Below are 72,089 nucleotides of genomic sequence, written 5' to 3'. Positions count from 1 at the left end.
TGCTTTCAGGAGCTATCTTCTTACAAGTTTACTTGTCTTTTATTGTATGATTTGAATTAGTGAAATATGATTTATATTTGTCTTGAAGAGCTTATTTACTTTTAACCAAGTAGATAGAAACATCTTAGCCTGTAGTTGCATTCATATAGATAGGATGCATTTCATACATTCTACCATTCCTCTTCACTCCTTTATAGCTTCTCTTGAGCTTAGCATGAGGACATGCTAATGTTTAAGTGTGGGGAGGTTGATAAACCACTACTTTTTGGTTTATCTTGTGCTAATTTGAGTGGTTTTTATCAGCTTTTCACCCACTAATTCATATGATTTGCATATTTTACATTTTCCTTCCTGATCTTGTACTATGATTGAAAACATGTTTTCTGGGCCTTTAAATTGCTAATTTTAAATCCTCTCTTATTACCATTCGATGCCTTGATATGTGCGTTAAGTGATTTCAGGATTTACAGGGAAGGAATGGCTTGGAGGATGGAAAGGAAGCATGCAAAAGTTGAAGGAATACAAGAAGTTGAAGGAACTGCAAAGCTGTCAGCCTGACCCTCTCGCACTAAAACAGTCATAACTTGAGCTACAGAAGTCCAACCGACGCGGTTTCAGTTGCGTTGGAAAGCTAACGTCCGGGGTTTCGATTTGATATATAATATGCCATAGTTGCTCTGACGCTAGGCAACGCGAACGCGTGCTCCACGCGGACGCGTCGCAGTGACGAAAATCAGCGTGGCAGATTTCTTCTCCAGCAATTTTTGGGCTGTTTTCGACCCAGTTTTCGGCCCAGAAAACACAGATTAGAGGCTATAAAGTGGGGGAATCCATTCATTCATAATCATCAGCTCATAATTCATAATTTTTAGTTTTAGATGTAGTTTTTAGAGAGAGAGTTTATCTCCTCTCTCTTAGGATTTAGGATTAGGATTCCTCTTAAAGGAATTAGGATTTCAACTTTATTATTTCAACTTATTATTTCAACTCCTTCTCAGGTTCAATGTTCCTTTAAATTAACTTCTATTCTACTTTTATTTATTCTGGCTTACTAGTTTATTCTAATTTTCTTGTTGATTCTCTTTTTAGCCAAATTGGCTTATGAACTCTTCATGTTAGATTATACTTTCTATTTAATGCAATTTGAGGTATTTCAGATTTATGATTCTTATTTAGCTTTTTATATTCTTGGCTTTAATTGATTAACTGGAGGCTCTTGACTTATCAACCTTATCGTGATTGATTGTTATGTCTGCTAATTGATTGAAATCCCACTAACTCTAGTCTTTCCTTAGGAGTTGGCTAGGACTTGGGGATCTAACTAATTAGTTCACTTGACTTGCCCTTGCTTTCGTAAAGGTTAACTAAGTGGGATTAACTTTAATTCTCATAAGAATAACTAGGATAGGACTTCCGAATTTCATACCTTGCCAAGAGTTTTATTAGATATTAATTTATTAATTCCTGCAATTTATTTTCCTTGTTATTTAAATTACCTGTTCCTCACTTTCAAAACCCCCAATTTACAAGACTCATGACCAATAATAATAATAACACCTCCCTACAATTCCTTGAGAAGACAACCCGAGGTTAAATACTTCGGTTATCAATTTCAAAGGGGTTTGTTACTTGTGACAACCAAAGCGTTTGTAAGAAAGGATGGTTGCTTGGTTTAGAAATTATACTTGCAACGGGAATTTATTTTGAATTCTAAACCGTCAATCATTCGCTTCTTCAGAACTCCTTGGAGGCTAATGGACGTCCATTGAGGTCTTCCTCAGTGGAAATCACTGCCTTTCCCTCCTCTATGCATTCGGCCATGTGGGACGTGTTTATGGCCTTGCATTCTCTCTTTGGGTTCTCTTCTGTATTGCTTGGGAGAGTACTAGGAGGGAGTTCAGAAACTTTCTTACTCAGCTGACCCACTTGTGCCTCTAAATTTCTAATAGAGGACCTTGTTTCAGTCATGAAACTTAGAGTGGTCTTAGATAGATCAGAGACTACAGTTGCTAAGTCAGAGTGGTTCTACTTAGAATTCTATGTTTGTTGCTGAGAAGATTATGGAAAAGGTTTGCTATTGCTAAACCTATTTCTTCCACCATTACTGTTGTTGAAGCCTTGTTGAGGCCTCTGTTGGTACTTCCATGAGAGATTTGGGTGATTTCTCCATGAAGGATTATAGGTGTTTCCATAGGGTTCTCCCATGTAATTCACCTCTTCCATTGCTGGGTTCTCAGGATCATAAGCTTCTTCTTCAGTGGATGCTTCTTTAGTACTGCCTATTGCTGCTTGCATTCCGGACAGACTCTAAGAGATCATATTGACTTGCGAAGTCAATATTTTATTCTGAGCCAATATGGCATTGATAAATCCATATTTTATGATATATATTGTACTTAATTCAAGAGATTTATTCAATCCTTCACCCACTTACTCATGTAAATTGCGTGGTTTTACTTTTCCTTCCTTATTATGTGATATATGTGAAATACATATTTCCTATGCTTTAAAATTAATTATTTTAATCACCCTTTATTACCATTCGATACCGTGATTTGTGTGTTGAGTAGTTTCAGATATCCTAAGGCAGGAATGACTTAAATGATGGAAAGGAAACATACAAAAATGGAAGCAAAGAACAAAATGGAATTTTTGAAGAAACTGGCAGTGACACGAATGCATGGACGACGCAGCCGCATGCCTAGCACGAAAAGACAGCGACGCGAACGCGTGACTGACGCGGACGCGCGCCATGAGCAGAACGCAGATGACGCGGACGCATGACCGAGGCGAGCGCGTGACAAGGAAAACTCCAGATGACGCGACCGCGTGACCCACGCGGACGCGTGACAGATGCCACGCACCAGAAATTACAGAAAATGCCTCCAGCGATTTCTGAAGCCCTTTTTAGCACAGATCCAAGTCCAGAAGGCACAGATTAGATGTTATAAAGTGAGGGAATGCATCCATTCAAAGGAAGAGCTCCAATTATTCACTTTTCATAGTTTAGATACAGTTTTTAGAGGGAGAGGTTCTAGCCTCTCTCTTAGGTTTTAGGATTAGAATTTCTTATTATTTCAATTTAGTATTCCAACTCCTTATCAGGTTCAATACTCCTTTACTTTATACTTCCCTTGCTTTCAGATATTTTAATGCTTTCCTTTAATTACTTTTGTTGCCTAATTGGCTTATGAACCATTCATGTTTAGATTTGATTTTCTATTTAATATAATTTGAGGTATTTTAGAATTATGATTGCTTTCCTTTATTTACATTAATAATTTACATTTTCTTCCTTTTGCCTTGGTTGATTAATTGGTAACACTTGAGTTGTCAAACTCAGCAGTAGTTGAAATTGGCAGATTCCTAATTAATCTAGATCGCTCTAAAGCTAGTCCCCCCACAGGGATTGACTAGAACTTGAGGATCAATCTAATTAGTCCACTTGACTTAACTAAGTGGGATTAAAATCTAATTCTCATCACACCTGATAAGGATAACTAGGATAGAAATTCCAATTTCTCATACCTTGCCAAGAGTTTATTTTACAGTTGTTTATCTATTTCAATTGTCATTTAAATTACTTGTTCCTTACTTTCAAAACCCCAATTTACAAAACTCATAACCAATAATAAGAATATACTTCCCTGCAGTTCCTTGAGAAGACGACCCGAAGTTTAAATACTTCGGTTATCAATTTATTTAGGGGTTTGTTACTTGTGACAACAAGAACTTTTGCAAGAAAGGTTGATTGCTTGGTTTAGAAACTATACTTGCAACAAGAATTTATTCTGAATTCTAAACCATCAATCTTCAATTCTTCAAAATGGCGCCGTTGCTGGGGAACTGCAAACGTGTGCCTTATTATTGGTTATTGTAAATATTTTTTCTTTTGCTTGTTTATTTGTTTTTGTTTTCTCCTTTTATTTCAATTGGCTACTATGAATTCTCACCCCTCTCGCTTTGAGTTTGGTTCTAGTATTGTTGAAGGGAACAGAAGTTATAGCAGGAATATGCATCAAGGTCTAAACAATCAAAGATGGATGGAGCCAAGAGGATTTGATCAACCCTTTCGGCAGCAACACCCTCCAAGATATCATGGACAAAGACCACTTTACAATGCAAACCAAGCTAATAGATATGGTGGATAGCCTTGTAACTACCAACAAGCCCCACCCTGTGCCTATAGACCATCCTCTCAACATAACTTTAGACCACCACACTCACAAGTTCCTTTTCACCATTCAGCACCATATGACCCTTATCTACCACAATCCCAATCTAATTACTCCCAAGAACCACCACATTCTTACCTTGAACCTTCTACCCCAACCAATGAGACCTCACACCCACCCCAACCTCCAGTGAATGACAAACTTCATGTTCTTCTTCAAGGGCAAGCAAAGATAGAAAAAGGGCGTACTGGAACTCACTACTGCCGTAACTGAGGTAGTAAATTTAATAGCTTCCTGATATCTGAGAACCCGAAGTACTCCCATGGCAGCATGTGGAGAATCAAAAGAAGAGCGTAGCATGAAGGAAACACTAGAAACTTCGGTGGATAATGAGGAACATGGCTTTGTATTGGAACAAGTGGAGGAAGCTAAAATAGTTGCAGAGGAAGAAGTGGTTGAAGATTTAGGAGATGCTGAAACTCCATGGGACTCAAGAACCATAAAGGATTCCACTGAGAAGTCCGAATTTAATGCAAAGGAGGATAGTGCACGACCTCCACAACATATGCCTTGTGAAAAATTGGACGGAACAGACCAAGAGGTTGATTTCATGGGCAGGAATGATCACGAATCAAGCTCTCCTAGTCACAAACTCACATTCGCAACTGAATTCCTTGAGCCTAAAGAACCTTATCCAAGTGAATACGAAGATGACGTCGAGGTAGATTTCTCTCAACCTCCAACGTATGACTTAAGTGATGAGGAAGACATAGAGGACTTTAATCAGGATGCAGTTGCAGCTGAAGAATTTTGCAAAGAAGTGGAGGAATTCACAGAAGATCACAAGGGAGTAGAACTTACAGAACCACTGGAAACACCTGTCCCAAGGCCATTACCACCTAATACAAGCTTCAAGTGGGTACAATCCTTAACCTTTAACTTTACTTTTCCACTTGAATATGGTTTGCTTGAAACAGATGGCCAGCTTAGAACTCTCTGCGGCTTTAAGAGTAAGAGGGAAATGGCTCGTACTCAGAGCTGGTGCACAAGGTTCAATAAGGTTCCACGCTTCAACTCGAAGTGCACGGATTGGTATCATGTTCAATCGAATGGGTCTCGGAAGACGTTTGGTCATCCTGGTGAGAATACAATTTCTAAAACGCCCGGATGGAAGAATATAGATCAAGACGAAGGCAGATTTAACAGCAAAGCTTGGGATCCTGGAATATATTCTGACATTCGTCACCCCGGGAGCCTGAGAATCTGTTTGAAGCTGCTCAAAAGCTTTACATGCCTAGTTTGGGACCCCAGAGGCTTTTGGCATTCCAAACATTGGTGGAGATTCCTGGATGAATTTAAGCACAAGCCACCATAACAGGAAGCTCATCTAATGTCCAACTTAAGGACTTTAACAAAAAATGCTAGGTGGGAGACAACCCACCATGGTATGATTCTTCCTGTTTCCATTTTATTTTGTTTTGTTTATTCTTATATTGTTTTATTTTCATTGAACCTGGATAGTATTTGTAAGCATCTGCATTAGCATTACATATTGCATAACTGCATAAGTGCATATCATAAAAAAAAGAGAGAGAAAGGCGTATGACGCGACCGCATCGCTAAAGCGTTCGCATCAGTTGCGAAAACCACCTCCGACGCGTCCGCGCGCGTGATCTGGAAATCGGCGTAAAATTCCAACGCCCAGAAATTTGGGCTGGAATCGTGCGGCTGCCGCGCATTTATCACCAAACAGCCCACGCATTCGCGTCCATCATGCGAACGCGCCACTTGCACAAAACCTATCCCACGCGAAAGCGTGAGCGACGCGTTCGCGTCGCATGGATTGCACAACACCCCAAAGGAGACAGAGAGTTGCGCTGAAATGACGCTGGAATTGTGCGTTTCGCACAAATTCTAGCGACGCAGTCGCATGTCTCATGCAACCGCGTCATTCATCCTTTTACCCATTCCATGCGATCGCATCACTGACGCGATCGCGTCAACTTTTTTTCACCCTAGCCACGCGACCGCATGCCCCACGCGTTCGCGTGGATTCAAATTCATTAACCCCCAGTCACGCGAAACCCTACCCCGTTGCGCCCCCATTCCCTTTCTTCCCCCCCAACCACCCTCTGCTCTCTCTCTCCTCCCCAACCTCATCAAACCTCCACCACAACCGAACCACCAGCGAACGCCCAGAACCACCGCGACGCCACCCCCCTCTCCCCTCTCTTTCCCTTTTCCTTTCCTCCCCTTCTTCTCTCTCGTCCTCCCTCCACCACCGCTGCTCCCTCCGCGGCCAGCCACCACCACCGCACCCTCACCGCTGCACCTCCCACCAACACCCACCCCCCTCCCTTCCTTCCCCCTTAACCACCCCTCTCTGCACCCCAGCCCTAACCAACACCACAAAACCATCCCTGCCGCCACCAAGGTTTGCCGCCGTGCCACCCTACGCCGCCGCAGCACCACCGCAACCACACCCCCGCCATCTCTCAGTTCCTTAGCTTAGTTCATACGCCTACCAGGTTCCGCCGAATGCCACCTTTCTTTCATTCCTAGTTATTTTCATATTTTTTTCAGTTTATGTTTAAATTTAGGCTAGTTAGAGATGTATGTTGTAGTGGATTCTAGGTGGTTAGGTAGCTAGGATGTGGTTAGTGAATTTAGGCCTGATTAATTGCGCTGTTCTTGCTACTTGTTTTATAATTTTCGCAATTCTACTATTGCTGTGATGTTAGTATTGTTCCTATGATGTTCTTACTGTTCATGCTGCTATTGCACCTGATCTTTCATGTTCATATTATTTATATCTATTTGCAGTTTATTTTAATTTCTATGAACTATTCTGCTTGCTGTTTATTTTCTGGGAACATCCAATTTTAGCCGGAATGCTGCCCAATTTTCTGTAAATCGTTTTGATTCTCATTCATGTATTGGTTTTGACATTTTCAATTTTTCTTTCCTTAGCTTTCACCAAACCAATTCCTGAATACACGGGCCAGCATTCTTATTCCTTCTGTTTCCCCGGTTAATAACTCACATTATTGATGATTTGATTTCACATTTTCGTTATTGGTATATCTATATGAATCATCAACAACTTGATTTCCTTGCTTGAATATGAGTTGTCTGTTGCTTCAAATTGTAAAATTCTTGTTACTTAGAAAACAATCATCATGCCACTTACTCTGACTTTCTTTTACTAACTCACTGATTTTTGCTTTCTAACCTCTTTTTCAATTTAAAACCACTTTTAACTTTCTAACAACCTCCTCTGCTTTTTGACTCACTCTTTACTTTTACTTTTTAACTCAAGGCATGATTATGGTTTTTCCTAATTAACATGAATTCTATTTATATTACATTTTGGATTGAACTTTCTCATCTCAGCTTTTTAAACTCTAAAACACTCCAAAAATGCATAATTATTCAACTCATTTCATTATTCTACTGCTCCTTTGTCACTTTGTGCTTATCCTGTTATTTCCCTACTTGTTTTTGTACTTTTATTATATCCTAGATTTCTATTTTTCAGGATGTCTGACACTCAAAGAAAAGGAAAAGGCAAGGCAACAACTAGAAAATGGAAACGAGGTGAATCCTCTATGTCTCTCCTGGAGCTTATGCATGATGACTCCTGGCGGGAAAAGCATTTTACCCCGCAGGAGAAGACTGACCAGCTCCTCCCTGCCACTGATCCAATTAAGTTTGCAAACCGATACTGTTAGCTGATGTATCCAGTATTTGCTACCTCTAGAAATCTGTACCTGGAGAGGACTTTGAAAATTCCAAAAGAACTACAGCAGTACACCTCCGATCAGATCAAACAAAGAGGCTGGTTCTTTTTGGAGAGGAATTTGGCTGAGGTCAATGCTTCCTGGGTAAGAGAGTTTTACTGCAATTATTTCAAGACTTCCCTGGATACAGTGCACCTCAGAGGAAAACAGTTACTGGTCACTGAAGAGGCCATTGAGGATATTCTGCGCCTTTAGCCTAAGTCAGATCAGCCTGACGGTTACCAAAAGGCTGAAGAGGATATGAGGTTTCTGAGATTCGACTGGGATGCTGTCAAAGAGAGGATAGCCCTTGACCCTACTGTCCCATGGGTCATGGGTAAGAACACCACCATGCCTAAAGGAATCAAGCGGATATACTTGAATGATGAGGCTCGGCTCTGGCACCAGATCCTGAGTAACTTTATTATGCCGAGCACTCATGAGACGGAGCTGCCTGCTGCTATGATTACCCTCCTCTGGTGTGTGATGGAGGGTAAAGACCTATATCTGCCTCGTTTCATCCGGCACTATATGGCCAGGGTCCATGTCAGAGGAACCCTTCCCTTCCCTTATCTGGTCACCCAGCTAGGCCGTCGAGCTGACGTGCCTTGGGAGGATGCTAATGAGAAGCCACCTGCTGCGGACTGCAAGAAGATCATTCCTCACAGCAGGAACTTTCTGGCTTTAGGCTACAGACCTTCATTCCTTACTGCTTCTGATGAGACAGCCACACCTTCAGCTGCCCCCTCTTCTTCCACTGCTGCACCTGCCCCACCCACTGCACCTCCAGCTGCTCCTGAGCTTATTTACCATTTGGTGCATCGACTCTTTGCCTGCTTGGATCGTATGAAGCGTCGCAACAAGCAACGCTATGAGCACGTCAAGTTGATGATTCGTTCCGGCGGTGACATCCCCTCCGAGCCTGACACCCCTTCTGATACATCTGAGGTGGAGGAGGATGCTCACGAGGAGGGGACCCCACCCAGGCCGCACAGGCAGGACCGGAGCAGCCTGCGCCACAGCAGGAGGAGCCCCAGCAGATTCAGGCCGCAGATCTAGAGATTCCTATCCAGTCAGAGCCTCCCCTACAGCAGACAGATCCACCTACCCTCATCCAGTCTGCAGATCCTCATGCCACTACCGAGACTCCCGCAGCCCATCTTTCCAGTGATGACACTCCTTCACACCCGGCTTGAGTGAGCATCGGGGACGATGCTTTACTTTAAGTGTGGGGAGGTCGCCATCTCTGGCGTATTTTTTGGTGAACCACTACAGACTCTTTTATTTTATTTTGGTTATTTTTATGTATTTTTATCTTTATTTTTATTTTTTATCTTTCAGTACTTATACATTGTTCTTTTCATGTGTTTTTACTCTATTTTCTGCATTTTGCATTTTATTTCATATTTTAGCCATTTAGTTTAGTTTGCAATTCTAACTTATTAGTTATAGAATATGTGGATTAACTAGTATAGTTTACCCTTTAGCATGTGATAGTTGGTTTAAATTGAAAATAAAAAGGACGTAAACTAGAGACTTTAACAGAATAAAAACAATCCACACACCTTGTATATAGAACATAACATGTTAGTTAGTTAACAACATTTCATCAAGGAGGAACACTAAAACTTTAAAGCCACCCAAGAAATTTTACATTGAGAATAATGGGAACTCTTAAATTTGACTTGCATGACATATATAACTGATATATGAATTTTGAGCTAGAGAACACACAGCCTGTGAGTTTTGAGCTTAATTGTATGGTTACATTCAAACCATAATTTTTATTCATGTGTGTTTCGTCCTTCTTTTTTATTCTGATGTTCTTTGCTTTGTTTTAATCTATATGTCCAATTATAGAGTATAGATACATACTATGAGATGATTGAGGCCATTACTTGTTTAGCTCACTTATCCCAAATAAGCCTACCTTTTACATCACCCTTGTTAACCCCCTTGAGCTTTTTAACCCCTCTTGTTATATAAACCACATTACTAGCCTTAAGCAGAAAAACAAAATAAAAAATCCCAAGTTGAATCCTTGGTTAGCTTAAGATAGAAATCGTGTATTGTTTAAGTGTGGGGAACTTTATGGGAAAATAGATGATAGAAACAAGTAAGAAAGTTAAAAAGAATAAAGATATTCCAAAATAAAAATTTGGGAAAGCATGCTCATGTGAAATCAAAACAATTGAATTACCATGTGCAATAAAAAAAGTTTATTTTCAGTATTTAATTACGGGGATACAAAAATTCCCCAATTGCAAAATAAAAAGAATCAATGCACATGGGATAAAATTTAAGTTAATGAGTTTGCAATACAAAGTGAGAAAAATCTGGGCAAATAGGTTAAGAAGCTTTGAATTACAAAATATGTATGTTAGGTGAGATCTTAGACTAATCAAGGATTCACTTATTAGCTCACTTAACCGTATACATATACCCTTACCCTTACCTTAGCCCCATTACAACCTTGAAAAAGACCTCATGATTTTTGTATGTCTGTATTCTATAATTGTTGATTGGTTAGATGAAGAACAAAGCTATAGAAAGCAAGGATAAAAAGAAGAACAGAGTGATTAACCCAACAAACACTGAGTGACTAGAGAGTAAACACAAAATCCAGTGAGGGTTCAATAGCTCATCACCATATATCTCTGCTTAAACTGTTAATTGTCTTGCAAGTTTGAAAAATATTTTTACCCATCTCAATTGTAAAAGTGTTTTAACATTATCCAGGGTTTGGCTATGCATATATAATTCCTTGAGAATGTGAATTAATTTAACTACATGTAAGTTTTATATACAAGTGAATAAAAATTAGAATTGCATGACTCATTTAGGTAGTTACATTTAGGATAGATTGCATTGCATGAGATTCCACCACTTTAACCTTACCTTACTCTTTATCTTGGACTTAGCATGAGGACATGCTATTGTTTAAGTGTGGGGAGGTTGATAAATCCATATTTTATGATATATATTGTGCTCAATTCAAGAGATTTATTCAATCCTTTACCCACTTACTCATGTAAATTGTATGGTTTTACTTTCCCTTCCTTATTATGTGATATATGTGAAATACATGTTTCCTATGCTTTAAAATTAATTATTTTAATCACCCTTTATTACCATTCGATGCCGTGATTTGTGTGTTGAGTAGTTTCAGATCTCCTAAGGCAGGAATGACTTAAAGGATGGAAAGGAAACATACAAAAATGGAAGGAAAGCACAAAATGGAGTTTTTGAAGAAAGTGGCAGCGACGTGAACGCATGGACGACGCGGCCGCATGCCTAGTGCGAAAAGACAGCGACACGAACGCGTGACTGACGCGGACGCGCGCCATGAGCAGAACGCAGATGACGCGGACGCATGACCGAGGTGAACGCGTGACAAGGAAAACTCCAGATGACGCGACCGCGTGACCCACGCGGACGCGTGACAGATGCCACGCACCAGAAATTACAGAAAATGCCCCCAACGATTTCTGAAGCCCTTTTTGGGCCAGATCCAAGTCCAGAAGACACAGATTAGAGGTTATGAAGTGAGGGAATGCATCCATTCAAAGGGAGAGCTCCAATATTCACTTTTCATAGTTTAGATGCAGTTTTTAGAGGGAGAGGTTATCTCCTCTCTCTTAGGTTTTAGGATTAGAATTTTTTATTATTTCAATTTAGTATTCCAACTCCTTATCAGGTTCAATACTCCTTTACTTTATACTTCCCTTGCTTTCAGATATTTTAATGCTTTCCTTTAATTACTTTTGTTGCCTAATTGGCTTATGAACCATTCATGTTTAGATTTGATTTTCTATTTAATATAATTTGAGGTATTTCAGAATTATGATTGCTTTCCTTTATTTACATTAATAATTTACATTTTCTTCCTTTTGCCTTGGTTGATTAATTGGTAACACTTGAGTTGTCAAACTCAGCAGTGGTTGAAATTGGCAGATTCCTAATAAATCTAGATCGCTCTAAAGCTAGTCGTCCCACAGGGATTGACTAGAACTTGAGGATCAATCTAATTAGTCCACTTGACTTAACTAAGTGGGATTAAAATCTAATTCTCATCACACCTGATAAGGATAACTAGGATAGAAATTCCAATTTCTCATACCTTGCCAAGAGTTTATTTTACAGTTGTTTATCTATTTCAATTGTCATTTAAATTACTTGTTCCTTACTTTCAAAACCCCAATTTACAAAACTCATAACCAATAATAAGAACATACTTCCCTGCAGTTCCTTGAGAAGACGACCCGAGGTTTAAATACTTCGGTTATCAATTTATTTAGGGGTTTGTTACTTGTGACAACCAGAACTTTTGCAAGAAAGGTTGATTGCTTGGTTTAGAAACTATACTTGCAACGAGAATTTATTCTGAATTCTAAACCATCAATCTTCAGTTCTTCATGCATTCAGAGTATCAATATCAAGAACTCCTTTCTTCTGATTTGTCCCGTTATTCACAGGATTCCTTTCAGAAGTGTACATGAATTGGTTATTTGCAACCATCTCAATGAGTTCCTGAGCTTCTACAGGCATCTTCTTCAGATGAAGAGATCCTCCAGCAGAGCTGTCCATTGACATCTTGGACAGTTCAGACAGACCATCATAGAAGATTCCTATGATGCTCCATTCTGAAAGCATGTCAAAATGACACCTTCTGATCAATTGCTTGTATCTTTCCCAAGCTTCATAGAGGGATTCACCTTCCTTCTGTCTGAAGGTCTGGACTTCCACTCTAAGCTTACTCAATTTTTGAGGTGGAAAGAATTTGGCCAGAAAGGCACTGACCAGCTTTTCCCAAGAGTTCAAGCTTTCCTTAGGTTGTGAATCCAACCATACTCTAGCTCTGTCTCTTACAGCATAGGGAAAAAGCATAAGCCTGTAGACCTCGGGATCAACCCCATTGGTCTTGACAGTGTCACAGATTTGCAAGAATTCAGCCAAAAATTGATGAGGATCTTCCAATGGAAGTCCATGAAACTTGCAATTCTGTTGCATCAGAGAAACTAATTGAGGCTTGAGCTCAAAGTTGTTTGCTCCAATGGCAGGAATTGAGATGCTTCTCCCATAGAAGTCGGGAGTAGGTGCAGTAAATTCACCAAGCACCTTCCTTGCATTGTTGGCATTGTTGTTGTTTTCGGCTGTCGTGGCTTCTTCTTGTTTGAAAATTTCTGTTAGGTCCTCTCCAGAGAGTTGTGCTTTAGCTTCTCTTAGCTTTCTCTTCAAGGTCCTTTCAGGTTCAGGATCAGCTTCAACAAGAATGCTTTTGTCTTTGCTCCTGCTCATATGAAAGAGAGGAGAGGAAAGTATGGAATCCTCTATGTCATAGTATAGAGATTCCTTGAGGTGTCAGAGGAAAAGAAGAATGGAAGGAGAAGGTAGATATGAGAATTCGAACTTATAGAGAGAGTCCGAATTGCTGATAGTGGAGGAGTGTTAGTCCTTAAATAGAAGGATGTGAGAAGAGGGGAAGAATTTTTGAAATTAAATTTAAAAAGATTTTGAAATAATTAAAAGAAATTTTGAAAAAATTGATTGATGATTTTCGAAAATTAAAATTGAGAAAGTAGTTAAGTGATTTTGAAAAAAAGATTTTGAAATTAGAAATCAAAAAGATATGATTGAAAATCAATTTTGAAAAAGATGTGATTGAGAAGATATGGTTGAGAAAATATGGTTTTAAAAGGATATGATTGACAAACAATTAAAAATATTTGATTTTTAAAATTAATGACTTGGCTAAGAAATTTAAAAGATATGATTCTAAAATTCAATTATTGAACCTTTCTTAACAGGCAAGTAACAACTTGAAAATTTTGAATTAAATCATTAATTGTAGCAAGGATTTTCGAAAATAGTAAAAAAATGGAAATGATTTGATTTTGAAAAGATATGATTGAAAAGATATGATTTGAAAAAGATTTGATTTTGAAAAATTATGAAAATTTGAAAAAGATTTGAATTAAAAACAAAATCTTCCCTCTTGTGCCATCCTGGCGTTAAACGCCCAGCCAGGTACCCTGGCTGGCGTTTAAATGCTAGTTTTCCTTCCTCACTGGGCGTTTTGAACGCCCAGCTTTTTCTGTGTAATTCCTCTACTGCATGTTCTGAATCTTCAATTCTCTGTATTATTGACTTGAAAAGACATAATTTTGAAAATTTTTTTGAATTTTTAATGATGAGAAACAATAAAATGAAATTAAACATGGAAAATCAAGATCAAATAAACAATGCATGCAAGACACTAAACTTAGAAATTTTTCATATTAGAGACACTAACAACTTGAAGATCAACAAAGAGCATAATGCATAAGATTTCGAAAAATGCAAGAGAAAGAAAAACATGCAATTGACACTAAACTTAAAATCTGACACTAGACTCAAACAAGAAACACAAATTATTTTTGATTTTATGGTTTTATAAAACTTTTTTTTTGTATTTTTCAAAAATTATTTGGAAAAAGAAAATAAAGCTTTCAAAATTCTTAATAAGAATTCTAGGAATCATGCAATGTTAGTATAAAGCTTCAGTCTAAAAGATTAGACATGGCTAGCCAAGCTTTAGCAGGACATTGCATACAACAGCCAAATTGATGAGAATCAATCAGCTTTTGTGATGATAAAAATATCATCTGAAACTCTAGAATTCATTCTTAAAAATTCTGAAGAATAAAAATAAAATAAAATTACCTAATCTAAGCAACAAGATGAACCGTCAGTTGTCCAAACTCGAACAATCCCCGGCAACGGCGCCAAAAACTTGGTGTACGAAATTGTGATCATCAATGGCGCCAACAACTTGGTACGCACAATTGTAATCTCAACTCTTTATCACAACTCCGCACAACTAACCAGCAAGTGTACTGGGTCGTCCAAGTAATAAACCTTACGTGAGTAAGGGTCGATCCCACGGAGATTGTCGGCTTGAAGCAAGCTATGGTCATCTTGTAAATCTCAGTCAGGTGGATTCAAATGGTTATGGAGAATTGATAATTAAAATATGAATAAAACAGAAAATAAGATAGAGATACTTATGTAGTTCATTGGTGAGAATTTCAGATAAGTGTATGAAGATGCTTTGTTCCTCCTGAACTTCTGCTTTCCTATTGTCTTCATCAAATCATTCATACTCCTTTCCATGGCAAGCTGTATGTTGGGTTTCACTGTTGTCAATGGCTACCTCCCGTCCACTCAGTGAAAATGGTCCAAATGCGTTGTCACCGCACGGCTAATCATCTGTCGGTTCTCGATCATGTTGGAATAGGATCCATTGATCCTTTTGCATCTATCACTACGCCCAACACTCGCGAGTTTGAAGCTCATCATAGTCATCCCTTCCCAGATCCTACTCGGAATACCACAGACAAGGTTTAGACTTTCCGGATCTCAGGAATGGCCGCCAATAGTTCTAGCCTATACCACGAAGGTTCTAATCTGAGATTAGAAACCCAAGAGATACACATTCAAGCTTGTTTGCATGTAGAACAGAAGTGGTTGTTAGGCACGCATTCATAGGTGAGAATGATGATGAGTGTCACGGATCATCACATTCATCAAGTTGAAGAACGAGTGTATATCTTAGAGAAGAAGTAGGCGTGAATAGAATAGAAAACAGTAGTGCTTTGCATTAATCCATGAGGAACAACAGAGCTCCACACCTTAATCTATGGTGTGTAGAAACTCCACCGTTGAAAATACATAAAAACAAAAGATCTAGGCATGGCCGAATGGCCAGCCTCCCCAAAGATGAAAAGTATTCCAAGATCAAAAGTATCTGAAAAAGTATGAAAATACAATAGCAAAAGGTCCTATTTATAGAAAACTAGTAGCCTAGGGTTTACAGAAATAGGTAATTAATGCAAAAATCTTCTTTCGGGTCCACTTGGTGTGTTCTTGGGCTGAGCATTGAAGCTTTCACATGTAGAGACTTTTCTTGGAGTTAAACGCCAGCATTTGTGCCAGTTTGGGCGTTTAACTCCAGCTTTTATGCCAGTTCTGGCATTTTGATGCCAGAATTTTTATGCTGACTTGGAACGCCGGAAAGCCCAGGATGTCTACTTTCCAAAGCAATTGATAGTGCGCCAATTGGGCTTCTGTAGCTCCAGAAAATCCACTTCGAGTGCAGGGAGGTCAGAATCCAACAGCATCTGCAGTCCTTTTTCAGCCTCTGAATAGATTTTTGCTCAGGTCCCTCAATTTCAACAAGAAAATACCTAAAATCACAAAAAAACACACAAACTCATAGTAAAGTCCAGAAATATAATTTTTATTTAAAAACTAATAAAAATATAATAAAAACTAACTAAAACATACTGAAAACTACCTAAAAACAATGCCAAAAAGCGTATAAATTATCCGCTCATCACCTGTCCGCCAAACAATTAGGATTTTCACAAGCCATTCCCAATCCTCAGCCTCGAAACAATGACCCTTTTTGTCACTTCCTTCTGACTACTCAAGAAGACTTCGACTCTTGCCTCGCCATGAATCAACAACACAGAGATCATTTTAATTTCATGGTGTATGAACGCAGTTCCTATATCACCAAATCATGTGTTGTATGGTGGGCTGCCTATTATACTAGGTACACTCGTACCTTAGAAGACATTCAACAAACTGCAATCCAAACCGCCCTTGTTGCTGAGAGTTCTCCAAAAAGAACTCAGAAAAGGAAAGCTGAAACTGCTCGACCACCACCAGCGAAAAGCAGGAAAACTCCCACTAAAACTTCTCGAAAGGTAACTTTATAATTCCTCTCTTTATTTAAAACATATTTCAACTTTTGTCTTTTAAATCACACTTAATTCTGGATTTCTTATCAGTTGATACTGCTTTCATCAACTGTGAGTTCTGAGGAAATCGAACCGGCCAACAAAGACACTCCTGCTGTCTCTTCCCAATCAGAAGATATAGTCGATTCTGATTCTGGCCCCCAATTGATCCGCAGGACCAAAACTTCTCAGGTAATACAATCGTCACTACAAACTTTACCTATTTTAACGTAAAATTTAAACTCACAAATGTGTACCTTTTGTTCTAGCCTGCCCACGTCACTCACTCAGTCACCTCTGCTGAAGAACTTAACCCATTAATTTTGCCACAGCAACATGGTCAAGAACAATCAACGTCACACGACTCAATTCAATTTTCAGGATCCAGAGTAATTCCAGCAACTTTTCCACTTTCTTCTCACACAACACAAATAGTGGATCCAACAGCCAATCCTTTACAACATTCTCCAGCAGAAACTCAAAGGATTGAATCGACTTTACTAGACAATCAAGTTATTCTTTCTGAAAAGAATCTAATAGTTCCAGACTCTGATTTTGCTTCCAAGGCTGCTGACACTACCAATTCAGACTCCTCCAAATTCAAGGTTTCAGAAACTCCACCAGAATTGCAACCAACACCTTCAGATTTGGCACAACTTCAGACTCCTCTAGGACCAAGACCAAGCACGTCAATTATCCCGACAACTCCATCTAGTGCTACCTTGGATGACTTGACTTCTATTTTGAATAAAATCATCCAAGGAACCAAAGTGCCAATACCTGTTCCAGTCATCTCAAGTCCAGTTTCTACAAGACCTCCAATCGAATTGGATCCTGACACTCGGGAACAACTTCGATCACTCATCAAGCTCTTGGATCATCCTCTTGCCACATGGGTTAATGGCCCAATCCTTAATCAACTCTTAACCTCTCTTTTAAGCTCCACTTTTGAACTCCCAACCAACATTCCCAATTTTGATTTAATTCGAGGATTTAAACAACTCGTCGAAGAAAATGTCGCATTCCATTTTCAATTCCAAGAAATTGAAAATCGAGAAACCACAGCCGTATCCAGAATTGAAAATTACCAAGCAACCGCTCAACCAATCAAAGATGCTCGTGATGAGTTTGATTTAAAGATTGCCCGTGCTATTTCTGTCCAAGCCTTTCATGACCAAGAAGAAGCAAGGCTCAAAGCGGAATTGGCTCTAATTCAAAAACAACTCACTACTATATGCCAAAATCGGACCACCTTGGCTAGACCTTTGGTTGCAGCTCAGCAAGAGCAACATCTCCTTATCCAACAACTTGTCTCGATTGACACTGAGCGAGAGAAAGTCGAACAACAACTTGAGGAGATCCAGACTGATAAATCTAAACAAACTGGGATGCTCACAACTCTGAAAAATAAAAGGACAAAACTGCGCTCTGTTCTAGCTAAATTATTGGTGCCTTAAACTTTTCCTTTTATTTTGTAATGACTTTTGTCTCTTTTAAACTTTATGCATGCTGAATTTTCTATATTTGGCAACAATAGAAAAGTTTTAAATATTTTCCATTAATCGAGCTAATCACCTTTCCTGACTCGATATCTTTAATTTGATAAGTGTTTCCAGAATATGTCCCTATCACTTGAAAGGGACATTCCCAACTATGGGACCACTTACCAAGAAATCTCGATTTCTTTTCCATTGGTAAAATAAATTTCAAAACCAATTCGCCTATTTGAAAAGATTTTCTAGAAATTCGACGATTATAACTTCGAGCAACACTTTCTTTCTGTCGAATTATATTCTCTAGTGCTAAGATTCGCTCTGAATCTAACTCATTTAACTCGTCAAACATTGCATTCCAATAATCATCGACCGGCAAATCGTTCTGTTTCGATACCCTCAAGGTATTCAAATTAATTTCCAATGGTAATACTGCATCATAGCCATACACCAATTTATAAGGTGAGGTTCCTGTCGAACCTCTTGGTGAATTTCGATAAGCCCATAACACTTGACTTAAAGTCTCATGCCATGTTCAAGGCCTATTCCCAATATGTTTTTTAATCAAGCCTATCAATATATTGTTTGCTGCTTCAACTTGGCCATTAGCTTGTGCATAATAAGAAGTCGAAGTGACCATATTAATATTTCTCGAAGCTGCAAAGTTTTTAATTCTTTAACCAGTAAACATAGTTCCTTGGTCAGTACTTAATGTCTGAGGAATTCCAAATCGACGGATAATATTTTCTTTAATAAAGTCAATTATCTCATTTTGCCCAGCTTCTACTAATGGAATAGCCTCAACCCACTTCGTAAAATAATCAATAGCCACTAAGATAAACTTGTGTTGTCTTGATGAAGGAGGATGAATCAAGCCAATTAGATCCAAAGCCCAACCTCTAAATGGCCATGGCTTTATTATCAAATGTAACTCAGCTGCTGGAATTTGTTGTATCGAGCCATGTTTCTGACATTCTTGACATGCTTTTGCATAATCAATACAATCATTTATTATAGATGGCCAATATATATGATTTCGATATAACACCCATCTCATTTTCCTTCCTGCCTGATGAGCACCACAAATTCCATTATGAACCTCACCCAGAGCAACCTTCTGATCTTCTCAACCTAAACATCTCGACAAACTTCCATCAATCCCTTTTTATACAACTCATCGGCCAATAAAACAAAGTTCATTGCTCGTAACTTTACCTTTCTATCAACTGCAATATTGGGATCTTTCAAATACTGAGCAATAAGCTTTCTCCAATTAGAATCCTCCCATTCATCCATACACAGCACTTCTCTTTCACTTACTGGCACTAAAATTTGATGGATACTAGAAAATTTTCTAATAGTTTCCAGGCTAACCCGATATCTTGAAGCAATTTGGGCCAATTCATTAGCAATTTCATTATAAATTCTAGGGATATGTACCAAAGAAACCTTCTGAAAAGAAGTTAACATCTCCCAAGCAGTTACTAAATATTTCTGTAACGTTTCATTATTATATTTAAACTCCTTTGATAATTGTTTTAAAACCATCTGTGAATCTCCTAGAATTTGAACCTCTAAAGCTCCTTTGTCAATTAAAATTTCGAGACCTAAAATTAAAGCCTCATATTCAGCGACATTATTAGAGCAAGGATACTTTAATTCAAACAAAAATTCAGATGGAACATCCTCAGGTGAAATAATGAGGATTCCAACCCCTGCACCATCTTTGTGTTTAGATCCATCAAAATATAATTTCTAATAATTGACCTCTACATCAATAATATTTGCCCCCTGGTCATTCAGACCTTTCGAATTATCTACAAAAAAGTCTGCAATGACCTTTTCTTTAACAGCTTTTACTGGGACATATTGCAAATCGAATTCTGTTAATGCTAACATCCATTTTCCCAAACACCCCCTTAACATAGGGAAACTAAGCATATACTTAACAACATCAGTTTGCGCTATCACCTTTATCGACTTAGCCACCATATAACACTTTAATTTCATACAAGCATGATATAATGACAAACATAATTTTTCAGTCGGCAAATACCTTGTTTCGATATCAGTTAGGACTCGACTAAGGTAATAAACTGCACGTTCATGCCCATTTTCATCATCTTGGGCTAAAATACATCCAATCGAATTTTCAGATGCTGCAATATATAATTTTAAAGGCTCAAATGGACGAACATTTGCCATAATCGGGGCCTTGGCCAAATAAGTTTTGATCGAATCGAATGCTGACTGATGTTTTGTAGTCCATTCAAATTTCGAACCATTCTTTAATTTTACTAGAGGCGCAAACACCCTGGTTCGATCTGAAAGATTCGAAATGAACCTTCGAAGATAATTAATTTTCCCCAAAAACGATTGTACTTCTTTTTTCGATTTGGGTGCAGACAAAGCTAATATTGCATTTGCTTTATTCTTATCGATAGCTATCCCCTTTTTATGAACAACAAAGCCTAAGAAATTTCCTGCCGACACACCAAAAGCACATTTCAAAGGATTCATTTTCAATCCTTTTTTCCTCATAGTCAAGAATGCTTTTCTTAAGTGGTCTATATGTTGATTTACAGAAATGGATTTGACCATTACGTCATCAATATACACTTCCATAAATTTTCCAATAAACTCATGGAAAATGGCATTCATTGCTCGTTGATATGTCGCTCCAGCATTTTTTAAACCAAAAGGCATAACCACCCATTCATACGTACCTAATGCCCCAGGACAACGGAAAGTAGTTTTGGCCACATCATTCTCCGCAATAAAAATTTGGTTATATCCAGAATAACCGTCCATGAAGCTTAGGATTTCGTTTCCTGCTGCAGAATCGATTAACATATCTGCAATTGGCATGAAATACTCATCCTTTGGAGTAGCATTGTTCAAATCTCAAAAATCGATACACACCCTCAATTTTCCATTTTTCTTCATCACTGGAACTATATTCGACACCCACTCTACATAACGAGCGGTTCAAATAAATTTGGCTTTAATCAAGCGTTCTATCTTTTTCTTAATTTTCACATTGATTTCAGGAGCAAAACGTCTAGGGGTTTGTTTTATAGGTCGAGCATTGGGTTTTAATGCTAATCGATGTTCTACTAACAATCGATCAAGACCAGGTATTTCATAGTAGTCCCATGCAAAATAATCCTTAAACTCATGTAACAAATCGATAAGATTAGTTCGAAAAGGATCAATAAGATCTTTACAAATATATGTAATTCGAACATCATCATGAGTTCCCAAATTAACTTCTTCTAAAGGATCTTGAGATTCAAACCCCTTATAATGATCATCTTCAGTTGTACATATTTCAAACCCCAAAGGCTCCAAATCATAAATACAATCAAAAGTAAAATCAATAACATCATGAGAAAGAGTAGAAACTTGATCTTTGATTGAATCCTCACAACTTTTATTCTCTGAACAATGAGCCTCTGCTATTAAATTGGCAGTCCGACTCATATCGTTAACTTCATTACAAGTAATAGGAAAATCATTACTACATTCGACTAGAGGTGTCGAATCAATCATATTACTACTAACAAATCTATTAATCCTATCTGATTCAACTTTATCAGAAGAATCATCTTTATTTTCTAAAGCTTGGAAATTATTTAAATAATTATGCAAAGTTACCAGGTAATCGAAAACTTCCTCAACCTGGTCCATGGTTCAGTCTTCGAGGCCTTCAAGAATCACAATCCCAACCTGTTGGTTCATAGGGCATGTCTGGGTAGCGCAACTTCACCGACAGTCCTTCCGAAGTCAAATAACAACCTTCACAATTGTAAGGATTCAGAGATCGATCAACATTTAAAGGCTTCAGCTTGTGATTATATGTCCTAAAATCGGCATGCATTTGTTCGACATAAAGATTCGAATCTGCTTTGACAATTTCAGGCTTGCCTTTCTCAGTCCATAGAAGCACACTTTGATGCACCGTAGATGGCACCGCACCTATTCCATGAATCCAATCTCTCCCAAATAAGGCGTTATAACTTGCCTTCGATGGCACCACCACAAACACTGAGTGTCTCTCCGACGACCCCACCTTCACAGTTAAGGTAACCAGCCCTCTCGCTGGCATGGAATTCTCACTAAAATCAGTTACAGCAATATTCGTAGGGACCAACTCACTAACATGTTTCCCTACTTTTCCTAGCATCCTTTGAGGTAAGAGACTTATTGCTGCCCCACCATCAATCAATACCTTATTTATCTTGTAACCATTCACAATAGCAACAATGTGAAGAGGACGCAAATGAGACATTTGCTTTTCAGTAGGGCGAAGGAAGACACCTGGTTCATCTTCTATACGAATAAAAGAAAAAGCCTCTTCATTTTCCTGATCCGGATTACCTTCGCATTCCCCAAGGTACTCAGTAGGGATTATCGAAATCGTCCCCACCATGTCATTATCTCCTTCATCGAAATATTCCTCATCGACATCAACATCTTTATGTTTATCTACTCCAGAAGACTGAACGATTGCCTTTCCTCTGTCCATCTTGGCTGGCGATGGAATATCCTTAGGATAAGTCTCTCCATCAGATTGCTTGCTTCCTTCCCTGTATCAATTTAAAATTTCTTATTCTGATGGAAACTTCTCCTTCCTCCTCTTCCTCTCGGGTATCCTCTGGCTCGCCCTCAAAAAGCGGCATATTGATTTCGAGACGGCGCTCTCTGTCCCCATTGAGGATTACGTCGATATAAGTGATCATGCCTTTGAAACTCTTGACAGTTTCTGATCCACTGAACACCAATAGCCTGAGATCGGCTCAAAGGTGTATTCACATCATGTAGAGGAATTTTTGAACTAGAACCTTCTACACGTCGAATTGGTTGTCTCTGACATGCTTGTTCCTCCCTGTGGGCTAATTCTTTCTTTTTCAAAGATTGCTGCCGCCTCAGCATCAAAGACAGTGTTACACCGTGGACACAGAGATACGTCCCGGTCTTTGAGTTTTTGCTGAACCAAGAAGTCCAACAAACCATCCCCTGTTCTAGGGTACACAGTTCTTACTTGTGACTCGAAATCATCAAGAGCCACATCAAAATCATAAGACATCCCCACCATATTCACTCCAAAGCATGGTTCCACATAACTGGCATCAGTTTCGAAGGGATCTACATCAACTTTCATTTCCTTTTTGCCATCATCAAATTTCAAACGTCCTTCCATTATTGCCTCATGAATCAAATCCCTGAAACGAACACAACTGTTAGTCGAATGACTTGTTGCTTGATGAAATTTGCAATAAGGCTTTCCTTTCAAATCCTTCAAGGAAAGTAATGTTCTACCCTCAGGCAAAACCAATTGTTTATCTTTAAGCAACACATAAAAAATCTGATCAGATTTTGAGATATCAAAACTATATTTCTTTTCACTTTTAAGTTTTGAATCATTCAACTTTTCACTACCAGGGAGTTTTTTCAACAAAGAACAAATATATGGAGGGCCTTTCTTAAGTTCGGTCAAATCGACTTCTGTTTCGAAATCGATTTCCTCCTCTGAGGACTCCATGGTTACATAAGCAACCTTCTCCTTTCGAGTAAATGGTTTACTCTTCGACCTCTGTTTGGTTCTATATTTTTCTTTCTCATTTTTCATTAACTCAGTTTGCCGAACGTTTTCAGCCAAATGAGCCAAATCAGGAATATGCACATTAAGTAACTTTCTGCGCATATAGAATCATAATCCCATAGTTGCTATTTTCACTATCTCATTCTCGGGCAATGTAACATAGCACCTACTTTTAGCATTTTTGAAATGTATTAAATAATCATCAATGCTTTCACCATCTTCACGTTTCAAAGCTACTAAATCGGTAACTGCTACGTTCATTCTTCCTCGATAAAACTGAGCGTGAAAAGCAATTTCCAACTGATTCCATGTTGTAATCGAATTTGGTCTAAGATTCGAAAATCATGTAAATGTATTCTTCGTCAATGACGACGGAAAAAATTTCATTTTCAAATTTTCATCATTTGCTAAGTTTCCAATCTTGACCAAATAACGAGCAACATGTTCAGTTGTTGATTCTCCGACTTCTCCAGCAAATTTTGTAGTTATTTTCGGATTTTTTACACTTCAGCCATTTGAACTACTTGGGAAAAAGCCGATACAAAATGTGGCTGATTCATAAAACCAACATTTAATCCAACCCGATTTAACACTTCTTCTATAATTTGGGTGACCTGATAACGATCACCACTCAATCCATGTAAAACATTATCAGCATTCTCATGTCGATGAACTATTCGAGGATTTTCTCAATTTGGAACATGATTTTCATTTTGAAAAATATTTTCCATCCCCTCATTAGTTCCTCGAGCATTATGCCTTTCGCCTTCATCATAATCGATGATTCGAGCAATCCTCTCGACTTGTCTAGCAAGACGCTCGAATCTCGATTCATGATCGGCCATCATAGGATTCATAATTGTAGTCATTTGCTGAGTCAATAAATTAACCAAGTCATGGTGACTTTCCTCCACTTGTTGTCGATACACTGCCATTGAACTCACAGCATTCGAAGTGGAGCCCACATGATACTCACGAGAATACTCAGGGTGTTGTTGTGGGTTTTTGCATAATATTTACTCCATTTGCATTCCCAAAATGGATAAGCGGGACAAACCCACCCACCGGTGGGGTGTAACCAGCAGGAAGACCATAAGGGGGCCAACCAGCGGTTAATGGAGGTTGAAACAGTGGCGCAGGGCCACATGAACAAATATTACGTCCATCATTTCTAGTTTGAATAGTCGTGACGACTATGCTTTCAGTTCTGATTGCACCTTCCGAACGTGAAGACACGTCGGCTTGTTGTACGGATATCGGTATACTATCATTGGTGGAAGAACCACCATTCACATTTGATAATTCATCAGTCATGTGAATGATCTTCCCACTTCGTAATCGCATACACTAAGAAATTACTGAAAAGTAGTTATTTTTGACACACTTCGACTTAAAAACTGTCCCACTGGGCGTGCCAATTTGTTTTGTCGATTTTTAGCAAATCGATGGTGGTTCGATATCTAGTGATCTGGGAGTGAAACCTACTCCTTTGTGCGAGTACCAGTTTTCTAGAATTGCATCAAAGCGTCTTCGATTAGACTAAATTTGAAAATTAAAATAAAATAAATTTATGAATTGACAAATAAAACTCAGAAATTAAAATTTTGAAAACTAAATCAATAATTTTTAAAGAAATTAAAGAAAAAACAATAAATTGCCTTCATTTGAATCAAAGAACTTCAACATGTAAAATTTAAACGCAGAAAGATAAATTGAACAATAAAAGCAAAGAACACTTAATAGATAAAATCAATTGAAATGTTAAATTTACACGAAAATAAATTGAAAGAATAAAGAAGGTGGAAGGAACCCTACAGAAAAGTTACTCGATTGCAGACTCAGGAATTCCCTGGGATGTGAGTGTGCTTGAGTATTTTTCTGAATAAAAGTTCCAACCCCTTTCACTGAAATTTCCTAGTATTTATAGGCTAACCTTACATAACGGTTAATTGGATTACATTAATTACAATTAATTATAATTAAAATAAATACAACTTTGAAACACAACCGTCCTTGGTAACTGTTCCCGCTACACGATTATAGATATTCCCCATGTGATTAATTATCCATTAACCTTCTCACTTCGTTGATCACTTGACTAAATCTCCAAAAGTCCTCCTTCAAATCGAATCTCCCTCTCGACTTAGCTTCTTCGATTCGACAAAGCAATTGGAAACAATTCCCGCGTCAGCAACTCCTAAACTTAGCCTCCTAAGCACATTTTCTCGAAAAACCTATACTTAACATTTCTCGATTTGACTCTTTCCGATCAAAATTAATTTTTCGATCAACAGAGTGCTTTGAACATCCCATCTTTATGTTTGGCAACTCTTTGAAATTCTGAACCCACAAGTGATTTTGCCTTTAAACGTACGTTTACAGGAAGCTAAAAATTCTAACTTCTGCGTTCATGTTGGGGAAGGCTAATTACAATTGAGAAATTAAGTAAGAAAATTATTCCTCTTCTACCAATTCTATCCTTTATTTTCTTTTATAAAAATGATGTAAGTAACCATATAATTTTCACACTAGTTCTTTGTGTATGTTCTTGGTTCCAATTTTTTTTCATCAAAATCTTTCAGATTTGTTACAATCACTGCCAAGATAAATATTTTAATTTTTTTTATTACTTTTAGTCAAGGTTGCGAGAATCGGACCGGTCAATAAACCGGTGAGATCACTAGTTTAATGGTTCACTGGTTCGACCGGGATTCAACCGGAGTTCAACCGATTTAATTAAATATTAAATAAAATTATTAAAAAAACTTAAAATAATCTTAAGTATATAAATTCAATAATTTCTAACTTAATAAAATTTAATATTTCACATAATAAATTATCCATTACTTAATATTAGAGGTTCACAAACAACTTCAAAGACAAGAAATCAACTTCAAAAAACCATGAAAATAATGAAGCAGCAAACAGAACAGGCAGCATAGAGAATCAAAAATTATTTCCAGCAAACAGAACAGGCAGCATAGATCAACTTCATGCAGCTTGACAGTCACAGAAATCAACTGAGAATCAAAAACTATTTCCAGCAAACAGAACAGGCAGCATAGATCAACTTCATGCAGCTTGACAGTCACAGAAATCAACTGATTCAGGTAAAATAAAAATTTAAAACTATTTCCATTCAGAAGTAACAAAAATATTCATGAACCAGCAAACAAAAGCAGCAAATAGAACAGGCAGCATAGAGAATCAAAAACAAAAATTAAGATCAGAACATATTCATGAAGCAGCAAAAACAGATTGAAGATTCATGAAGCAGCAAAAACAGAGAATCAAAAACAGATTCATGAAGCAGCAAACAGAAGCATATAAACTGGATTGAAAAACTGGTTCGAGACTCAACACGACTTGAAAAATAGATTGAACCTGAAGCATATTTAACTGGATTCATATGTTATTTTTTTTTTAACTCAGATGCCCTGTTATTTTTTTTTTCAAACAGAACAGGCGAGCTCAGAATCAGTGGGAAGCATGTTCAAAATCAAGAAGACAAGAAAATCAGTCTTACCGGTGAATGAGAGGCGGGCTCGGCGAGGTTCGGCGACGAGGAGGCGGGCTCAACGCGGTGGTGGTTGCGGCTGCTGTGCAGTGGTTTGGGTGGCGAATGAGGAGCGCTGCTGGGTGGCGACTGGCGAATGAGGAGCGCTCTGGAATCTGGAGCTTGGTGGGCGACTGAGCGGTGGCAATGGTGGCCTTGGTGAATGGTGGGTGAGGGGGGAAGAAAGGGGAGGCTGGGAGCTTGGGTGATTGGTGGCTGATTAGTGATTAGGGTTAGGTTAACGCGTACGCCAGTTTCTTTCTTTTTTTCTTTTTTTTTTAAATAGTCAAAACGACGTCGTTTGGCTTCTGAATTTCCAAACCACTGAACTGCCAAAAAACCGGACGATTCTTTCGGTTTGTCGGTTAACCGTCGGTTCGATCGGTTTTTTTACCGGTTCTTTGCCATTCGGTTTTTGAGGTTACCCAGACCGGCTAGGTAACCGGTTTCTGGTTTTTTCGGTTGAACCGGCCGGTCCGGTCCGGTTTTTAGAACTATGCTTTTAGTACTCTCTTTCATATTTTAATTTTTATATTTTTTTATTGTATTTTTTATTTATATATAAATATTTTTATATTATTTTTTGTATTATGATATTATTTTTTTATTGTTCTGATGTCATGTTTTTATTGTATTTTTTATTCATATGACAACTATTGTTGATATAAATTTTTATTTTTATTAATTTTTATTATTTTTTGTTTATATAAATTCTTTTTTTCTATCTTTTATTGTACTATATTTATGTTGTGTATAAAATTTTTTATTTTTTTATTTATTTTTATTCATATGAATTTTATTTACTTCTTATTGTAATTTTTTTGTTCATATGATATATGTTGTTAGTTGTAATTATTATATTCTATGTTTGTACAAAATTTTTTTGTTTTTTTTATTGTACTTCTTATTGTATTTTATTTTCGTTTTTAAAATATACTAATTATAAAAATTTATAGTCCAAAATAATACTAAATTAAAGAATAGTAACGGTACTAAAATAATATAGAACATTTTATTTTTGTTTGACATTATAAAATGTATAGTACTCCTTTTAGTGTTTTTATGTATTAAAATATATTTTATCAATTTTTATATGTTACTTTAATTCAGTAAATAAATATTAATTTTATTATAAAATAAATTAATAAAATTTATTCAAATATCTAAAGTAAAATGATAGGATAATATAAAAAATTATTTAAATTGATATCTCTTTTAGTAATTTTTTATCTAAAAGTGATTTTGGGTAGTATATTCTAAACAATATTTATTTTACTATAATCCATTTTAATATAAAGATTGTCAAACATAAATCACGTTAACACAAACTTACTTTTTATCAAAATCAAATTTACAAAATCACTTTTATACAAACTCTCGTTTGCAAACTATAATCCAAACACACACTAAATACCCAATCCCTTCATTGTTTATTTTTCACAAAGGAAACACCACTTAAAAGAAAAACACTTCCAGGGTCAATATTATTATTTTAGAATAATACAAACTTTTTATTAAAATTTTTTAAAAAAAACAACACAAATTAATTTTATTGAAATTTTATTTATAATTTGTGAAGTTTAGAATCTCATAAAATTCTTTCTAATAATAGGACAACTACGTCCTACCACCATTACTATTATCATCTTTTTTATTTTCATGATTATAACTTCTATTTTTACTACTTTATTATACAATCATATTTTATTATTATTATTTCTTTTATTACCATCAACACCATTAATATCTTTACTTGTATCTCTCCTATTTTTGTGCAATACTATTTTTACTTTGTAAAAAATTTTTATATTGTAATTATTTACCACGTCACTATTTCTCGAATAATTCTTTTCTATTTCACCACTACTAATGGGAAAGAATATTTTTAAAAATGAACTTGTTAATAAAATGTTTACAAATTACAAATAAATCCTACAAAATCAAATTTTGTTATTATTTGATAAATTTTTTAACAGATGATTCATATTATTCCAAAATAAAATAAGTGCCACAGTGTGTATATATATATATATAAAATAAAAGATTGCATTGTCTTTTGTAAAAATAGACAAAAGCAAAGGTAACCAAAGCAAGCTTCAACGAGAAAAACAAAAATCAGTCCGCAATGGCATCATTAAACACCTAGAATCAATACAAAATCATGAAATTAGGTCCAATTCTTCACATTCTCCCAAATTCTTGCTTCTTAATCTAAAAGGTCTTTTAGTTTTCAGTGCATTACGCAAAACTTCTGTCCTAATTGCCAAAACTTCGAGAATCAATCAATAAAAGTCACTGTCTAAGCTACTTTGAAAGAGTAAAATAACCAAAGAATGAAACACCATCAAGCAGGGGCAGATCTTACGGGGCAAGCATAGGTTTTGGCCCTCAACTTTAGTTAGTAGTGTTGGGAATAATACACCATTTTCTCTTGAGAAAATATCTTTCACAGAGAAATAAAATAGACACAATCACAACACAAGAATTTAACGTGAAAATTTTAATTACTGGAGAAAAAACCACGACTGTTGTCAAATGACAACCAAAGAATATCACTATGTGAAAATTATTACAACACATAGACTTCTTTTTCTCTAACACCGGCACCCCAGTACACCCACACCCTCAAAGCAAATATTTAACTACACCTCACAACACTCTCTAATCAAAGAGTATAGAGGAAAAGAAAAGTCATATACAAGCTTTAAGTGTTTCCAATTGGTGCAAAAAACATGGAGAACTTAGCCTCGTATTTATAGCCTAGGCCACTCACTCCATTTGCTATCCTAAGCAATGTGGGACTAATTCAACCAAATCCTAACAATCTCCACCTTGATTGAAATAGTCACACATATTCAGCTTCCATCGTCAACACCGACAATTCTTTGCTGCCATTGTCTATACCGACAATCATAGTTCAGAGAACTATCATACTCCACCATGAAAGTATACTCACTTGGAATTAGACCACTCCAAGTATTTCGCCTTGGTACATATCGAAACCTTGCTGAAAATTCATGGTGCAACTTCCAAATTGGCTTTTCCTGGAAGTTCTTCAGCCATCGACATAACTCTGCCACACACCTTGCATCTCAACGCCAACCAATGCCCGTGTGCAATTGTGGACCCGATTGCCACAACTTATCCTTATCCATGGCAGTGCGGCAATACCATGAGGATACTTCTTATCTTTAACGCCTTGTGCAAACCTGATTGTATCAACACATCCTTGACTTGTATTTGCCACAAGCCAAAATTGATTCTTCCATCAAATTTCTCTATTTCAAGTTTCACAGCACTTGAATATCCTGACATTGTTGCAACTGTATACTGGAATAGTATAACTCAACTGTAGACCGTGCACTAGGAAGGGTCCCCAGGAAAGAGAGGTGGGTCACAATGGACACACTTAAATACCAAGTCTTTCCTTAGCCAGAACCTTTCCAAACTGCACTCTCACAGTGTCACACTGCCTTCCAGCAACAACAACAGCAACCAAAGATCAACCTCAAGTCACAGGACAAAATTCTTTTCTGATGTGGAAAGTCAGACTAGGCTGCAACCATAGAGCATACTAAGAATAAATCCCACCGAACCGAAGCTTTGATACCACATGTTGGGAATAATACACCATTCCCCCTTGAGAAAATACCTTTCACAGAGAAATAAAATAGACACAATCACAACACAAGAATTTAACGTGGAAACTCCAATTACTGGAGAAAAAACCACGGCTGTTGTCAAATGACAACCAAAGAATATCACTATGTGAAAATTATTACAACACATAGACTTTTTTTTCTCTAACACCGGCACCCCAATACACCCACACTCTCAAAGCGAATATTTAACTACACCTCACAACACTCTCTAATCAAAGAGTATAGAGGAAAAGAAAAGTCAGATACAAGATTTAAGTGTTTTCGACTGGTGCAAAAAACATGGAGAACTTAGTCTCATATTTATAGCCTAGACCACCCACTCCATTTGCTATCCTAAGCAATGTGGGACTAATTCAACCAAATCCTAACAAGTAGTAGTAGTTAGTAGTATAATTAAATTGTTAAACATATTTTATAACCTAGTACAAGTAAAATGCCTAATCTAAAAAATTTCAGCTCAAATTTATCTATATTTAATAATCAAAAGATAAGTGATGATATCAAAAAAGAATTTAGGACAAAAAAATATTATTAATTATTTTTTAATTGAGGAAATTTTTTAAATCCTCAAAGGTTTGAAGTCAGGTAGTTGATAATGATTGAAGGTTTCTAATCAAAAGTGGTACACGAAGCTGGGTTTCTAAATCCCCTTTCGACCCTTTTGTGAATTATTCGTTGTAGTGGTTATTAGCTTTTGGCCCCCTATAATCATTTTTCTAAATCCGCCCCTGCCATAAAGATTAGTCAAATAAGATGTAGCACTCCTCTATTTGGTTGCAATATCAACCAGTGTTTCAGTAACAACTCATAAGATGTTGAATCGCAAGTTACTAAAATAGGTGTAACTTTTACTTGGAACTCTGTTTTGCCATTCCAGATAGCCCCAAACAAGCACGCAACCATAGCAACAAGCTGGGCCAGTTGGTATCAATTTAAGAATAAAAAACTGCAATTCAACAATTTCTTCACACTTTTTTTAGCTAAATATATATAGGACGCTAATTCTCAAAACTCATAACAGATTATTTGCATTATTCATAGGGCAATATAGCATCAACTAACATTTGCAAATTCAATTGGCACCATAACCACATAAGTTTATGTACTAGAAGTCTGTGGTACGGGTTGTGAGATGGATCGGGGACTTGCGAGTCGAGGCGATTGTCGGATCGTTTTCTTGGAGTGGCGGGGGCTGGTACCTACAAAGACACTCCGACACCCAAGTCAGAATGAATCTGAGAGGTATAAGGTGTGTGAAATGAGTGAGAGTACCCAAGGGGCCTTTGGCTCCCCTTTATATAGCTGGTGGTTGTTATCTCATCTTACCTTATCTAGTTAACATAAGGGAGGTATTTGAATTCAATGTTGGTTAGAGATTGTAGGGCCAGTTAGGCCGTCGTCATTTTATCTTATCTAGCTAAGATAAGGGAGGTATTTGAATTCGAATGTTGGTTCAGGATATTGGAAGTTATTGATCCGTCTTTGGGCCATGAGGATGGCCCAATCTTGGGATTGTCGGGTTCGGTGACCGTTCTGAGGAAGGACCCAGAGATCGGATCCAGAATAGTTTCCTACGGAGCATAAGAGCATGCTTGCTTGGTCTCATTGTTGAGTTGTGGGGGAGTCCGATTCTCTGTAGTTCGGGAACTGTGAAGGGCCTAAAAAAGACGTGACGTCATCCTGCGCCAATTGGCGAGATGTTGGGGAGTTCCTCTTTCTGCGAGTTGGAATGGGGCGTCTTTCACCGAGGTGCCATGTTGGCAATCATCAGGGGAAAATGTGATCGCCGCTGGAACCGATGAGATTGGTGCTTGGTTTCTTACGACTAGGACTTTGAGATCCTTTTATAGTGATGATTTTGACTTTTCTGGCGCGTCCTTTCCGGTGATGACATTTACGATTATGGTGGGGTCAGTTTTCGGACTTTCTTGGGGTGCCTATCGTATCATCCTCGGGTTGTGTCCTTCACATTCTGGTGATCTTTCTCTTTTAGTTCTCCTAGGTTCTCAGATGATTTTGGCAAACTCAGAGAGTTTGCCGTCTCAGATGGGTTGTTCGAGGGTATCTTTTAGGTTGAAGCAATCTTAGATTTTATATCCGTATCCTTGGTGGTAATCACAGTATAAGCTCTTGTTGCCACCTGTCTATTCCTTCAGTTGTTGTGTCTTCGGAAGGATGCCTCGCTCCGCTATTTGATGGTATATTTCTGTGATAGGAGAGGGTAGCGGGTGTAGTTCGTGAACTTTCCTACACTAGGTGGTTGGTTGGGGGCAGTAGGTCTGGGGTGTACTTTCGGGGCATCTTTCAGTGGTGGATTACTACGGGGTGCCGTGATGCCATGCTGCCGTTTATTGGCGGCCATGACTTGACTTACCTCTTCGTCATTTATGTATTCTTTCGCAACGCTTTGGATTTCGTGCATGTTCCAGACTGGCTTAGTGGTGAGGTGCTTTCGGAATTCTTCGTTCATCAGAGCATTGGTCAGACAAAGACTGGTGACCGAGTCCGTGAGTCCGTCGACCGTTAGGCACTCATCGTTGAACCTGTCGAGGTATTTCCATGTGGATTCATCTTTGCCTTTGGGTGATTCCGAGTAGGCTGATCGGGTGCTTTGCTTTGGTGATCTTGGTGCTAAATTAGGCCATAAACTTTATGTAGATGTCGTCGAAACTGGCTATCGAACCGTTCGGGAGGCCGTTGAACCATTTGATCGCAGGGCCGACTAAGGTTACCGGAAAGGCCCTACATAGGCAGCTCCTTTCAGGTTCATCTTGGCCTCGAAGGCTGTTAGGTGTTCTTAGGGATCATTGGTGCCATCATACTTCATGTCGGTAGGTTTGTCAAAACATTTAGGGTGTTTGGCTTTCAGAATTTTTCCGGTGAATGGGGGTAGCTCCCATTATCACATGCTCACTTCTTGTTCGCTTTGCCTCCCAATGGTGCTTTCGGTCATCCTCGTTGCGTCGGCACTTTGGATCTTTGGAGTCACTCCGGTTGCATCATTTTTTGTGTCACTCTTCGGGTGCCTGGTCATTTCTGGCTTCTCAATGCGACCAGGTTCTAGAGGTTGGTTGGCTTGCGTGTTCGGGATGGTATCGCTCCTTAGAAGTAACTCGGCCCTCGAGGTTTTGCACTCTAAGGCAGAGCTCTTGGATTATCTGGATTGCTTTTTCTCCTAGGTCGTCAGGGGGCTCGGGTTTCAGTGGGCAGCTGGTTGTCTTCCTTTGGTTGCTGTCGGACCGCCGTCGGTTGGCGGTGCACGGTGCTTGTTGTCCTCCTGTAGGTGGGAGGAATGCTATCCCGGAGTTCGGGTGTTGGGCTTCGCGGGTATGAGTCGTGGTGATGGCTTGAAGATTGCTCCTCGAGTTTCTCCGTCATGCCGCCACGATTTGGTAATCCCACAGACGGCGCCAATGTACTAGAAGTCCCTGGTACAGGTTGTGAGATGAATCATGGACTTGCGAGTCGAGGCAATTGTCAGATCATCTTCTTAGAGCGGCGGGGGTGGTACCTGTAAAGACACTCCGACACCTAAGCTAGAATGGATCTGAGAGGTATAAGATGTGTAGAATGACTGAGTACCTGAAGTGGCCTCTTACTCCTCTTTATATAGCTGGTAGTAGTTATCTCATCTTATCTTATCTGGCTAAGATAAGAGATGTATTTGAATTCAAATGTTGGTTAGAGATTGTAAGGCCGGTTTGGATCGTCATCATTTTATCTTGTTTGACTAAAATAAGGGAGGTATTTGAATTCAAATGTTTGTTCAAGATATTGGAAGTTATTGATTCGTCTTTATGCCATGAAGATGATCCAATCTTAAGATTGCCGAATTCAATGACCTTTCCGAAGAAGGATTCGGAGATCGAACGTCGAACCACTTACATCTCTTTAAAAAATGAAATAAACTAATCCAATTGGCACAATCATCAATCTTAAAAACAAGGTTTTGAAAACCGGACCGGTCATCAAACCGTTTTAATCACTGGTTCACTAGTTTACTGGTCCAACCAGTCCAACCGGTGGTTCAACCAGAAAAACCGTTTTAGAACAGCAACGCGTGATGGAGAGGGAAGATTGTTGGCTATTTGTCCATAGTTGATTCCAAAATCAAAACCACTTGTCTGTATAAAACTATAAATATCTCTTGAGAAAAACACAGTTTTGAAATATCAGAAATATAAAATGCTTAAATTCCTATGCTGAATAAGAAGAATAAATACATAACCAAATTGATAGAATCATAAAACTAAAATGAATAATATATAAATTAATTAATGGTTTTTGATTCCTCTGAGGATGCAATGTAGTTTCTCTTTCATTCCATGAAGCTAAGAAGGAATAACATTCTGATCACTAAACAACTAGACTAGAGTGTTCCATTAGCAAGAAAACATAGACAGAAATAGAATAAGATTACCCCAGATAACAAAATTAGTTTTTTTCATCAACTTTGTGTGGAATCAAAATAGAATCATGCAGAAGTATACAAGTTACACACTAGAAATAGTGAGAAGCAGCATAAGCAGTTTGAAGTAGGAGGAATTGAATAAATTTGCATGGCCTTGACATGACTTTGACTAATAACACATATAAAAATATGCATTGAAAAAGTACAAAATTTCAATAAACATTACTAAACAGAGGCAAGAAAGAACAATCATCATTCAGCAACAAACATTACAAACAGCAACAAGTAATCACACTATTACCAAATTCAAAAAGAATGAAAACCAGATAACCCTAATCATAAATACCATTACCAAATTAAATAAAAAATCAACCAAAAATCACCTTGCAAATAAAAAACTCAATCTCTTGAACTCAATAATTACATCAGTTATCCAACTAAATAATTGTATCACAATTATCATAAACAGATTTCAAAGCCTAGAAGCAGAATGAAATTAAAAACATGAAGCATATAATAAAAAAAAAGATCACCAATTGCAAATTTTTTAATAAGAACAGAAGTTAAGAATAATGAAAAATGAAAAAAGATTCAACAGTTTTCAACCCAATTTTAATAAAGCTCATCACAATGATTAACAACAACAAAAAGGACTGAAGGAATAGTGAATCAGTAACACACAGTGCAAATTTAAAATTTAAAAGTTATCAATTTAAAATTTATCATCAAATACAATCAGTGAGCAAAACTAATCAACCAAGCACTGACTGAGTATTCTATTCTGATTCTGTGACTGGGAAGCAACAAATTCAGCAACAAATTCAAGTTACAGCAACAAATTTAACAAATCCAAGTAAAGTCTTGATTTACAGCAACATTTAGATTAGCAACAAGGCAAATTTGATTAGCAATTCAGCAACATGCAAAAATACAGGGAGAAGGGAAATCTGAAAAGAGAGAACAGGGAAGCGATGGTGCAAGGACTCACCAACGGTCGACGATGAGTTGGCAACCACCCCACGGAAGGCGACGAAGCAAGAGACAACCCCACAAGTTGCTTCTGCCGCCGGCGACGAGACAGACAAACCACGAGATGCCAGTGACTGAGATGAGACTTGAGTGAGACTGGGAGGCAGAATCGAGGAGAGACAACCACAGACAACGAGCAGCAACCAACACGCACAGCTCGAGCACTCACTGGCGGAGGGAGGCGCGAGCAGCCGAACACAGAGGAGAACGGCGAGATGCGAGCACCCGACGTGGAGGATCCGGCGAGAGGCCCGAGAGCATGAAGACGGAAGTTCTTGAGTGCGATGGACGGTGGCAGCAGTCTCTCATCCAACAGACGGCGACAACTATTGGTGGAGGCTAGGGTTTGCTTTTTTTGGTGGAGGCTAGGGTTTGCTGAAGGAAGTTGTTGGAGAAGGGGGGAATGGGGCATAACGCGTGCAATTTTTTCCCTTTCAAGGAAGGAAATGATGTCCTTTTCTGTAAACTGGCCGGGTTCCGGTCCAGTCCGACCTGCCGATAACTGGCCGGTTCAGCAGTTCATGAGCGGTTTTTGATTTTACAGTTTTGCACACTGGACCGGATCGTTTTCTTTGCCGGTTCCTGATTGAACCGGTTCGACCGACCGGTCCGGTCCGATTTTTAGAACATTGCTTAAAAACTAGTACAACCAAAAGGATGACTATATCAGTAGTGAACATTTTACCTTGAGGACAGTAATGTGAAGAACCTAATTCAATCATTATTCTTAAAGTGCATTGAAGAATACCTTAAGCATTATAAGTAAATTACAACGTTACCCTTCATGCGATAAATTAGGAATCATATATATTTTCCAAGGCCTCATTCAAGTCTTCATGATCAATGATAAACTAGGAAAAATTAAATAGACATCATTTTCATCTTAGAAGGAACAACAGAAAAAATTAGCACAAAACTAGACGGTTATGCACTTGAAATTAGCAGTGTTAGCTCACAGGGAACACAATGAGTACAAAAGCTCACATTGAAAATCCATTAGCAAAACAAACACCATAAGAAATGAGCAACAAAACAAAGTTCACCATAAAGTAGAAGAAAACCAGATTTGCTGGCTAAATACTAGTTTAAAAAAATATAATATTTACTGTATATGTAATATTATTGTTCACTCAATTGTGAAATTACTAATTTTTTGTGTGTCTACTAATGTTTTTTTTTAAATAATATAAACAAATAAAATAAAATATAAATTTGAAAATATCTTAATATAGTGTTAAAGATCATTAAGAGACTTTAATTAATAAATTAAAATTATTAGAAAAACTAAATAGATATTATAATACAAAATAATCACACAATATTATAGATAGAAAATAAAAAATATTAGAGAATTATCAGAATTTATTATATTTTATCATTACTTTTAGTCATTAACCTAATTTATTTAATTTTAGTAATCTAACAACATATTTTAACCAATATTTTTAAACATTGATGACTAATTGACAGTCAAAAACAATAAATTCTAATAGACTTCTAGCTTTTTTCCATATAACAATAATAATACCTTTATCTTTTCTTAAATCTCTAATTTAAGATAACGAGTGTTTTCTCTTTTCTTGGTTTGTCGCACTCATTTTTATTTTGTCAATCTTCATCTTTCTTATTAAAAGGAAAATGTTTATATGCAGAAACATCAAATTTCAGCAATTAGCAAAAGGGCAGAAGTTAATTTAAGAATGGAGAAAAAATTTTGTTATTTAAGAATATTGTATCATGTTGTATTATACAAAAATTTGGATCTACATGTGCACAGATCAAATTTATAAAATGTAATATGCATTTTGTTAGTAAAAAAAATAGGGACTACAAAACGCAACTTACATTTTGCGTGAGTTATTGTATGCTTGAAATGTATCCGCATTTAACTAGGATAAAGAAAAACACAACTTACATTTTGCAGGTGCGCAGAGTAAGGTGTAACCTACGTTTTTGCAGGTGCACCGCTCTATAAGTAAGTGCATGTACGACATGTATCCCTCCGTTGAATGTCTTTTGTTGACTTGGCCTTTAAATATGTTGCTGAACCTGCGTTTTGAAATTAAACGAGAAAGAGGGTGAAGTAGTTCAGGATGATGAGTGTATGAGTGAGAGGGTGAAAAGCATTTCTTTCGTTTATCAACTATATATTAGTTTTTATTTTTTTAATTTAGTTAAAATAGTTCGTAATTTTACATTAGCCACAGAACATGCATGTTATTAAATATCTGGATAATCTTAAATATTTAAATTTTTTATTTTTATACTATTTTTGTTAAAGTTATTATTATTACTGTTAATATTATTATCATTATTATTATTATGTGTAGTAGTACATGACTGTTATATTATTATTATTATTATTATTATTATTATTATTATTATTATTATTATTATTATTATTATTATTATTATTATTATTATTATTATTATTATTATGGCAAATAATATAATTTAACCAAAAGCAGAATTAAATTACCTAAATCTACCAAATAAAAAAAACGTTACTTGGATCACCCAAAAGCACCTTCTTATGTAATTCGAATCAGCTCAATTCGAATTACACAAACCAATAGTAATTCGAATTAGATAAAGTCGAATTAGTAGAGATCCTGTAATTCGAATTAGCCAAATTCGAATTATGCATGCATGAAAGTTGTACGTAGTTCAAAGCAGATTGATTCGAATTAGGTATAGCATATGGTGTTAAGGTAGTTCGAATGAGATTGACTCGAATTATACATGCATGGAGAGTCATAGTAATACGAATGAGTCAAATTCAAATTATGTGTGTATAATTCGAAATTGGCTGCTTCAAATTAGCAATCACCCAACATGTATAAATATGGTGTGAACGTATTCCTCCCATTAGAGTGAAACACAATGGCTAGTGAGGAGAGTTTTTTAGTGTTGGTGTATTATAGAGGGTCAATTAAGAAGAAAACACGTTTTGGTATTAAGTTTACGGATAAGGATCCTGTCAGCATTTTTCTGAAATCTACAACAAGCTTCACTGACTTCCTGAATTCTATAATACAGAGACTGGGGTGGCAAGGCATGAAACTGGTTGAGAAGTTATTTTATCGCATTCCGATCTCAGTTCTGCGAGATGATGTGAAATATTATTCGTTTGTCATAGGGAGTGATGAGGATTTGGAGGTTCTGTTCCATTGTCGTCGGCAGTTTCCCGAGGTCAGGACACCTGAGCTGTTGGCAAAGCTTGTAGATGTAGTCTCTAGCTCAGGTGGTTCGAACTGGAATACCCAAACTGCAGCAACGGCAGCCTTTTCTAGTTTGAGACCTGTTGGTGCATCTTCATCTGTGCCTGTTATTTCACCTTAGGAAACGGTGGTTGCCTTCCCATCCTTTGCTGTTGATCTCAACCGCGGTGGTGACGGAGAAGTTGGTATTATCAATAGGGCGTCGGTTTCATTACAGCGTGGGGCACCGGATGGTATAGAGGATGCCTTGCCAGATGATGATGACGGTGATGATGTGGAGCCAGACATCATTGCTGATGATAGCGGTGATGACATAGCAGCAAGTAATCCAGCTGGGGCTGGCGCTAGTTCTAGCTTAGGGACTCAGCAGTACCCCCGCACTTTTCATCTTTGGACTTGGATGCCATAAGAAAGGAGGGTGTTCCTGGCGAACCTATTGGATTTGGTGCCAAAGATACACAGGGTACCGGAGGTCAATCAGAGTTTCAGGTTGGTCAGCAGTTTTAGGACAAAGAGGAGGCCATGTTAAGTGTAAAGACATATAGCATCTGACGCGGGGGACAATACAAAGTGGTGGAGTCCGATTATCATAAGTACCTTGGGAAGTGTACTGAATTTGGCAACGGGTGCACATGGTTGATTAGGATTAGTCTCCGCCAGCGTAGGGGTATCTGGAGTTAAAATAGTAGAACGGTCCTCATACATTTCTGGCAACATCGATCTCGAGCGATCACAGGAGTCTTGATTATCATGTGATCTCGGCCTTCATCCTGCCAATGGTTAGAGCTGATGCAGCCGTCTGTATTAAGGTACTGTTGAATACGATAGAGGCTCATTTCGAGTTTAGGCCGACTTATAGGAGGATTTGGTTGGCTAAGCAGAAGGCCGTGACACAGATTTATGGAGATTAGGATGAGTCATACAATGAGTTGCCGCGATGGGTCTTAGGTGTGCAAATGACGATGCCTGGTAGTGTTGCAAGGTTGAGGACGAGTCCTGTTCGTGTGGGTGGGTAGGTGGACAACTCGCAAGCCTATTTTCACCGGCTTTTTTGGACATTCTCACCGTGTATTGAGGCATTGCGGCATTGCAAGTCTGACAGAGGTTGACCTAGACTAACCCATGCCTGGCTCTCATGAACAGCCTGGTCATCACTGGGGACATCGACAAAGTAATCATCGAACGGCCCTCCTCCATCTGCCCCGCTGCCGTCACCCAAATCATCACCCACATTAGAACCATACCAGTCTCCACCATGGGCTCCTCTACCACCGCCCCATGCGAACCTCCTCCAACTCCACTCCTCATCCCACCGTCACCTCTGCATGCCCATCATCATCACCACCATCAGCCCCATCATGATCCCACTGTGATCATCGTCATGTGCAACACGGCCCCTATGTCGCCCACCACAGCCCCTGCATTGTCCACCACCTCTCCCCCTGCCGTCTCCACCCGCCATCGCATGCTCGAGCCACCTCCACTCACGCTGACTCCTACGTGTCCCAACACGAGCCCTCTGCTCAACATGACGCCTATCTGGAACATTATCCACCCGATCCATGTCAGGAACTCGTCCTGTACCTCGCTGAGATGCCTCGACCGGAATAGGAACGGCCTTGGGTCACTAAAAAATAGCTCAAGTGATAGGAATCTCCTACCATGATGGCTCCACCAATCCAGAAACTCATGCAACGGACCTGGGTCTGGCATGACATCAAAATAAAGCACATGATCTGCCCGGTTGTCCCAGTTAAGGTGCCAAAACTGCAAGCTGAATGAGAACCAACAATCACCACCTCTGCCATCCTTCGACATCAAGAATTTAATGTCTAGTGTAGCTTGGGGTCGAGGCTGTACTCCACCAAATTACGGTTGCACCCGATCTATCTGGTTCCACTCTATGACAGAAAAATATATCAACGCTGTCACAGACCTCCATATAGACGTATGCCGAGGCTCCAATATCTCCGGATGCACAACCTGAACTATATCATGAGAGCTATGCGGCATCCAAATGAACTAAGAATAGAAAATGTTACGAAACGTCATCGTTGAGCTAAACATTGTGGCTAAATTAAGAGAGATCTTTGATGAGCGGATAATTTATACGCGTTTTGGCATTGTTTTTAGGTAGTTTTTAGTAGGATCTAGCTACTTTCTAGTATATTTTTATTAGTTTTCAAGCAAAATTCACATTTCTAGACTTTACTATGAGTTTGTGTGTTTTTTTTTTTTTGTGATTTCAGGTATTTTCTGGCTGAAATTGAGGGACCTGAGCAAAAATCTGATTCAGAGGCTGAAAAAGGACTGCAGATGCTGTTGGATTCTGACCTCCCTGCATTCGAAATGGATTTTCTGGGGCTATAGAAACCCAATTGGTGCTCTCTCAAATGCGTTGGAAAGTAGACATCTGGGCTTTCCAGAAATATATAATAGTCCATACTTTGCCCGAGTTTTGATAACGCAAACTGGCGTTTTAATGCCCACTTTCTACCCTATTCTGGCGTTAAACGCCAGAACTGGCATAAAAGCTGGAATTAAACGCCCAAACTGGCACCAAAGCTGGCGTTTAACTCCAAGAAAAGTCTCTACATGTGAAAGCTTCAATGCTCAGCCCAACCACACACCAAGTGGGCCCGGAAGTGGATTTCTGCACTATCTGCACTTAGTTACTTATTTTCTGTAACCCTAGCTACTAGTTTAGTATAAAAACTAATTTTATTGATTTATTTTATATCTTTGATCAGTTCTATGCTATCATAGATCATATTGTACACGTTTGGAGGCTGGCTTTACGGCCATGCCTAGACCTTTCACTTATGTATTTTCAACGGTAGAGTTTCTACACCCCATAGATTAAGGTGTGGAGCTCTGCTGTTCCTCATGAATTAATTCAAAGTACTATTGTTTTTCTATTCAACTCAAGCTTATTCTTATTCTAAGATATTCACTCGCACTTCAACCTGATGAATGTGATGATCCGTGAAACTCATCATCATTCTCACTTATGAACGCGTGCCTGACAACCACTTCCGTTCTATCTGCGCTAGCTTGAGTGTGTATCTCTTAGCCTCCTGGTTCACGATCAGAGTCTTCGTGGTATAGGCTAGAATTATTGGTGACCATTCCTGAGATCCAGAAAGTCTAAACCTTGTCTGTGGTATTCCGAGTAGGATCTGGGAAGGGATGATTGTGACGATCTTCAAACTCACGAGTGTTGGGCGTAGTGATAGACGCAAAAGGATCAATGGATCCTATTCCAACATGAGTGAGAACCGACAGATGATTAGTCGTGCGGTGACAGCGCATTTGGACCATTTTCACTGAGAGGACGGATGGTAGTCATTGACAACGGTGATCCCCCAACATACAGCGTGCCATGGAAAGGAGTATGAATGATTGGATGAAGACAATAGGAAAGCAGAGATTCAGAAGGAACAAAGCATCTTCATACGCTTATCTGAAGTCCCACCAATGAATTATATAAGTGCTTCTATCTTATTTTCTGTTTTAATTATATTTTAATTATCAAAAGTTCATAACTATTTGAATCCGCCTGACTGAGATTTACAAGGATGACCATAGCTTGCTTCAAGCCAACAATCTCTGTGGGATCGACCCTTACTCACGTAAGGTTTATTACTTGGACGACCCAATGCACTTGCTGGTTAGTTGTGCGGAGTTGTGACGAAGAATTGAGATTATGAACGTGCGTACCAAGTTTTGGGCACCATTGTTAGAGATCACAATTTCGTGCATCAATCTTAATAATGAGTGGTTGAAATATTTACATCCCCCGCTTGTAAGAGATCTATTCTAAGCCTTCAATTCGCAACTCGAGGTCCCTTCTCGCTCGGTGTAAGGTGGTGACCTGACCACCTGCAACCCACACCTAGGTTATCACAGAATGAAACTAAAAGCAAATAATAGAATAAAAAAATTGTAGATACAATAAAATAATAGCATATGACGAAACTAATGCCTAACAATTGTGACATATAAAGCATTTTGAATATAATAGTACCTCAAGGCCAAAGGCCAGCTGCATGTATCATATCCAGCGAGTCTGAATCCAGGAAATCGCCAAAAGATCCACGACTGAAGCAGTTGTAACGGTCCGGCTAACTTCACCACGTGGCTGTTCGCCACGCGTCACATGCACTGGTATAACCACGAGAGCAGCTGATCCCCAGCTGTACCCACCCATGTCCTCAAGCCTAGCTACATATGGCAGCCACCTAATGTGAATGCGAGTACCTGACTTATCACTAAATAGCTAAGTCCCTAACATCATCATGATATAGGCCCGAGCATACCTCCAAACAGTGGGCTCATCGGCTCCATCAGGAAGCTCTCCAAATGTCTCCTGGAACCAGCTGCAGTTCATTGCAAACTTTTGGATGCAGTTTGCATGAGGCAATACACCAAGCAGCTCCTCAAACCATGCCCAACTTGGGCGACCACCCTTGATGTACGTATGAAAATTTGTCAGGCAACCACTAACATAATACCCATCGATCGGCAGTCCTAACTGGTACGCCATGTCCTGCAGTGTAATCGTGCAATCCCCGAACGGCATATGAAATGTGTACATCTCCGGATGCCAACACTCCACGAAAGCACTAACCAGGGACTCATCCAGCCTAAACCAGCTCTCGTTCAGCCTCGTAAGATGGTATAAGCCTGCCATCTGCAAGTACGGAACGTACCTCTCGTCCAGGTGCATACCCTGCTGCCGTCGCATGCTCGTAATACATCAGTGGGGCTGCATAAAGAATGTATCACATTGTCTCTTATCTCCGAACATATTTACACAACATCATTCACTAATGCATATCTTAATCCAAAAAATACAGCTTGTACCCTACCAAATCATCTTACGCGTTAAGATGGAAAATAAAATCATATATACATCAAACTGGGCCTAATAAGAAAATATTTAAGAAAATATTTTTTAAATATTTTCTTAAAAATTGTATAATATTAACACTGATAAATTTACTTCAATGATTACTATTCATGTTAATAAAAAAAATCTTTACTCTAGTTTCACCCTCCGTTATCTTTACCACGCATACTTCTGTATTTATTTGTAATCACTGATAAACCACTAATGTAACCACTAATATAACTACTTATACAACAACTCTATCTAACTTAACAACGGTAAATAATGACTACCATTACAACAAACAAAAGGCAAAAATATAAAAACAACACATTAAATCCTATTTTAAAAGGAAAAGTTCGCACTAACCTCTTCATTGATGATACCAGCTATATGGGCAACCCATCCAAACGATAAAGTCGGTCCGGGTTATCCCCCATCAGCTGAATATTCTGTTGAACACTTTGTTGGAGTCGTAAGGAAAGAGTTTTTCTCTGGGATTTGGTGGGGCAGGGGTTCGTTATGCTAGTTCGAATGAGCTTAATTCGAACTCTATTTATAGGGAGAGGCTTTGTAATTCAAATGGGAGCAATTCGAATTACTATGGATAGACTAAACAGGGTGTAATTTGAAACAGCCTGTTTCGAATTACTATGAGCTCCAAACCGGGGGCTAGTTCGAAGTTGGCTAATTCGAACTAGCAGGGAGTTGTGTGTGTGTAGTTCGAATCAACGCAATTCGAATTACCATTAGGAAGAGCATGCATGTAATTCGAATTGGTGCAATTTGTTTTATAGTGGTCACATGTAATTCGATTTTGACTGATTCGAATTACATAGGAAGGTGCTTTTGGGTGATCTACGTAAAGTTTTCCACTTTTGAGTGATTTGTCCTTGTTATTATTATTAGTTCTGCTCTATTATTACCGTTATTATTAGTAGTATTATTATTATGATTATGATTATTATTATTTTTGTTAACACGGTATGTAATGCTGTGTATTATTATTATTATTATTATGTTAACTAATATATTATTAAGATCATTATTATTATTGTTGTTATTCTGTTGTTACTGTTATCATTATTATTATTATCATTATTATTAGTATACACACGGCTATTTTTTTTATTATTATTATTAGAATCCCGCTAGAGAGACAATGAGGTATCTTTACAATGGCTACAATGGGCTGTTTATTTGGTCCAATGAGTTAAAAAAGAAAATCAACCAACTTTTACCCTAATTCTAAAATTGCTGTTCAGTTTTGTGTTAATAGTAACCACATAATCCCTAATTCAAATTTTTTCCAATTTCCTTTTTTGGCACCGACGGCAACCCTACCCTCCAACCCCTGCACAGTCGCTCCTGACCATCCCACTGCCGCCGCGGCAACTGACCTGGAACCTGCATCAGCGCCAACGAGACCTGCACCTCCCAACCTCGTTCGTGTGCGTCTTTTGTTCGCTGGTAGCAGCCACTTCGGTCGGCCCCTCACCTGCACCATTCACCATTCCGCGCCGTCGTCCTCCGTCGCCGTCTTGTCTCAGCGCAGTTAACTTGCAACATGTGCGTGCCCTGAGTCCGCCTGCGTCCTGCGACCTTCCTCCTGTGTCAGCCAGTTGAAGCCGTGACCGTTGGAGGGGTCGTAGTCTCATTGCTGTTACAGCCCTGAAACACGCACCATCGTCGAGGGTCTACGGTTAGTGGGTTAGGTTCTAATTTTCATTATTATTGTTTCTATTGCTTCTAGTTGTAGAAATAGTTTATCTTGCTAAGATGTTTGATTGTTCATAGTGAACAACTCCATTGTTGCAATTCCAGTATATTGGAATGTGTAGAATAAGCTGTTGGTGTAGATGGTTGCAATTAATTTAATGTTAGTGCGGGAAGAGTCACTAAACTTCGTTTGAATAGAACCCATTAACCCATTAACCCAAGAATCCCCCATCAGCGGAGCTCTCCATCGATGTTGCTTCATCCAAAGGTTAGTTGATGACTATAGTTTTACTCGTAACTAGATGTTTATGCAATGAATTTTGCTGAGTTACTTGATTGTTCTGCATATGAACACCATGGTTGGAATTTAAATGTATTGGAATCAATTGTACAAGTTGTTACTGTTTATGGTTGCATTGGTTTTTATTCTAGCGCGCGAAATTTTGCAGAATTTTGGTGTAATTAGTACAGTAGTCTTGGCTCACCGTTTGGTCTTTTGAATGCAACGTGACTTAAAGTGGATGGTTACTTTACTTCTTATCCAGATGATTGATTTTTGTTATAGTGATTGCTATTTATCTTTGCTATCTTGTTGGTATGTTTGAATCAGGTACTGTATGAATTTTGTGTATGTTGAACTCTTCAGCACAGATTTACTCAAGCAACATGGTGCTATTTTTTTGTTTTTAAATTCCTTAGATCGATCACTGAGACATTTTTAAGGTTCTCTTAAATTAGTCTATGTCTATATGGTTCTCAACTTTGCTCTTCATGTTCTCAAGAAGTGCCATATTGCTGAAATTGTAAGGCAAGATCCAAGAGTTCTTGATGCACTAGGTAAGACATTTTTTTAAAGAAAATAAAAGGAATACATTTTACCATTTAGGAGTATAACTGTGACAAGCCTTAAAAGTATTTTTGTGCTTATTATGTTTAATTCTATCTATTTGACATTTGGTTAAATTTGTTCAATGTTACCGTGGTTGAGAATAGAGAAAATTAGAGCGTTGGACAAATGCATTAATAAAAGGATTTTGGTACTAGATGAAGCAACAACATCTATTGACACCGCAACACAATTTAATTCAAAATACTATTAGAAATGAAACTAGTGAATGATTTTGGTTAATGACGAATTAACTACACATTTGTTACTTATTGTAGTGTCTCTTATATTCATGAACGTTCTTAAAATGGGAATACTCCTGTTGAGAGAAAACATTTGCCACAATTATTCTAAGTCTATGAATGAGAAATTTAATGTACATATTAGAAATTGTGGTCAATTCATAATATGCTAGATGTTCATTTTATTAGATATACGAATGCTTATTTTTATTTTTAAGTGGATGTTTTGTTGATTGAATTAAATTTTAAGTAAATACAATTAAAATATTCTGGATGTTCAATTCAGTAGGTATGTAGATGGTTATTTTTATTCTTAAGTGGATGTTTATTTGATTGGATTGGATTTAAGTAAATACAATTAAAATATGTCGGATGTTCAATTTACTAGTGTGCGGATGGTTATTTTTTACAATAAAGTAGATGTTTATTTTATTAGACTGGATCTAACAAGAAAAGTGGATGTTTATTTTAATTATAACATTGGTATTTTGTTTGAGTTGTTAGATTCTGCATCTATTTCTCATATGAAATAATCGTCTGCATACATAATAAAATGAACATCCTCAGAGGATGGAAAATAGGTTTATGAATTGAAGTTAGTATAAAATACTAAGATTATAAGAAAACTTAGAAAAGGAGAGGGAGATTCGGTTGGTGTTACTGTATATTGTAGTACTGAGAAAGTAAGGAGAATAGTAGCATCATGACCAAATAAATAAATAAATTTACAAAAAAATGGGAGAATATAGCACTTCCTCTTATTTACCGATCATTGACTCTTAGAAATTCTGCATCATGCAGTACCACCTTACTCCCAGTCCTACCAGGTCTCATTTTTCTGTTTCACTGATTATGCCATAATAATTAGAGTAATTAATTAATTATTGAACTGAATACTATATAATTTGATTATAGAATTACTAAGTACTAACCTCAACTCTTTCACATTGACTCCTATATCTATAACTCGCTTATAATGTACTTTACAAGTTACAACAATGGGGTAATATGTCATGTCCCCTCTGACACTGCACTTCACATGACACTCCAAAATCACGTCACTAATGCATGCACTTAAGATAAAATAATTCACAATAATCTTTCAAAAATTCTAATCATATTAAAATATAACTTCCATGATTTATTACAAAATTACTATTATAAACTTGTAGGAATAAATTAAAATTTTACACATCAAATTCTACACTAGATGCAAACCTTTCTACTCAATCAAGAACTACTCCTAAAACTTCTTGACATTATCAATGATACAACGATTGGTTTCTTCCCAAGCAGACACATTTAGGATACCATCAGCATCTATATCAAAGCATACATATAAAGGATGGCCACGAGGAGCATGAGAAAGACCAGAAAGATTAAACCAATCAAGCAAGTTGTTATCTCTGGCTCTTGTCCTCTCACCCTCATAAACAGCTATCAGAACAATGGTATAGTTATCTTTAGCTGTACAATATCTTTTTGTTCTCTTTGCAGGTATGGTAGTATTCCTAGGAATCGCTATTCCTATGAGGTCTCCAAATGTCTTTATACCAAGTGATAGGGGTGTAACATCTAATAGAACCATTTCTAGAGCTCGCTTGATGTCTTCAGTCAATAAAGTAGCCACAATTGCTGCTCCATAAGCAACAGCTTCATCCGAGTTGATACTCTTGCAAAGATCCTTACCTCTGAAGAATTCTTGCAATAGCTGCTGCACTTTGGGAATCCTAGATGAGCTGCCAACATGAACAACATCATGTGTACAAGACCTGTCTATCTTAGCATCAGTGAGACACTTATCTACTGTTTCCATACAATTTCTAAAGAGTTCCATGTTTAGTTCCTCAAACTTGGCACGGCTGAATGATGAATAAAGGTCAATGCCTTGATATAAAACATCAAGTTCAATAACAGTATCAAAAGCAAATGAGAGTGTCCTTTTTGCCCTTTTACTGCAATTTTCAACCTTCTTAAGGTTCTTGAGTTCCCACTAATATCCACATTATTCTTCCCTTTGAATTCTTGTACGAAGTGATTCACCATTCTGTTATCGAAGTCTTCTCCACCAAGATGAATGTTCCCTGTTGTGGCCTTAACTTCAAAGACTTTATCTTTAATTATAAGCAGAGACACATAAAAAGTACCACCACCGAGGTCAAAGATGAAAATGTTTCGTTCTCCATTACAATCAGCTAGCTTGTTCAGGCCATATGCAATTACAGCAGTTGTAGGCTCATTGATAATTCTCATGACACTGAGGCCTGCAATGGCACCGAAAACTTTCGTGGCTTTATGTTGAGAGTTAGTGAAATAAGCAGGGACAGTAATTACTGCATTATTGACAGGAGCTTCTATATATTTCTCTGCAATCTTCCACATTTTTGTGAGAATTATAGAGGAAATTTCTTCTGCAAGAAGATGCTTCTCTTGGCCCTTGTATGTAACAACAATCATTGGTTGTCATCAACACCAAGAATGACTTTAAATGGCCACATCATCATGTCATTCTTGATAATGGAGTCACTATATTTCCTACCAATCAACCTTTTAGAATCTGAGAAAAAAAAGAGAAAAACAGATAAAAATTGATTAGCTATTACCTAATACAATGTAGAGAAAACAAAGGTATTACGATAAAAGATCAATTACCAAAGACTGTGTTACCTGGATTGGACGTAGCTTGGTTCTTAGCAGCATCACTAATCAACCTTTGCTTGTTAGTAAATGCAACACATGATGGTATTGTTCTATTGCCTTGGTCATTGTGGACAATCTCCACTCGTTGATACTCATCCAGCCATACAGTAACACATGAGTATGTCGTACAAAGGTCGATTCCCACGGCACATTCCCGGTATCTTTTAGTCATCTTCCTTCAAGCTAACAAAATAAGATAACAATAGAAGAAGAGCTTAGGACATCTTTTGGTGCAAAGGAAGATAAAATGCAGCTTTCACTCCTATATGTGTAATATGAATGAATTTCAAGTAAGCAAAGAAATTAGTTATGATATATATATTAACTTCTGAATTATTATATGAAATGTATGGTAAATACTATACCAGCATGAAAACTGGCTAAGGCTAGCTAATATTCCAAGTTTCCAATAGTCAACAAAATTTACATTTTTTCTATATCAAATTAAGAAAATCTCTTTTATAAATTAACTTTTCTTCATGTGATTCTGTGAACATAGCAACTTTATCCAATGTCCATTAACTTAAAACAACATAACAAGGAAGTTTGCATAACATCCCATAATAAATCTACAATGATTTGGAAACAAAAATCATGTTCTCATCCTAAACTAGAGATCTTATAGTTAATAAATAATAACTAGAGCATCCTACAGTCCTAAGTAACATTAGAAGTGTAAGTGCATTAGATACAAAGAGATAGGCAGTTAGTTACTACATAATATAAGGACAGAATAAGCAAAATTGCAAACAGCAAATCAAGTAACACAGCAATGGTATAAACTAGATAACATCTACTTCTCATATGAAATAACAATCCGCATACATGGAAAAATAAATATCCTCATTGGTTCTTCATTAGCAACTAACAAATTGACCAAAATACCACCCGTGCACCATGTTTAAATGGCTTAACTCAGATCCAAGTTCAATTCAACCAAAATTAAGCAAAATCAAATCTAAACCACATAATAAAAGAAACCTACAGAGCATATGCATGCACAATCTAGCAAATCAAGTAACAAAGCAATGACATAAAGCAGATAAACATCCACTTTTTCCATGAAAATAACTAATGCATATAGTACTTGAACCTTAGATTCACACCCAATTTCAAATGAAGCTACATTATGCTGAGTTATAACTATTTTTTGGGTTTCAAAAAGCTAATAACAATCACAAAATCAAGAATTGAACTTTCATATTTTGTCTATCTAGCACTTCATAGCATTTACAGCAATTCAAATCTAACATCAATCACATTAAATAGCCAGACCCAAAATTAAATAACATCTGAACCCTAGGTATCAAACAAACATACTTTATAGAGTAGAACAATAGCTTTATACTGACCTTTTGTAGTCCAAGAGGGGGACGAAGAGAAGCATTGCCATCAGAAAGAGGGAACAGTGGCGTTGGATTCGTTGGCGGTAGACCACAAGTGGCGCAAAGAAGACGCGGCGTTCAGCGATGAGTATGGTGCGACACAGGGCCACGCAGCGTGCGGATGTCCAGCGGTCAGGCGACAGCAACGGGGAGCTCCTAGTAGATGACTGACGCTCAACGGTCGCACGAGGGAAGCGCGCAGGACGATGGCGGCAGCGAACACTAAGCGTGAAGGGAAGACTTCAATTGTGCGGGAGGAGCGGTTGGGAGCGCCGACTTCTCAGGTCGCATCGGACTTCATGGAGGTTGGTTTTCCAGCGCCGGTAGTGGGGCTTTCTTCAGTGGCTACTCGGTCAAATTGAGGGAGGACTGCTAGGTCAAAAGGAGATGGGGGTTAGATGAAGGAGGTAACAACAAATGGTGAGAGGAAGGACGTTTTTTTGTTTAGGTAACTGACGGGAATCCGAATTTCCTTCAAATTTTAAATTAGAAACTATTAAAAATTAATTAATTGATTATAATTTTATTTTAATTTCAATTTCACCGCTTTGTACACATTGTACACTACATATATTGGCTTCTAATACTTTTTCTTCTTATTATTATTATTATTATTATTATTATTATTATTATTATTATTATTATTATTATGTATAATAGTACATGATTGTTATATTATTATTACTGTTATTAATGTCGCTGTTAATATTATTAGTAGTACTAATAACTATTATTATTATTATTATTATTATTATTATTATTATTATTATTATTATTATTATTATTATTATTAATTCTGTTCTCTTATTACTGTTATTATTAGTAGTATTATTATTATGATTATGATTATTATTATTTTTGTTAACACTGTATGTACTCCTGTGTATTATTATTATTATTATTATTATTATTATTATTATTATTAATTTTTTTCTGTAGTCTATCAAGAATTTATTATCCAAAAAACTTGATCGACAAAAAACTCTAATGAGATAATTGCAGTCATTCTTAGGGGTGCACGCGGATCGGATCGGATCGGATCTAATATTCACAGTTTTTAAGGTTGGATCCAATCCGCACATTTGTATATAAGATCGGATCGGATATCGGATATATCCGCAAAACACAAAAATATTTTTAAAAGCTTATTTTTATTAAAAAATATCAATAATATTCATTTTTCTATTCTTTTAAATATGTTTACTCTTAAAATAATATTAAACATATTTTTTTTAAATAATAAATTAAAATAATACAACATATATGATCATTATTAGTTGAAATAAAACATAAAAAGAATATTTACTTATTTATTTCTTTATTTTTGCGGATACGCAGATATGCGGATCGGATATGCGGATACCAACACAAAATCCGCAATCCGATCCGATTAGTGTGCGGATCTAATCCGATTCGATCCGAAAGCCTTGTGGATAGGATCCATATCCGCAATTTTTGGATCGGATTCAAATAAACACCACGGATATGCGGATTAGATCCGATCCATGAACACCCTTAGTCATTCTAGCATCAACCGGGTTCCATCACGTTTCGTGAATAGGAGAATTGAGGGGACATTTTACACTGTTGAGTGCTTTGCTGGAGTGATAGAGGCTTGAAACCTACACGTTTCACCTTCCAGTCGGCGAAGTAACTTTTATCATAGAAAACGTCACACATATACTTGGCCTACTGATTAATGGGGATCTCATGACTGGCAGAACAAAAGCAATCACGAGTTCTTGGTAGATAAATGCCTAGCCGTTTTTGGTAGGCAGCCCGGTCTCAACGATCACGCATTAGGAAGGTAAACCTAGCATAGATTCGGCAATGCAGAGACATCGAAACATTAGACACCCAAGAGTTGATCGAGCAGTATGTCCAGGCTCACATATTCTTCTTACTTGGAACTGTTGTGTTTCCAAACAAGTTGACCACTTCTGCTTACTCGAAGTCGTTACCTCTTCTTCGAGATTTCCATCAAATTCGACTTTACAGTTGTGGCCAGCTAGTCTAGCACATTTATACAAGTCGTGTCGTGCATCGCAATACGACTGTAAAGAGATGGACGGCCTACTTATTCTGCTTTTTGTTTGGACATGGGAGCGTATGCCGTTGATGGCACTCGTTCCTCGCAATGAGCTTTCAGCGAGTGGCATTCTAATTGGTCAACGATAATGGTTATTGTCATTATTTTTTTATTATGGTTATTGTTGTTGTTGTTGTTGTTGTTGTTGTTGTTGTTATAACTAATGTAAACTGATTTAGCATACTGTACTATACCCCTTGCATTTTGCGTAGAATGTCTGCGGCTCCGACTTGTACACAGTGTAATCAACTCCTTTAGAGATAGTGTAGCTTTTGATTGCAGAAATTACCGACTTTTTAGAAACAAAATTCATTCCGATACTAAACTCACCATCTTCCATCACAACATTGCCTTCACCTATGAAATGAGAACCACCGTTAGTCGGTCAAGGCTAAATAAAGACATGGTAATGGTAACTTTAATTAATAAACATAACATACCCAAATTCGTATACTCAGAAAATTCCGGAGCATGCATAGTTGTGAGATTCAAGTTTGCATAAAAGACAGAATACCAAAAGGATGCTAGTTGACAATTGCATCTGCTTCATTTTGCACCGCCGGATTGCCTGCCTTGTCTTCGTCATCGACTTTGTAGTTGGCTTTGAATTCTTCTTCAATGTCGTTGTTATCTTCTTCTGAATATATATATATATATATATATATATATATATATATACCCGAGTTTATCCATATTCACCTCCTCGCCAACTGCGTCTAGCCCCAAATATTGTTCAAACTCAACGTACAACTCTATAAACAGCACGTGTAACCGGGTTTGTTGATGAATATAGAACACCTACTGCATACATGCATCATCAGTGATGGACATTATTTGAAACTTTATTAGCCCACCAAATATTTGTACAGGATTCTTGTATAAAATGTTGCTCACCCTCTTTGAAATGTAACTTTGTATGTTCTCACAAAAACCATTTCAAACTCTACAAAACTCATGATGCATGGAATATCAAAAGAAAACGGATATTCACAAATAAAAGTCACTCTCTTGTATGTGTTTAGTATGTTCTCACTGTTATAATACACTTACAAAATTGCAATACCTTCCATAGCCTCAAACTCACCTCACCCAAATTTTTTGACACTACTAATTGTCACAAAAAAAAAAAGAATCACAAGTACAAAAGAGAGATGAATGGCAATGGTATTTATAGACAAGGCTCTCAGATCAAAATATTTTATATAATCAAAATGCAACCTGCACTTTACAAAATGCAGCCTATGTTTTGTGATGTTCTAAATGAAAAAAAAAAGAAAAGGGTAAAACACAACCTGCATTTTGGAGGTTGCATGTTTAAAAAATATTAAAACGCTAATTGCAATTTGCGTTTTGCAGGATTAAAATTAAAAAAATTAAAATCAAATCGCAGGCTGAGTTTTGCACTCACATCATACCAATTTAAATACTTTATATACATCATTTTTATTATGTAACACTAATATTTTTTCATATATAAAAAAATCAGCCGCAAAAGATAATAAAAATTTGAGACCCTTTTATCCTTGCCAAAAGCCCAAAATAAGTATTCTTACCATCGGAGTTTCAACTTTATACCCAAATACTTCTCCTGCCCTATTTTCATAATTTTTTTTAAAAAAATTGACACTTTATCAAGTGAAAATGTTTATAACTTAATTTTTTGGTTTTCTTCAAGCTAAGTTAATTTTTTTTGGCTCTTCTATCTTAGAAGACATTTCAAAAGTTGTAATTTATACAGTTTCATTTCATATCTTAATCCACATTAAATTACTTGTAATTTTGAAAATAATTTACTTTTATTAAAAATATTTTAGAACTATACCTCAAAGTTGTTAAATATTCAAACTTCTCAATATTTCGTAAACAAGCTAGTAGGAGTTTCAAACTTTATCTTCTTGTAATAAACTTATCAAATAGTGATTCTAAGAAGACTTAAAGAAAGAATATCTAAGGTTCTTATATTGGTAAGAAGCTAATCTAGGTCCTTACTTGTAACACCCAGTGCCGGATTTAAGGGAGGCCTAAGGTGGCCATCCCTCCTTCCCCCCCCCCCCCATTTTTTTAAATTAGTACTATTAGTTTATTATTATATAATTAATATATATTATTATAGATTAAATATATTTTTGTATATTACACATTAAAAAAATATATGTTAGTAACTTAATATGTATAAATTATAGAGAAAAACCCAAAATAGCCCCTAACAATTACCTCGAAAGATAACGAGGTCCTTGACAAAAAAAAAATATTCCGGTTCCTGACAATTACTTTGAAAGGACAACGAGGCCCCTGTGCCAAAAAAAGTCAATGTTGTTTTTTTTTTGGCACAGGGACTAATCAGTCCTAAAAAATAGATCAGGAGCCGGATTGGGTATATTTTTTTTGGGGTCTCATTGTCCTTTCGAGATAATTGTCAGGGGTCGGGTGGCGTATTCACTCTAAATTATAATGTGTATTATAATATATTAGTAACAATTAACAAATTGGTTTAAAAAACATTAAAAGCGTATAAATATATAAATAATTAAAAATTTATTAAAAAACATAGGTTTTGGATTAATGTAAAAAGTAACAATTATAAAAAATTTCTTATTTTGACTCTTTCTATGACAAAAGTAACAACTGAATAGATTTTTTAAATAATAAAAATTATTAAAACAATACTTTAAAACAAGATGAAAGACGAACTTTTAACAGATTATATGATTGTATATGTTGAAAAAGAGAATCCTTCAAATTTATTTCAGATGATAAATTAATAATTTTAGTTATATGAAATATCGTAGAACAAATTCAAAAAGACTAAAACCTAAAGTATGTAGTTGAATGTTAATTTTTATATAATATAATTATTAATTTTGACCTATATACTATAAATTATATTTTGTTAACGTTTTGTTATGTTATATTTTAATTTATTTTGTATTTAATTTGGCCCCCTCTTATAAAATTTTTGGATCCACCATTGGTAACACCCTACTACGTAGAGCTTTACGCCTAGGACGTAAATCAAATGTGGTGAAGTGCTACGATCTTTAGAAACAAAATATATACATATAAATATAGCAAAGATATTATATCTAGGAGCCTTGAAGAAAAAAATTAAGCAAAAACCAAGACTAGACAAATGTGTCACACTCGAAAAGCGTTAAGATTGAAGGCTTATACAGAAAAAACCAAGAGACATATATATATAAATAGAGTTCTAAAAGATAGTTACATAATCAACCTCTAGACTCGACCTGCGAAGTAAAGGCCAGCTAGAATATATATATATAACCCAAAGGTAAACCAAAACATAGAATACAAATGCTAGTTCTCAAAGTCAACCTCTAAGAAAGACAAAACATGCTTTTATACAGAATCGGAGAAAGTACACATATATATAACAGAATACATAATATAAAAAAGGCCAAAATGTAGATCTTCATTCATAAGGAGTCTTCAGCATGCTTAGCAAGGAGCCTCACGTCCTGCATCTGAAAAACAACAGTATGTATGGAATGAGAACCAGGGGTTCTCAGTATGGGAAAGGTGCCCGCATAGATAATATATATGCTCCCAGAAAAGTCAGAGACATTCCTAAAACTCCGATACTCAGAATCAAACTTAAAATTTATTCTAAACCAATAATATCGGTAATCTATCTAAGGGATTCCCATTTCTAAACTAACTATTCACTTTCCGTCTCCTTCAAACCTCCTAACCTCCAGTAGAACAATCCTCATCATACTTCCACCATATGAGGGGTCTCTCAGATGTAAACACATACAAATCAAACTCTGGTATAGTAGACTTTTCTCATTTTTGGCATCCAATTAGCCATTCTATTCTTGTAGAAAGATTTATTGATAGTGACTCCAAATTTAATAGAACAATTTCTTTTAAAAATGACGATTATCCTTTTTATTTCTCGGTCATTTTTGAGTTGGACTGTCCCAAACAGGGATGATATAACATTGGAGAGAGGGATTTGAATTCACATTTTCAGCAACTCTTGTCTATAAAGTTTTAACAACTCTTTGAGCACAAATTATAAGCTAATTAAGAATGAGGATGGAATGACCCTATAATTTAGGTAAACTTCTCTACTAATATTGCTGAGGTAGTTCTTCAAATAAATTATGGGCAAGGTGAAAGTGAATCTTTCTAAGCCAAGAAGAAATAGGTCATATTATGTAACTTTAGGGTACCTAATCAATTATCAATTTTAATTAGCTAGCTATTAGAAATTTGTAGAAATTGTTATAAAATAAATAAATAAGAAAGATATAATAAATATAAAATAAAAAATGTAAATAAAAGACTCTAATATTGATATTCATCAATATAATTATCTCACAATAATAATAGAAGTAATTCATATATTTACTAGTATTATATATGTATTGCAACTTAAGACCTTCGGAGAGATATAGAAAGAGAGGGAATTTTATATGTTATTATCATGTGTATTGTTTTAGAGCAAACTCCTATTTATACATGCACAGAGTCCACTTTTTTCCACTTTCATTAAATGTAATTTTCCTTGGTAACATGACATTTCACTATGGAAAAGTTGAGCCGTCCATGTTAAATGGGCATCCATCTCATACTTATCATAACATTTCCCCTTGGATGACCATTTAGGATTATGCCTCAATAAAATCTTACTAAAAAAAAACCCAATGGGAAAAAACTTTAGTAAAGAAAAAGAGTACAAAATCTTTTGTGATAGGGACTGCCTCATTAAAAACCTTGTCAAGAAAAACCGAATGGGAAAAAACCTGACCAAGGAAAAAAAAGTACAGTCTCCCCTTCTTGTCGACATTATTTAATATATCGAAATTGGCGCATCCCAATCTGATGTACCAATCCTTCAAAGGAGGATTTTGGGTATAACACCCTACCACACAGAGCTTTACACTTAAGCCGTAAAGCAAAGGTGGTGTGGTATTACGACCTCTAAAAATAAAATATATATACATAATAATATTGAAAATGTATGTAGTATACGAAGAGCCTTGAAAAATGGGTAAAGCAAAAATGCAAAATAAAAAAGCACAACACTCCAGAAATGAGATTACTTGCGTACTAAGAAAACCAAGGTTCATAAGCTTAACTAAACCGAAGGCAGGGTTAGAAGGTCAAGAATACAAGATAACAAGCCCCCAACTCAGCCTGCGAAGCTAAGGCTGGCTAGAGAATATTTACTTATATATATACATAGCCTGAAGTCCAAAATACATATACATAAAACCCTAGTTCTCCATAAACCTTTAAGAGGTACAAAGTAAAGTAGCTTTTCGGAGAGTTAAGTACATAAAATTATATACAAAAATATATACCAAAATAACATCCCAGAATACACTTCGCTGCAGAACTCCAGATGCCTACCGAGGAGCCTCTCGACCTGCATCTGAAAAACAACAACACAGTATGGGATGAAAACCAGAGGTTCTCAGCATGGTAAAGGTGCCACGCACCTAATATATAAGGTCCTGGGAACGCCAGAGACAATCCTAGAATGCCGACACTCAGATATTAAAGTTTAAGATACTAAAACAGAAACCATAATTGGGTGGTCTTCTAAGACTATCTAAGCCTAGTTTAAACTTAACCTTAACACTAAGTCTTTCCATCTTTCCTCCGTTCCTTCATCTCCGGTGAGTTTGCAAAGATAAACAAATAGACAAAGGCAAGTACAGGTAGGAAACAAGTAGTACAAATAGCAAATATAACAGTTAGCATAATATAATCAATTAGGCATTCCCAATTAATGCATAGCAAACAAAGCAAATAATATGCACATGATGGATGCCTATCCTATGGTTGATGAGCTCATCTGTCGGTTATACAACCAACTTGACATGTCCTAGTAGCTAACCATTGGACAGTTCCTCTGTACGCACATCCCCAAGCTAAAAAATAAACCATGGGGCGAAGCCCAAGTTGACATAGGGAAGACAACACCCCAAGCTCAATAATATTCCATGGGAAGAATCCCAAGCTGACATGAGGGAGACAACACCCCAAGCTCAATCATATCCATGGGAAGAATCCCAAGCTGACATGAGGGAGATAACACCCCAAGCTCAATAATATTCATATATGCATGCCCATAGGGAACCTGGAGAGTTAAAGTATGGGAACCTGGCAAGGTATGAGAAATTAGAATTTCTATCCTAGTTATCCTTATCAGGTGTGATGAGAATTGGATTTTAATCCCACTTAGTTAAGTCAAGTGGACTAATTAGATTGATCCTCAAGTTCTAGTCAATCCCTGTGGGACGACTAGCTTTAGAGCGATCTAGATTAATTAGGAATCTGCCAATTTCAACCACTGCTGAGTTTGACAACTCAAGTGTTACCAATTAATCAACCAAGGCAAAAGGAAGAAAATGTAAATTATTAATGTAAATAAAGGAAAGCAATCATAATTCTGAAATACCTCAAATTATATTAAATAGAAAATCAAATTTAAACATGAATGGTTCATAAGCCAATTAGACAACAAAAGTAATTAAAGGAAAGCATTAAAATATCTGAAAGCAAGGGAAGTATAAAGTAAAGGAGTATTGAACCTGATAAGGAGTTGGAATACTAAATTGAAATAATAACAAATTCTAATCCTAAAACCTAAGAGAGAGGAGAGAACCTCTCCCTCTAAAAACTGCATCTAAACTATGATAAGTGAATAATTGGAGCTCTCCTTGAATGGATGCATTCCCTCACTTCATAACCTCTAATCTATGCCTTCTGGACTTGGATTTGGGCCAAAAAGGGCTTCAGAAATCGCTGGGGGCATTTTCTGTAATTTCTGGTGCGTGGCGTCTGTCACGCGTCTGCGTGGGTCATGCGGTCGCGTCATCTGGAGTTTTTCTTATCACGCGTTTGCCTCGGTCATGCATCCGCGTCATCTGCGTTCTGCTCATGGTGCGCATCCGCGTTAGTCACGCGTTCGCGTCGCTGCCAGTTTCTTCAAAAACTCCATTTTGTGCTTTCCTTCCATTTTTGTATGTTTCCTTTCCATCCTTTAAGTCATTCCTGCCTTAAGAGATCTGAAACTACTCAACACACAAATCACGGTATCGAATGGTAATAAAGGGTTATTAAAATAATTAATTTTAAAGCATAGGAAACATGTATTTCACATATATCACATAATAAGGAAGGGAAAGTAAAACCATGCAATTTACATGAGTAAGTGGGTGAAGGATTGAATAAATCTCTTGAATTGAGCACAATATATATCATAAAATATGGGTTTATCAGAGCGTACAATTTTCTATGCTCACATATGCAAGCACCCTGCTCGTGTATGCGAGATACCCAACCCGAATAAGTTGGTCACGTCGCATGCAGTGGTCGCGTACGCAAGTTATGCATAATTTTTTATTTTAAAACATTTTTCATCCGTTCTTTGAACGGCATATACTTCACGAACCCAATTTTTATATGAAACAAGTTTGAAATAATTTGGGGGTCCGGAAACCAAGTTATGGCACGCCGAAGTTCGGCCAAAATCCACTTTTTCACCAAAACCTTAAACCTCAAGTTTCTTTCAAACCAAACTCAATCATACCTCCTTTACACATATTTAACACAGCCACATACCATTTATAATGCTAAAAAATATACATCCTACCTCAATCAATTATACCTCAATATATACATAATCTCATACCTAAAATTCATTACTTTAGTCAAAAGATCCACCAACAAACCACCATAAACTCATATTAATTCTCATACCTTGACAAGCATCATTAATTCATCATTTAGTAATCCAACACCAATATCAACAATAGGCCAAAACTCAACATTGTTCAACATTTACCATTAAGCACTAAACAATTTACATACTCACACATTCATTCCTATCTTATAGTCATCTAGCCTAAGTTTTCACAGAACATTATATATTAAATACGTGAAACCTAAACCATACCTTGGCCTTCACGTATAATCCAAAACACCACCCAAGAGGCACCAAACACAGCTCCAAGGATCCAAATTTCCCAAAGTAATGGCACCTAAACTCCTCCAAGCTACCAATGTATATCGTTAAGCTCCAATTTACATACACACCAACCTTACCCAAGCATCATATAAGCAAGACTGAATGTTTTCCTCAAGCTAATCGGGTCCTATAATATCAAAGAAGCAAAATCTCACCACCACTCCAATAATTTTTTAAAAATCAAAAGGGGTAGAGAAACTGGATTGAAAGTGAGACTTACCAATGAAATTGTTCCGATAGATTCGTAGAGCTCGACGTGGTGGTTGCGTGGCCGCAAACGGTGCGGCGATCGGAGCTCAGAGTGGAGAGATATGGTGGTTTGAAATGGAGGTTAGGGTTTGGAATCCTTCCTCCTCCTCCTTGTATGTTTCAGCGTTCTTGGGTAAATGAGGAAGAAGAGGACTCTCCTCTTTTAAGATATTGGGCCAATGGGTTGGGCCTTAGGCCCATTTCGGGCCCGGTTTGACCGGTTCAGCCCGTTCGGCCCAATCTTGGGCCGATTTCTTTGAAATTAGTGTCAAAATTCTTATTTTAATTAATTCTACCACATTAAACTATGAAATTCTATTTTCTAATTTTCCTGATTAATAACTAATTTATTCGCTAATTATTTACTAATCTCTCAGGTTTTACATTGGGAGTGACTTTGTAAATAAATCTGCCAGATTATCGCTTGAGCAGATCTGTTGGATATCAATTGTTCTTTAATTTTGAAGATCATGAGTGAAGAAGAATTTGAGAGAAATATGCTTTGTTCTATTACCTTTGATGTATCCATCCTTAAATTAAGCAATGCATGCTGTATTATCCTCAAACAAAATAGTTGGAGCTATTTTATGATCAATCAGTCCACATGATGATAGAATATATTGGATCAAAATCCTGAGCCAAAAACACTTGCGACTAGCTTCATGTATCGCTAGTATTTCAGCATGATTAGAGGATGTTTCTGCAATCGTTTATTTCGTAGACTTCCATGATATAGCTGTACCACCATATGTGAACAGGTATCCTATTTGAGATCTCCCTTTGTGTGAGTCAGACAAGTATCCTGCATCTGCATAGCCAACTAGTTGTGACTTGGATCCATATGGATAAAATAATCCCATATCAACCGTTCCATGAAAATATCGAAAGATTTTTTTTATTTCATTCCAATGTCTTCTGGTTTGAGAGAAACTATATCTCGCGAGTAAATTTACCGCAAATGATATGTCAGGTCGTATATTATTAGCTAGATACATTAGCACTCTAAAAGCACTAAGATATGGTACTTTAGGACCAAGGATATCTTCATTTTCTTCTTTAGGACAGAATTGATCTTTTTCCACATCCAAAGACCTTACAATCATTGGATACTTAATGGATGTGACTTATCCATGTAAAATTTCTTCAAGATCTTTTCTATGTATGTTGTTTGATGAATAGAGATCCCTTTTTTTATATTCTCGATCTGCAGGCTAAGACAAAATTTAGTCTTTCCAATATCTTTCATCTCAAACTCTTTTTTAGAGCTTTTATAATTGTTGGAATCTCTTCAAGGGTTCCAATGATATTCAAATCATCAATATACACAGCAATTATAATAAATCTAGATGCAGATTTCTTTATAAAAATACATGAGCAGATATCATCATTCTTAAATCCATTTTTGGCCAGATACTCAGTAAGACGATTATACCTCATTCGTCCAGATGGCTTTAGACCATATAAATATCTTTGCAATTTGACTGAGTATAACCCCTGTGAATATTCATTAGATAATTTAGATATCTTTAATCCTTCAGGGACTTTCATATAGATATCACAATCTAATGATCCGTATAAGTAGCCTATTATCACATCCATTAAATGCATATGTAGTTTATATTATGTGGATAAACTAACCAAATAACGCAATGTTATTGCATCTACTATAAGGGAATAAGTAACTTCATAATCTATACCGGGCCTTTGTGAAAAACTTTGTGCCACAAGTCAAGCTTTGTAGTGTACAACTTCATTTTTCTCATTTTGTTTTCTCACAAATACCCATTTGTATCCAACAGGTTTTACATCTTCTATGCATGGACTACAGGTCCAAAGACTTTACGTTTTGCAAGTGAGTCTAACTCAGTCTTCATAGCTTCTTTCTATTTCGCCAATCATTCCTTTGTCGACATTCTTCGACTGTTCTTGGCTCAAGATCCTTACTTTCATGCATGATATTTAATTCCACATTATATGCAAATCTTTCATTGACAATTATCTTATTTCGGTCCCATTTTTCTTTTGTAAAGACATAATTTATCGAGATCTCGTCATTTTCACAATTTTCAGGTACTTGAATGTCTGCTGGCATCAAAACTATATCAAAATTTTGGACAACTGCAGGCGTCTTTACTATATCTTTTTCAACAGGAATAGTATTTACCTCTTTTTTTTCTAGAGGATTTTTGTCTTTGGAACCGATAGGTCTACCACATTTTCTGGCGTGAATTTGTTTCAGTAGCCACTTGTCCAACTGGGACATCTATTCAAACTGGGACATTTTTAGCTGGTATATGGGATTTGGTTATCCTATTTGTATCAGAAAATACATCAAGCAATTCATTTGCTATTCTTTGCAAATGTATGATCTTTTGAATTTCTAGTTCACATTGCTCTGATCAAGGATCTAAATGCATCAAAGATGATGCATTCCAATTAAGTTCCTTTTCAGGAAGCTTATTCTCTCCCCCTAATATTGGAAATTTTGATTCATCAAAATGACAATATGCAAATCGGGCTTTAAATACATCTCCAGTTTGTATCTCAAAATACCTCACTGTAGATGGAGACATATATCCCCAATTTTCTTTGGGGTCCTATTTTGGTGCGAGAAGGTGGTGTTATGGGAACATATATCACACACCCAAATATTCTTAAATGAAAAATATTTGGCTGCTGGCCAAAAGCTAATTGCATAGGAGAGAATTGATGGTAACTTATTGGCCTTAAAAGAATAAGTGTTGTAGCATGTAAAATAGCGTGCCCCCAAGCCGAGGTTGGAAGCTTTGTTCTTATAAGTAAAGGTCTAACAATTAATTGGAGGCGTTTAATAAGTGATTCTACTAACCCATTTTGTGTGTGAACATGAGCTACTAGATGTTAAACGCTTATTCCGTTAGTCATACAATAAGCATTAAAGACTTGAGAAGTAAATTCACCAGCATTATCAAGACGAATCACTTTGATTTGATTTTTTAGAAACTGTGCTTTTAATTGAATAATTTGAGCAAGTAATCTCACAAACATCATGTTGTGAGAAGACAATAAGCACACATGTGACCATCTCGAAGATGCCTCTATTAGGACTATAAAATATCTAAAAGATCCACGTGGTGGATGAATAGGTCCACATATGTCGCCTTGAATCCTTTCTAAGAATTCAGGGAACTCAAATCCAATCTTTATTGGTGATTGCCTTAAAATTAGCTTTCCTTGAGAACATGCAGCACAACAAAATTCACTAGATTTAAGAATCTTCTGGTTCTTTAGTAATGTCTATCGGAGTTTCCAATAATTCTCTGCATCATGGTTTTTCCCGGACACTACAAGAATATGGCCGATTAGCTACCACAAAAAGAGTCGTAAAATCATCGCTAATCTGACGCAAAATATAATTTGTGATGGATTAGCTACTGCCTAGCAACTAATGCTTTCCTCGCTAATTACAAGTTGCAGATTTGTGAGGCAAATACAACAATCACTAATTCATCGAAAAAAATTTTTAGCTACCGAATAAATAGTCGCAAAAGCATCACTAAAGAAAAAGCTACTTCCATAGAAGAAATAGACTAAACGGTAGTCGCTAGTTAGTGACAAACTCTACTGCAGCAGACTCATCGCTAAATGCAAGCTAACTTCGTAGACAAAATGGAATGCTTAATTGACGCTAATTAGCGAGGAATTTTTCTGAACGTAACTCGTCGCAAGTTGTTTGCTAATATGGTCGAAAATTTGTTACATTTTATAGCAAATCTATAGTTAATCTTTGAAAATCCTTAATCAAATTTGTAGGAATTTTGTCGCTAAACCAAAGCTATACTAAATGAGAAAGTAGAGTTATGAAGTAGTCGCTAACTTGCTAGGAAATAATATGTAGTCAATTAGTTGCAATACTATCGCCAAATGTAATCGCAAATTCCTGTTAAACTAGTATTGATGGGTATCTCACAAATGTTTCAGTTGCAATAGAGTTTTTGATTTGTCACCATCATCAATGAGTTTAGAATACCAATTTTGTCGCTATACTAAAGTAAACCTCATTATTTTTTATTTTAGTCATTGAACAAAAAGATTATAACGCATACAAATATAATTAGTTCATTAACATCAAAACTAAAGGCTCAGTTACAATATCATGTAAAAGTAAGTATTCACTCACTTATTTAGAGATGTTTTAATCTAGCTGCACAAATGTGATCCTACTTTTATAAAATTCATTATACATTATATATTACAGTTCCTTATTGCACATTGAAAATTTTAAAAAAAAAATTAACAATACAAATAAACACCACCTAAGACTTGGCAATTGATACAGTATGGTAAATGTATTAAACTGCATACTTGCTTCTTCAAAATTGTAGGTTATCTACATTACTATCTATGTTCACAAACATAGTTGTTTGATTTGCTGTGATACTGTTGGGCAAGGTAGAAATATTGTTTCCTCCATCATCCTCCCTTTTATTATTGTGCACAAAATATGAGGAGAATCATCTATTTTAGTAAACCTGGAAGCATGAGCAAGAAAATGAAAAGAAGATAAGCCTAAGAAGATTATAAACTACTTAATCAATCAATATATTCTACCAATAATAGCAGTTTAAAGGTCACAAAAATCACTTCTAATGAGCAGAAAAAGAAGCAATAAAATTGTAATTTCAAGAACAAAATATAAAATGCTTACCCTTAAAATAGGAAGAGTCGTATTTCTGTGCATTTGTTGATATATAGCAAGGCTCTAAAGAACTCCTGTGTAGCTAAACAAATCATCGCACGAGCACAAAGTAAGTAAGCAGTTTCTTCTTGTAAGTAAAGCATTTTACCAGAAAAAAGGAAGATATAGTATCAAAAAGTACATTGTTGAACAAAAGTATCTTCTCTTCGAGCAAATATTAGTATTTTAAGATGAAGGATCTAGATTATGCCCGCTAGTTGAAAATTAGGCAATATAGACATTACACCTGGTTACTATGCAAAAATAAGGGGCTTGACATTCTTATTCTTATTACCAACTACATAGTATAAACTAAAGATTATTAACATCCATAAAATTGCAATAGATTAAGATCTCATCATAGACTAGCATATGAGCTTTCATCATCAAATCCAAGTGGATAGACCACTTTCTCAATCTATAACAAAATTTGTCAAGAAAGCAATATGCTTTTTTCTATGACATGTGTCCATAGTAAGAGTATTCAAAACTATTGCATCAATAATATTGAGCCAAATAAGTAAAGATGAGAAGAATTAAGAATCACAAATTTTAGACAAAAAGAAAAGGTAAAGGCCAACTGATCCTCCAACGTCGAAAGCATGCAAAGTGAAATTTCAATGTGTAAAGGTTAAAGACGAAACAGTGTGCCTATTGAAACTATAAAAGCAGAAATTATAGATCATGAGACCAACAAGAAAGACCAACTCCCAAATAAATAAGAAGTAACAGATTTCTAAGTTACCCAGCTGATCAAGTTCAGTTGTATGTTCTCATGACACATGGACACAATTGACAAACTTTGTATAGCTTCTTCTAGGAAAAACACAAACAATAGTTTTCAAATAACATGAGACAAGCAAGTAGATAGATTTATGTAAGAACATTTCTACCTAGCAAAAATCAAACATGAGTTATGAAACAGGAAATTCCAAATTTTTGCCAATACTTCAAAGTCAAGCAAAACTATTTACCTTGTAGATATCAGGATTAGACTCATTCCTCCATGCTTCTCTCATAATCCTAGTATCATCAAAATTAAATTAAAACCTTTCTCTTACAGTGCATTGGATGATCTTTTTCCTGTAATGAAACATAACACATTATAACTGTGATCCCTGGACATAGACTTGTTATTTTCTTACCCATGCAGAAATATCTTATGATCAAGGAAATAGAATCATAAAAATAGAAATTAAAAAAGCAGAATCATAACAACAAACTCACAAACAGAACATCAAAAATTTGAATCATAGAAACAAAAATTCAAAATAAAATTAAAAAAATAAAAATCCTAATAAACAAAACAAAAAATAAACAAAGAAAATAAATAAACATAACAAAAATCAAACCCTAAATCATCACTACAATTTCAAAAAAAGATAGCAGAAGCCATCAGTGAAGAAATAAAAGAACAATAATCAACAATAAAAAATATAACCAACCTGACACGGAGGCTTCATTTCTGGTGCATGTTGCTGTTGTGGATGAAGGACGACGACAGCTGTTGGTACAGGAGGATGACGGCGAATGCTGGTGCATGGTGCAGTGGAGGAGGACAGAGAGAGAAGAGCTACAAATAAAGGAGATCGAGAGGAAAGGGTCACGCCACCGCGTGAAAGGCTGAGAAGAGAGAGGAGTTCGTTGACGGTGGAGAAGAGAGAGGAGTTCGTTGACAGCGGAGAAGAGAGAGGAGTTCGATGATGCAGATAGAGGTGGTGTGTAGAGCCGTGGAGGGCGACGCGGAGAGAGAATCGCTATGAGGAAGGGAGAGGAAGAGGAAAGGGTCGCGCCTCTGCAATGGTGCTGTCCGGTGGTGTCGATGGTAGAGAAGAGGGAGGAGTGGAGTTTCGCCGCTTTGAGAGTGTAACGGGATGAGGAGTTTCGCGTTGAAGATTGGAGCACTAGAGAGTAGAGAGTAGAGAGTAGAGACTGTGGAGTTACTAAGTTAGAATTAGGGTTACTAGTAGGTACCACTAGGTATATTTGGGGGTATTAATGAGAAAATTATTAGAAACAATGTGTTTTTTAATTTTTTATTTAAAGGTCTCGAAATGGCACTTATACGTGTTTTTAATTTTTGATATTAAACGCTTTTTTAAATTAATATAATTTATTTTATTTTTTGAATTATTATTTTTTTATTTTGATTTTTTTGTAAAAGAATTTAAATTTTAAAAAATCTTTTATAAAATAGATAAAATTTTTTAAATAAATACAAAAAGAATTATATAAATGTTAATAATTTTATATTAAAATAAATAAACTAAAATAATTTGTACTATTTTTATATTTTATAATTTATGTTTTCATAATCAAAATTTCACAAATCAATTCAATATAAATATAAATTATTAGATATTTTATATATAATAAAATTTATTTAAAGTATAATTTATATAATGATATATATCATATAAATAAATAATAAGTATTCGGCATTCGAATCTCATCTAGTGTATGTAATAATTTATTGGCTAATGACAAACTGCTAAATAGAACTCCAATCCGTAGCTAATTAATTATTGACTTGTTGGGTTAAGAAATACCATGAAAACCAAAAATAGTAAGGATATATATATGGGATATGCTACTTTGCCAACAAAAAGTGAGTTTGTATATATAATAAATGCACAATTAATTAAAATATTTTATGACTTTTTAGTTTAATCTTAATTATCCATGTAAAATATTTAATATCTCACATATTTGACTCATATATTCTAATATATTTGTTAGTATTATTTATTAAATTTAATTATAATATAAATATAAATATAATCATTATATATATATTTCTGAATCTATTCATATACATAGGTATCAATTACTTCTTGTATCAGTGTAGTTTAGTTATTGAAAATTCTTTATTTATGGACTTCAATTTTTAAGCTATTCCGAACAATTTATGGCCAGAGAGTCCAATTCGATTAATTTTTTGTTTTTTATTAAATATTAGAAAAAATTCTAATTTTTTGGGGGTGAGCAATTTAAACAAAAGTAATATTTGGTTCCATGTCAGGTTTCATGTCAGGTTCATATAAAAAATGTACCAACTTATTTTGGAAAAAAAAAAAAGAGGCATCCGTTTGGCCCAGAAGTCGACCAGCTTAATTTGCTATTTTTTTAGGCCATTGAGACTTGCATTTTTACGAGTTTGATTTTAGAGTTAAATGCCACTCTATTTAAGTCAGGTAAACGAGCTAGTTCGATAGATTTAGCCCATTTTGACGATCCTAATTAATTCAAGAGCTAGTTCGGTTTAATCTTTATTGAATGAATTTCTAAATGATTCTAATTAATAATAAAACTTATACGATCATATGCAAATAAATCCTCATATATAATTATTTAATTATCTTTTTTATGATATATTTTTCTAGTATATTTTGTGATTGAAAATTATTAACATTATGCTCCTATTTCCTAAAAATATTGAATTTTAAAACTTGTCTTTAAATTATATTAAGGAAAATTCATTTAAATAAAATGTTTGGGTTCAAAAATTATCAGAATACAACTTTGTAAAATTGAAGACGGAATTGTAACTTTTACTACTCTATAAAAACCGCTACTGGTAGCAGCAGATTAGGGATACACGTAAACTGCTACTGGCAGCTAGGGTTTACGTTGCTTAGCGTGCAAGTAGAAATCGCTACGGGCAGTAGCGATTTATGTGAGGCATTGCATGGGTGTAAACCGCTGGAGGCAGCTGTAGTTTACATAGATATGTGAAAGTTGCAATGCATTAGAGTTAAGAAACTCTTCTTACCATCCATATGTGAATTGTTTAAGCATTTTATTATATATATAAAAGGTTGAGTGTGTAAAACTTCACCTTTTGAGGCGTTTGGTAATAATCTTATATGGTGTTTTATTTATATTTCATACTTGTGAATTGTAGTTTGGGCTTTATTTTGTTTGGTTAGGGAGAATGACTTTGATTTGGTTTAATGTGAATGGGAATATGATTTTGAAAAAACTCTTATATGTTTAGATATTGTTATTTGTTAGCTCAATTTATTTTGTTTTGTTGATTTTTTTTTAATTTTAGTCTACATTTATGATTGAATAACCCAATTAAAGATTAAAAAAAATTATAGACAATTTTGACAAAAATACTACCCACAATCTTTTTAATAAAATAGCTCACATTAGTAAAAATCAGCAAATTCTTACTTACAATTTTTACTTCCTAATGTCAGTTTCTATTTTGTTCTTACTTTTATATATATATATATATAAAGCCCCCTCATCTCAGTTTGCTCTCATCATAAGATCAACATATAATATAATGGTACAAAGGTTGCCTTCACCAGTCAACATATTATAAAATTTTTTAAATTCGACTGAAAAAAATATCATATTGATAAAGGTTTTAGATAAGTGATAGATATTTAATAAAATTTTTTGCAGAAGTCTCACAAAAATTGCTATTGTTTATAACAGTTTATGCATTGTTTCTAGCAGTTTATGCATCGTTTCCCTCTTTCAGAAATCGTTGCTGCCTATAGCTGTTTCTGCATTATCTCCCTCCTTCAGAAATCGTTACTGCCTACAACAGCGGTTTCTGCTTGCAAACTCTTTCACGTAAACTGCGGCTGTCAGTAGTTTGTGATTTAATTGGAAAATTTTTTTAATTGAAAAAAAATCTTTTTTTAAAGAAAAGCTTTTGATTTGAATTGTTTGTAAAATTTTTTAGAATTGACATCTTAGTAGAATATTGTAATTATTAGTTATTAAAAATTAGCTAGCTAATTATTAGTCACGACTTTGGGAATTTAATTATTCTCTCGTTTAAAATTGCTTTAGATTAGTGACAAAATTATGGCAAATTATGTTAGAGTGCTTGGCAAATTTGCGTCAAATTTTTCGTGATTTTTTCATGGAGTTATATAGAAGTTAGTGATTAGTAGCAACATGAAATAAGGGCAGAATAAGACTAATTAGTAGCAAATGAAATAAGCGAGAAAATTCTGTCAAATGTTAAACAGTCGCTAATTCCTCACTAAATAAGCTTTTGATTAGTGACTCAATTGCAACCAGTTACTTCTAAAATTTTCTCGATTAGTTTTGGATTTGTTATAACTCTGTGACAGATTTCCAATGAGATTAGCGAGTAATTTGCTACAAATTAGCTAGGATATAGCTTTTGCTTTGCGACAATATTGCAGTTGTCAAGTCACTTGCTAAATTAAAGTTGCGACAACTTAGCGATAAATGTATTTCGCTCGCTAATCAGCAGCTAGAAATCAGTGAACGAAGTGTGTCAGTTATTAAACGGTCGCAAATTTCTCACTACTTAGATCCTAGGCGCTCAATATTCGTATTTCTATTTTAGCGACTAATTAGCAACGAACACTTCCCTAGCTGAATGATTTATCTGTCGCTACCCTAATTTTGAATTTTACAATATTATGTGACAAATTAATGAGAAACTAGTTGTTCGCTAAAAAATAAAAACTTTGGTGACAAATTAGCTAGGAAATTGG

The 72,089-nt window shown here is 36.3% G+C and overlaps 1 protein-coding gene and 1 pseudogene across 1 annotated transcript; both read right to left on the bottom strand.

Annotated features, from left to right (window-relative positions):
* Positions 1-43,768: 43,768 nt before the first annotated feature.
* Positions 43,769-44,461, bottom strand: LOC112742785 (protein MAIN-LIKE 2-like). Its single transcript, XM_025792021.1, has 2 exons — positions 44,034-44,461; positions 43,769-43,955 (listed from the first exon to the last, which is right to left on the bottom strand). The coding sequence occupies exons 1-2, from the start codon at positions 44,459-44,461 to the stop codon at positions 43,769-43,771; spliced, it is 615 nt and encodes a 204-aa protein (XP_025647806.1).
* Positions 44,462-48,695: 4,234 nt separating this feature from the next.
* Positions 48,696-50,294, bottom strand: LOC112742784 (heat shock cognate 70 kDa protein-like; annotated as a pseudogene).
* Positions 50,295-72,089: the final 21,795 nt, after the last annotated feature.

The sequence above is a fragment of the Arachis hypogaea genome, chromosome 14, assembly GCF_003086295.3.
Source record: "Arachis hypogaea cultivar Tifrunner chromosome 14, arahy.Tifrunner.gnm2.J5K5, whole genome shotgun sequence".
NCBI lineage: Eukaryota > Viridiplantae > Streptophyta > Magnoliopsida > Fabales > Fabaceae > Arachis > Arachis hypogaea.
This window is presented reverse-complemented; position numbering and strand designations above follow the sequence as displayed.

What these genes read in the sequence shown, in the direction of transcription:
- LOC112742785 (XM_025792021.1), bottom strand. Translation starts at nt 44,461, where the DNA reads ATGCGACGGCAGCAGGGTATGCACCTGGACGAGAGGTACGTTCCGTAC. An exon ending in GATGAGCCCACTGTTTGGAG is followed by an intron (nt 43,956 to 44,033) that starts GTATGCTCGGGC and finishes CATTCACATTAG; the next exon opens with GTGGCTGCCATATGTAGCTA.